General features: G+C 40.4%; 1 protein-coding gene across 1 annotated transcript; it reads left to right on the plus strand.

The window, feature by feature from the left end:
• Nucleotides 1-13,109: 13,109 nt before the first annotated feature.
• Nucleotides 13,110-55,495, plus strand: LOC147678532 (extracellular calcium-sensing receptor-like). Its single transcript, XM_086945677.1, has 6 exons — nt 13,110-13,261; nt 13,703-13,994; nt 33,952-34,782; nt 43,580-43,810; nt 54,374-54,497; nt 54,591-55,495. The coding sequence occupies exons 1-6, from the start codon at nt 13,110-13,112 to the stop codon at nt 55,493-55,495; spliced, it is 2,535 nt and encodes an 844-aa protein (XP_086801803.1).
• Nucleotides 55,496-72,089: the final 16,594 nt, after the last annotated feature.

Genomic DNA, 72,089 nt, shown 5'->3' on the forward strand with positions numbered 1-72,089 from the left:
ATTAAGGGCATAGACTAATAATTGTGAGATACAATTATGGGCTTGATAAAGTCATATACAGAATGTAACAATGTGAGGTGACAAGCAGTGCATGAAGGGGGCACAATATATATTTTTGAAATGTGAAAATAAATTGTTTTATTTTAACATTATTTCTCATGACATAATTGTAGGTCGCTGCCAGCAATAGTGTTAATGGGAGGGTGTTGCAGTATAAAAGGATGGGCTGGAGTACCGTTACTACTGTTTTGGGTCCTTTTTTTTTGGTTGTAGTACCTTTAGAAGTGCAGTTTGCGAACAGCATTGCGCTTACTCTTTTGTGAGTGAGTGTTTGTCCCATCCTTACTCTTCCCTAAATCTCTCCTCAGTCATCCCTAAACCCCTCAGATTCAGTAGTAAACATTCCCACATTTCCTTCTAATTAGTAAACATATATTTTATTTATTTATAGAGAGTTTTATATAGAGTGACCCAGCCCCATTGCGCTTTACGATAAAATATTTATAAAACAAAAACGCATTATGTGCAACAATACCAACATCGTCAGAGGTGGTGAATCTGTAAATCTCCAAGAGAGAGCACTACAGGTTCCAGGCAAACCACATCCTATACAAATAAGCACATAGGCTGACAGAAATAAGTATGTGATTAGGCTAAGGAATAGGACCCAGGAAGGAAACCCAGGCAACACCACATAAACATCACAGGAGAATAGTTAATGAGCTCTACAGCAGAATTGTGTTTATCAGTATCCTTTTGACGTTTTTCTTGAATGTCACAGTAGAGGTGTTTATTTTAATTGCAAGGGGTAGAGCTTTCCAGATTACCGAGGTGATGCATGTGAAGGCTCAGTTATAGTTTTTCTTTTTATACAGTTTTGGGGGTTTCGGCAGTAGGGAACTGAAGCTTCCGGAAACTCTAGTGCCCCAGATAGCTTTAGATTTTGGGCCAGGAAGTGGAGGGCATTATGGGTCATGCAGCCAATTTTCAAATGAATCCTTGCCTCATATGGAAGCCAGTTTAGAGGTTTCAGATCAGGAGTAATGTGATTGTTTCTTTTTGAGCCTGTGATGAGCCTAGCTGCAGAGTGAAGAGTGTCCCTAAGTGGTGTCAGCTTAGCTCTGGGAAGGTTGCATAGGGTTGCACTACCATTGTCCAACCTGGGAATCACCAGGGCTTGAACGACTGACTTGAAGTCATCTGGTGGAAGAAAGGGTCTTATTTTTCTTAGGATGTTCATCAGGAAATTTGCAGCCTTTGGTGGCAGAGTTGAAGTGCTCCTGCAAGTTCAGGTTCTTGTCCAGTGTTATTCCCAGACATCTTGTTGACTCTATGATGTGTGGTACGTAGTTCAGTGCTGTTAGCTGTTTCATCTAATCAGCGAAATCCTGAGAATGATTGATGATCTCTCCTTAGAAAAGATGTGAGGTGGCGGCGGAGATTTCCACTTGTAGGTTTGGGAATTGAATTTGTAGTAAGTAAGTAGTACTGCTGTGGTACTACTTCATGTAGTACTACTGTCGTACAATTTTACATGCTACAAAATGCAGTTTGAGAATCAGGTCTATTATGTTTATTTTACGGAATGCATGAAAATTGCACACATAAGTGTCAGAAAAAAAGGCTTAAGTAATTTATTTAACCCCTCCCATGCTCATGATGAGCTCAGCTTGTTATGAGCCACGGTTCCCGTGTGCTCATGATGAGCTGAGCTCGTCACGGCTGTTAGACCGTTTGCACGCTGGGCTAATTCCCCTGCTGTGCTGAGCATTCTATGAAAACGGGTGTGGCTGTGACGAGCTCAGCTTGTCATGAGCACACGAGAACCGTGGCTCATGACGAGCTGAGCTCGTCTTGAGCACCGGGGCGCTGTGTGTGCCCCCCGCCCCCCAGCACAGCGGGGGAATTACCCCTGCACAGCAGGGGTTAATACAGAACAGTGATCTATATCTCTTTCTTCCTGCATGTGGTAGATACAACTGCAGATGTCGGGGAGTTTAATTATTACGAATATTGGCATAATGGTCTCTCATGGAATGCATTTTCATGGAGTTACAACCATTCTTGCAAGTGTGGCCCATATGGATAATGTGACACCGCCGCACATCCCTGAGTCTGGTGGTCTGTGGACCGCCAGACTCATAATCCGGCCCTTAACTTCATCCTCTTCCTTAAACTAGTGTCCCACGCCTCCTTCAATATGGGCCTGATTCACAAAGATACACTTGGTTGTAAAGGTAAGTTGATGACCAAACATTCCTCTTTCACACATGTCAGAAATCTACAAATGGATTTGTGGTAGGCGTAAATGGATTTACGAGGGTAGACATCTTCATCATGAGTGGTGAGAAATCTGCCTTCATAAATCACACTAAAAGCATGGTTTTCTTTGGAGGCTCGGTAATGGCCACAAACAAGGCCATTTTGGCATTCCCAAACTTAGATCTAACGTTTTAGTGCATTGAAAGGATTGCTGGATTACTCCCGGCAGGAGCTGGATAACACCTCCACCACAACATGAAGAAGGATGGATCCCCCACATTTGGTGGAGGTTTATGCAGAGGTCTTTCTTTTCTTTAAATAGTTTTCAGCATTAATTACAGTAAGTCTATTATGGGAGTTTCATGCTAAGTTCTAAAAAGACCAAAACACAAACATTAAATAAATATATTAAGCCAAGCACAATACTAGCCCCCTGGAAGCTAGGAGTTGTTGTTTCAGGGGTGCAGGATAAAAACAAGAGCTAATAAAATCCACAATTAAAAGATGAATGTTGAGAACAAGACATAATTTTATTAAAATGCATACGCACAACTCTATGACATCAAGCCACCAGATGATATCTAGACATGAAGAATGCGTCTAGGCTGAACATTCAATGATTGGAACAAGATAACGATACACTAAAAGCATTGAAGCAGAAATTCATAAACCTGTCACTATAAAGGAAACTATAAAATTCTGTATTGTAGAGGTAATGTCAAGAATTCTGTCGAAAGGGATCAAAAGTCATCTTGTTATTTCAATATATTAGGCAGCACGTTGAGATGGTAGTTTGGGAAAAGAGCTGAATGAATGAATGAATAAATGAATGAATTAACGAATTCCTTAAACACACAGCTATTGCAAGAGTGTCTGAACAATGACAGACTGTGGGGTAGGAGCATTCCAATGCAACTCTGTTGGCATGGTAATATTGATACACAAAACAATGAATTAATAAATGAATGAAGAATGAATGAAATAATGTATTCCATAATTACTTCATATCATTACATATACACACTTGTAACATCAATAGACCTTAAAAATTCTGCTATTAAAAACAATACCAAACAGACTTGCGTGACAAAACAATGTTGAAGACGAGTCATGAAAAAGCTTATGTGTCAAAATCTGAAGCTAAAAGGGAGCACGTCATGAGTTAATTACAATATAACAATGTGTAAACTTAAGCAAAAAAAAAATCATGCCAGAAATATTCACATTTCTTTCACAGTGCTTGCAAGTTTGTTATAAGTGCATGATGATGTCCTCCTGGGCCGCACCGCATATGGCTTGCAAGCTGATTCAAAAATATCTATCTCGCAGACAGAAAAAATAACAAAAGGGATACTGGACCCCTACCCAACCCCCTCCCACCAGGAGTACTTAAGGTGTACTTACCCAGCATTACTTCTGTTCTTTTATCTGTCTGGCAACAGAATGGGACAAGGAATATGTGCTGCTCCTTTGGGTCTGGAGGGGTGTCTGTGGATGTTAGGTGCCGTCATCTCTGTAGTTTTCAAAAAAGGAGGTTTACCTACAAGGGATTTTGTTTATCTAAAGTTTTGAATGCTTTGTATAACTACTATTTGAAGTCACACCCTAAATAGTGGTGGAAAATAGAATGGAAAAAAAAATTTGAGATACAATAAAAATCACAATTTATCAAATGAATCATAAATCATACACGGGGCAACTAAATATCTTTCAAAAAAGCATTTATATATTTAATATATATGTATATTTTAAAAGTTGATCAGGGAAAAGCAACAAAACATTGTATGTAAGTTGACGTCAAAAAAACCTATACAAAAATTATGTTGACACCTTCTCTATGTCATTCAAACAACAAATGTTCTACAGAGATAGATGTTTGAGTCGAAGTTTCGGTCTGTCAAAGGAATGAAACCATCAGACCATCTTCAGGACAGAATGTTGACTGTAGCTCCACAAAAGTTTTCAGCTGGACTATGACCTGTTGTATTTATTTGGCAGGTATAGTTGTTGATGAATGTTTGCCGAGGACCAAGAGATAAAAATGTCGCGTTTCGTCAATAAGGTTTTACGTTTTGGTCGAACCGTCTGTAAGCGGTACCACTCCGACAGCGCGTCAGGACTAACAAAACTTCGCCCGCTCGTGGAGATTCAAATAAACTGCTGCTTCGAGAATTTGCCCATTGCTATGAATTGACTGGCAATAACACAGACAAGAGTGGTACCGTTTACAGACGGTTCGACCAAAATGTAAAACCTTATTGACGAAACGCGACAGTTTTATCTCTTGGTCTTCGGCAAACATTCATCAACAACTATACCTGCCAAATAAATACAACAGGTCATAGTCCAGTTGAAAACTTTTGTGGAGCTACAGTACAACATTCAGTCCTGAAGCTGGTCTGATGGTTTCATTCCTTTGACAGACCGAAACTTCGACTCAAACATCTATCTCTGTAGAACATTTGTCGTTTGAATGACATAGAGAAAGTGTCAACATAGTTTTTGTATAGGTTTTTTTGACGTCACCTTACATACTATGTTTTGTTGCTTTTCCCTGATCAACTTTTAAAATATACATAAATATTACATATATGAATGTTTTTTTTAAAGATATTTAGTTGCCCCATGTATGATTTATTATTCATTTGATAAATTGTGATTTTTATTGTATCTCAAAACTGTTTTGATTCATTCTATTTTCCACCACTATTTAGGGTGTGACATCAAATAGTAGTTATAAAAAGCAGTCAAAACTTTAGATAAACAAAATCCCTTGTAGGTAAACCTCCTTTTTTGAAAACTTCATTGTCCATACCTGCAAGGGTAGATAGGGTTCCTACACCATTTGAACATTATGTCATCTCTGTAGGGCAGGGGTGACGGTGGCAGGTGAGCTCATCTCATTGGCTGCCGGGCTGGCAGGGAGTCATGCAGGCACAATGGAGGGGTTCGTTTGGGTAGGATGTGCACCCTGCTGTAGTATCTTACACTACTGTCCATGCCTGTATATTTTTATTCATCTTATGCCCTGCCTCTAGAATCTTACAGTTTGATGATGTGATATAGAATGTTGAGTGTCTTTACTGGAAAGGGACAGTTATGATGGGGCTGAGCAGCATGCTGGCTGCTCCTGGTGGGGTTCCTATACTGGCCATACGACTCCTTCAATAAATACTTCAAAAATAGCTAGCTCTACCAGCTTGGAGTGTACACCTGCTCACCCAGTCAGTTTCTGTATTGCTGTGCACAAGGGTCGAGGGTATCTGGCAGCCCCCATCCACACACTGAAGCAGAATGGGCCCAGGGGGTATGAGGTGATGAGCACTTCCTGGGTAACCTGAGTTTGGCCTGAGACGTGCTGGGGGCACAGGCTTGCCGAGGGCTTAGTGTGCACCTGTGCTTCCTGTTGTCCATGTCTTCCGGTTGGTAGGAGGTGGTAGATGCAGGCAACTGTTTGTCCTGAGGTGAGTGTCGCTTGGCGTTTTTCTGTGATGCCTTCCTTGAGTTTCTAGCTGGGTAAGTTGAGTCTCCACAACCACTGGCAAGAACACCTACACCGATTGGGCACCTTGACATGGGGATTGCAGTTCTGTTGCTTGCTTCATTTCTTCAGGCCGGTTTGGACATGCCAACTCCTGCCCCTTCTCATTTACAGGAGTGCCTCAGCAGATTATGTGGCTGCTGTGGGGATATGTTGGGTCATGGATTTAGGTCCTTCAGGGCCCCACTAGACCCCTGAGGTCACTGCACTGAACACTGTTCTCCTTGCTCCACCTGGCCTCTTTTATCCGCACTTTGGTTTTCGCAGCACTGGGCGTGGGGCTACTTCTTGTAATTGTTTTTTTGCAACCACTTGTTTCTGGGTGTTCCCTGGCTGGCCTTCCAGCAGGTCAAGGGTGTCAACCAGTTGGGACGCTTCTTCCTGCCCACTAAATGGCTAGGATTGGGAGTCCTTGTTGGTGGCTTTTGTTTTTGGGCACATGCTGGACTTGGGCCTAGCCACTCCGGTCGTTGCTTGTGACTCCCGGGACAAGATATTTCTCTGGTCTCCCTCAGTCTATGTGATTAGTTGGGTGATGAGGTTGTGGGGTATCTGGGGCGCTTGCTTGGCATCCACTCCCACTCCTGTTTTTTGATAACCAGTTGTCTCAGGCTTGTTGCACTTCCTGGATGTGTGTGTGTGGTTGCCGGCCTTGGTTTCGGAGTTGTACTTTGTTTTCAAGGTCGTGTCTGGTTCCACTTCTGTGTCTCGTGTTTTTGCCTTTGTGGGTTACAGGGCTGATTTGTGAGTCTTCTGCGCAGTGTTGGCAGACTGGTTTCTGTGGTGTGCCCAGCAACTTTTGCTGACACTCTGTTTTTTAAGGTGACATGGGATGTGGTGTTTCTGGAGGGTGGGCTTTAGTTTTGTGGCTGTCATTCCTCCTCTTTTTGGTGGCTGCATCTGCTAGCTGTGGGCCCCGGGTTTTGTTCTGAGTTCTGCTGTGTGTTTCCTTAGGGGATGTCTTTGGGCTCTCAGCCCTTCCTTCCTTCATATACTGGGCTCACTTTGGTCCTGGTCATGCCTTTTGGGGGCGGGCCAGTGGGTCCTGTTTCCAGTCTGGCCTGGCTGTTGTTTTGGGGTAGTCTGCTGGGACAGTGTCGCCTTCTAGGACATCACCTCTCTCTTGGTTTTTAGGCAAGGTTGGGTTGTTGCCTGGCTTATTTTTCTGGGGTACGCTTCTCCCTGTCTTTGCCCTCCTTCTGTCTCATAATTGTTCCCCTCTACTGTCCTTTTGAGGGCAGTGTGGCTGTCTCAGCTTTGGCAGGGGTTTCTTCAGTGTTTTCCTCTGCTGTGTTCACGGGTGACTGCCTGGCTGTTCTGTGGGATGATTGTATGTCCTGTTAGCGTGGTCTTGTTTGCGGACCCGTGGGTCTGCCTTCTTAGCATTTAGGTCCTAATTGGGGTTTCTGGCTGAAATGGTTGCCTGGGATGTGATGTTTATGTGGTGTTGCCTGGGTTTCCTTCCTGGGTCCTCTCTCTGGTGTTGAGGGCTCGGGTATCTGCCTTTGGTGTTGTTGACACTGGCGGTGTGTGCCTTTTCTTTTGTCCATAGGTGTGTTTGTGCTGGTTTTGAGGCTGCTTCTGGGCCGGCTGGTGCATTTCCGGAACCCATGTGAGTCGTGGGGCGGGCCTTGCTGTTTCTTTGGTGCACACATCTTCCTTCGGGTAGACTGTCTCTAGGTTGTTTCTTTTGTAGCTTCCTCCCAGGGAAGGTTTCCTCTGTGTTTTTTGGTCTGTGGATCATGCACAGGTTCAGCTACTTTACTCTCTGTTTGGGTCTCCTCCTCCATTGGTGGTGCTGTGCTCTCTGTCTGAGACATGGCTATTTATCAGACTGCTTGTGGTTGGGCATGCTTTTCAGACCTCTTTCGGATGCCTGTTTGTGCGTCCTCTTCTTCCTATGTTTGGCGCATTTTGCCTGCAAGGGTTGGGTGCTGGTTCCCTTTTTTTCTTGGGTTTGGTTTGGTTTTTGACAGGCTGTGCACTCCTGCTTGGGTTCTTGGCCTGTGTTGATCCATCACCTTTGGTTTTGTTGTCTGGTCTGATGTCCTTTGGAGTTTTCGTTCACTTTGCGTTATAAGAAATATAATACTGCTTTCTGTACATTAAAAAGATGTTGCTAGTCTCCTTTTAGTTCCATGACCTCATAAATGAACTTCTCCTTCCACTTTGTTCCTGTATATAGCATTGCAACTCCTTAGTGACTTGCAATAGATTTATAATGTACAGCAGGGTGTACTTTATTCCATATATAACGGTTTAGTCTGATTTTAATAACTACTTAGGAGCCCAATTTCTGCCTTCAATATTCTGCAACAGACACTTGCCTGTTTGTATATAGAACTTTAGAATCAAGGATAAACAATATTAAACTTTTAGGGGACAGTTATGTCTTAGACACTCTTCATCAGGCATACACGTTTTTACAAGTAGACATTTACAACCAGTGTTCAGTAAAATTAACAGGTATTTGAGGTTTTACTATTTGCTATGGTTTTAATTTGTTCATTAGCTCTATTTTGATTACATGTACAACCAGTAAATCAGCTACACAATTAGTAGGATTACTGGTGTTGTATTTCACTTTCTTATTATTTATCACTCATCACATGCTATTTCGCAGTAGTATTTCGAGGTCCAAGCGAAAGCCGCGACACCCTTTTCGGACTTCAAGAGCAGAGCCTTAACATTGTCAGGGCTACTGGTATTATTCAACATGGAGGATCAAATTATGCAGCAAAATTGCAATCACGTGGCTCATTCTCTGATAGTATTATATGTATTAAATTGAGGTTGAAGCGATATTTTTTGTGAAATATGCACATTTTGCAAAATATGCACCAAATGCATTACATCTATAATTATGTGGTAAACACGACAGCCACAGATGTGCCTAATTCTACTGGCCCTCACCCTTGCCAATTGTTCTGTTAACAATTTCTTCAATAAAGGCTAAATAGCCTAATTTCAACCAGTGCCCATTGGTAGCAGCACTTTGAAGAAAACATATTTTTCAAGCTAACTGCCCCAAAATAAACATGTAATATAAAGAAAAAAAACATGACTGCTACCACGTTTACTGGGGTGCTATATTGCCATCGGCTCAAGAGTCTGGTTTAGCCTTTCTGACATTTGGGCAATGAAGCATCATATAGCAGGTGTCAGCGCAGAGCATTTAACAAAAGCCATCTTTGCCAGCGTGATGCCCACACTCAACAGGCATGTACTTGTATCATGGACATTTAATCTCATCACCAACATGGTTATTGGACTGGCCAAGTCCCTCTGGCACAGCTCAGTTGGATAAGTACATGTACGATGAAACATCCTTTCACCACCAATAGTGACAATTTCCTTCATCTATGATCAGATGATTTCTTGCAAGGATTTATGGCATGCTCCTATAAACAAAAGATGGCTTCTTGAAAAGATTTCTGTAAGTTGATCTAAAGTTAGGCAATAGAGCACGGATACAGCTAATGGTGATACACACTCACACAGACAGTTCTGGACACACTCACAAATGCACACATCTGCCTCCACTCAAGATATTGCATCTTATTGCTATTGACTGAATTCTTCTAGAAAGGGGGCATGTTTTGCACAGAACTGCAGCTATCCTGGACATGAGAGAGGTGTGGAGTGTTGGAAAGGCATTGATAAGAGGAGATTGTATGAGGGAACACAAGGTGTTGATTAGTGACCGAGATTTGAACTGATGCTGGAATGCATTGCTAATGCCCTTCATACATCCTTACAATGTTCCAGACATCTGCTTGGGCACAATACAGCCAAGCAAATCCTGCTCCGGAGTCTCAGTGAAATTGGTATTCAAGGGATAGCCAATCAATGGCCATGGAATTTTCTGACACACAGAACTCAGACTTGGGCCCTTTCCGGTCCGAGATGACGGAACTGACCAAGGGAGTACCCCAGGGATCCTGTCTCAGTCCCACCCTATTTAACATTTATGTTGCCCCACTGGCAGGAGTACTCAGGGATTTAGGGTTCACTCCTATATCATATGCTGATGGTACCCAGCTTTTACTCTCCTTTCACAAAAACTACCCCAACTCTCAGTCTATCTTCTCAGAAGGTATGAAGACCATTGCCTGCTGGATGAGAAACAATTTCCTCCAGCTTTATGTGGGGAAAACTGAAATTATGCTGTTCGGCAACGCATCATTGAGATTGTCCCCGAGCTGGTTGCCGGCGGAGCTAGGATCCATACCTACCCCCAAGACAGCGGTAAAAAAGGCAGGGGTCTGCTTGGACCAGAAGTTGCTATTGAAGGAACAGGCCTCTACCATCATCAGTGCCTGCTTCCATGTCCTAAGCTTCCTGCAAAGAGTATTTCCCTTCCGCCCCCTGTCCACTCAGAAAACCCTCATTCAGACACTAGTATTAAGTCACCTTGATTATTGTAACGATTTGCTGAGTTCCGCAAAGGAAGCATCTTTGAACAGACTACAAGTGGTCCAAAATACAGAAGGCTGCCTTATCTCTCAAACTCTCTCTCTCGCACTTCTTCCCTTCCTCTCTCGCAGAGCTTGCATTGGCTCCCAGTGCGCAAGCGGATCCGTTTTAAGATATGTTTTATTGTACACAAATCCCTAAATGGTAAAGGCCCCAGTTACCTGACAGGAAAATTCACAAAATACCAGCCTCCCATGGCACTTCGATCTGGCTCCAAATCTCTTGTAGTTCCTCGCTGCAAAAAATACCGGCAGGGAGGTAAAGCGTTTTCCATTTAGCCCTGACCTACTGGAACCAGCTACCCATCCAGCTGCTGGAGTGCGCAGATTACCTGCAGTTCCAGAGGCTCCTTAAGACAGCACAGTTTTAATAGGTCCCTTCCTTGGCCGATTAAAGCATAGTCCTAATGCGGAGAGACCTCTTACGGGGGGATTCAAGCGCTTTACAAATCAAATCAAATCAAATCAAGCAGATTCTGGCAAATACTGCTTTCATACATGTCTGCCCAAAACACACCAAAGTGCCATACATTATTGGATTTAAGTGGAGTTACACATTCAATATAAGCTAAACATCCTCTTCCTAGGATAGGACATTGTGTTCAACAGACCCACCTGGCTCCCATCTCGATTGATAAATGTATCTCTAGATGATCAAGTTTGTGTCAGTGGGTCTCTGAAACTTGTAGCAGTGCATTCTGGGACCAAGATTTCAAGAATCTGATATCACTTACTCCTTCTGATACTATTTCTCTCGCATGTTAGGATAAGGTAGCTTGTCTGAACGCCATTGAATGTTGTAATAAAACAAGTATTAACTTAAGTGCTATGACAAAGGAAAAAGTGGTTGTGAAATTAATATTTGTATTCACTTAGATAATCCGTTGTATATTTACTTAAATACTTATAAAGCACAGCCTTCATCCGATGTCACGTTGACTCTAGTTGAGATGATCAGAAAAAATGGAACTACATGCCCAACAAATAAAATCAGCAGAAGAGAAAGGTTTTAAGTGATTTTCTAAACTGCAAGTATTTCCGGGTGTCCCTCAATGACAGAGGAAGGAAATCCCAGATGTAAGGGCCAAGTTGGGAAAGATAGAATTAGATACGACCTACAGCCTATGCTGTACAGAGACATGAAAAGATTAATAACAGATTCGGGGTGATGCGAACATTGCACATGGACTTATCGATAAAAAAGTGATCATGCAGGCAGAAAGCTTCTGTGTCATACAAATTCTTTGTATAAGGCACAGTCAGTGCTTAACTTCAGCCACTGGTTCCTGGTAGGGGCTACCAGCACTTATTTTTGGGGACTAGCACTTGCTTTTTCTCATCAAATACTTTCCTGAGTAAAGATGCATGAGGACTGCACATCCTCAGTATAGGTGCGCCAACATTTATTAGCACTGGCCGCGGGCTTCTGAGCAGAGTTTTGGTCCCCAGCACTCACTCTTTTACACAGTGCTTTGGATTTGACTCTTTGAACCACAGGCAGCCAATAGAACAGTCTGAGGGCCAATCAAATGAGATCAAATATCCCCAAGTAATAATATTCCGGAGTGGAAGGTTTTATATATTTGTGGGAATATTTGCAGGCCACTTTGTATCCAACACGCAACATGGTGCAAGAACGACACAACCTTAAAATTAGATTTATGAAGCCTCACAAAGCCACCCTGTGTGTGTGTGCAACTTGCTGCGTTGCATTATACTGCGCTCGGGGGGAGATTCCATGGATGTTGCATGGGTGTTCCCATGCAACATCCATGGATTTTGAAGCATTTCAAGATTTAACAGAAGTTTTAGATCTGGGAGTGTACCATAAACCTATGCCTCCCCAGGTGAGGCATACAAGGAGAAATATCTTGTGTTTTCTTCTTTCCATGTGTGCTGCATTCTGCAGCACACATAGAAAAGGAAAAAGTCTCAGTGGACTGTTTTTGTTCAGGAAGGTGTTCCTTCCTGCACAAAAACAATCCTCATTACAACTCAGTCACCCTTGCACACATGGCACAATGGCGCCTGCATTGGCGCTAGGCAGCTAAATGGGTGCCAGGGCAGGGGAAAAGGCAGAAATGCATTTCATTGGCTCATTCCCACCCTTTCCCTGTCACACAGCGCAGCACAGCAAGGTGACTTGGAGTGCTGCACTGCAAGACTTGACCATTAATATGGCCCTCTGTCTCTTATTGACAAGAGGGCACTTTCAATCAGTCCTGAGAGGATTCATGTCCAAACCACTTGGCGATTAAGGTTCTGAGGAACCAAAGGAAGGATGTTTCCAAGGGATTTGAGTGTTCACAAGCTGATGGTGGTAACAGAGTTGACCTGCTTTTTGAAGGGCAAGATTTAATTCAGAAAGAGTCCTACATATTTACCATGAGGAGACAAACAGGGTGGTACACCCAATCTGTGAAACTGGCTGAATTATAACTTCTAAGGGGTTGCTTACCATTCAGGATCAATTCAGTTGCAGTTAATTGATTTTCTAACAGTTGGTGACCATCCATCCTTGAATATTCAGCATGGCTTGGCAAAGGGCAAGCCTAAACACAGGCTCCAAACAGTTTCTCTGGATAATGCACCAGGTGTCCCTGCATAAGATATATCTTTCCATCCAGATGATCTAATAATTTGGGCAAGTAGTGTTGTTTAAATGCTAAAAAGAATAGGGGGCAGAACTGATTCCTGTAGGACCCTACAGACTGTAGTTGATCTATATGGAGGTAGAATTGAAGGGTGTTAGAGGTGGTGATGGAGCAAGGGGAGCATGATTGCATTGACCTAGAGAAACCCAGCTCATTCAGTGTCTGCTAAGTGGTAAGATGATTGATGGTATCAAAGATAAGCCTAGCAGCTTCAACCTTGTCCAGAAGAGTCCTGAGCTCACAACTGTAATCGCCAACGTCATCACTGTACCATTTCCAGATCGGAAACTGATCTGCCAAGCATCAAGAAGATCACAATCTTCTAGTAGGTAAGCAGAAACTTGTTTCACCATTTTCTCTTCTTAACACTGACTTTTGAGAGGAAGCTAATTGGATGATGATTACATGGGCAGGCCTTTTCCAAATCATCTTTTTTAGCAAGGAGGTCGCCACCCTAGCATGATGAGACCACACCTGTGGCAAAGGAAACTTTAGTAAAGTTTAAATCCTTTGCATGTTTAAGGGTGAAAGTGCTTTTTAAAAGCAGCTTTTTTACAGAAGTAGTAGCAATAATGTGCAGTAATAATAGCTGTAAACCAGAGCCGATCAATAACCAAACAAATTGAAAATGTTTGATGCTACTTATTTGGACTAACAAAGAACATTATTATAAGTGATGACAGAGGTATGAATCATCGGATGGTGGTGGGACAGAGAATTTCTGACTGCAGATATATTAAATGGCACACTAATGTTTGTTATCATTTCAGATTTGGTTTTCGTTATTACCGCTGGGTAAGAAGTATGATATTTGCCATCGAGGAGATCAACAACAACTCAGATATTCTCCATAATATCACCCTTGGGTTCCAGATTTTTGATTCCTGTGCAGCCTTGAAGCAAGCATTACAGGGAACCTTCTGGATGCTGACAGGTCAAAGCGCATTCATACCTAACTACCAATGCCGAGGCAGCACCCCGCTTGCCTCAGTCATAGGAGATTCAGGCTCAACACGTTCTATCATCATGGCGCATCTACTTGGTCTCTACATGATACCGCAGGTGATGAAGACTTCTTTATTTCAAGAGCAAAGGGTTGGTTTCAACAGGGAGTAGTGTTGCCTGCAGAGGAACTGCTGGGGCATCTAGGTGACCAGTATATGTGTGTTATGTTGAATAATGTCCAATTAATGCATTGAAAAAGAGGCTGCAAAATGTGCAGCACTCACAAGGTGCTGAGTGGAGGATTACATAGAATCCTATAAGAGTGAAAAACCTTGACTGATGCATTTCTGGGTAAGTTAATACCACGGTCTACTCGTTCACAAGTAATATCGAATTTTTAATGAAGATAGCATTGGTCAAAGATATGTGGACTTCTCAATGAGCTTGTCCAATAGATAGATATGATCAGAACCATTCAGAAGTTTCTGTCATTATATAATTACCAAATCTCTGGTTTACACATCTCCATTCCACAGAGGACTCAGTGACAAGCACACATTGGTGTGTTAAAAGATGTTTGTAATAACTTTACGTATAAAATAACAACTTAAGTCATTAGATGACAGGACATGGCTTTATTAAATATAAATCAAATTGTGCCATTTAAAAAAGGAGAGGACAATTAGATGAGGGCTGTTTCATTAGCAATGCAGGCAGTTAAAAGGCACTCTGCTCACCGCTCACCTCACCAGAATCTTTGAGTTTTGCACTATTACTTGGGAGTTTTTGCAAGGGTTTGGAAAACTTTGGAACTTTTCAAAGTTTGCGAGGTTTGTTGTTTTAATGCAACACACAGTAAATCATGAAAATGCCTCATATGTCCATGTTTAGCACTAAAAATGGTAGTACAGAGAAACACTTTTATCATTTTGGACCCTTTTCACCAATAACAATGTCAAAGTGTGTGCATATAATTACATCTCTACCTCACAATGCCAGTAGTACACCTGGAGAGGCCAGGTGCAGGCATAATTCAGACAATGTAATGTGGCAATTCCCAGACCACCTATTTCCTCTGTGCAGATTTATACATAGAGTTGATGTCCACAGAGAGGTCAGAGAGCCACGCTGTTCTTTCTCTACAGATAAAACCTGTTTCCTTGGGAGGAAGCTCTTCTACTATACCTCCTGCAAATCTAGGGATGACACGTTCTCCTTCCCATCCGTTGACGGAAGTTAACCAGCCCTTTGCTGGAGTAGATATGTGACCTTTCCAGATGTGAAAAGGGAGAGATCAAAGTTTGGCTTCCCACTGCTCAGCAGTATGTACTACTTCAGATGTATCCACACTCCTGGAGGATATAGGGTTAGGGTTGCTAGTAATTATAGAATTCATGTTCACTCAAATGTATCATCGCGCCTATACTCAGAAAATGACACACATGCTCCAGCAGAGAACTATAGGTCAGAGTCAAAGGCTTTCTCAAACAGCCAGGTTTTCAATGCGTGTCTAATGTTTCCAATGATGTAAGTGATTGAATTTGCATAAGAAGAGGATTCCACCTCTCAGACATCAGAACTGAAAACCTACGACCCCCATCCTAGTTTTATGAAACCTAGGTCGTGGACAAGTGTTGCCGGCTTGCGGCTGCGACAAAAAGTCTCCGCAAGACCTGGCACACTTCTTATTTTTTTGTCCTTTTTATAATATACCAAGGAGGCTATATTTAAAACCTTGTCTTAAAAAATTGAACTTTTCTCAATACAGACCAGCACTTTATTATCTCCAGATGCTAAGTTGTGATTGTACCCTGTTCGTATGTAGTTTTTTAAAACTGGCAATCAAATTTAGGAAAAGTATGGAAGGATAATAGCACTGTTAATTGAAAAGATAACCCTTTTACGCTTTTAGAACATTTTTATTTAATAATCTGAATGTTTAATCTGCCTGTAACTTTTTGCGAGCGTTTCGTTGTTGTCATTTTTAACCGTTTTTTATGCAAACATGAGCCAATATGAGTAAAGTGTGTAATGCTTTTATGGTTGTCACTTTAAACAACCGAATAAAGTTTTCTTGACTTGAAACCTAGGTACCACTAGAAGGTTAGCCTTGGGAGAGCTCAATGCCCTTACTGGGATGTATTTGGCGGTAATCAGACAAAATATCGAAAAAAAAATATCGGAACGACAAAATATCGAAGTAAAAATATCGAAGGTCAAAAATATAGGTAAGCAAAAATATCGGATACAAAAATATCGGAATAGGTAAGTATGAAAAAATATCGAAAAAAAAAATATCGTGTGACAAAATATCGTTAAAAAAAAAATATCGTGTAGTAATGGAAATAATCAATAGTATAGTAAAAAGTAAAATAATTGTATATAAAATGTATTAAAATAGGTGTATTATTATAAATAAAACAAATATAAATAAATTTAAAAAAAAAAACATATCTAGGTTTAGGAGCGGGTTATTGGGTTTATAGGGGATAAGGGTGGGAAGTAATTTATTAATAATAAATTAATATATGTCATTAAATAATACTAAATTATACCTAATTGTTAATTATTTATAATTAATTAGTTAATTAAATAAGATCATATAGTCTATATTATTAATTACTAATTAATTGGTAATGAATTAATATTAATTAAGAAATCATAATTATATACTTAATTAATTTAATGTAGATACATGTTTATTTTGTATTTTTAAATTTATAAAAAAAAAATTTTTTTAAAAACATTTCAAGGTTTAGAAGCGGGTTATTGGGTTTATAGAGGATAAGGGTGGGAAGTAATTTATTAATAATTAATTAATATATGTCATTAAATAATACTAAATTATACCTAATTGTTAATTAATTATAATTAATTAGTTAATTAAATAAGATCATATAGTCTATATTATTAATTACTAAATAATTGGTAATTAATTTATATTAATTAAGAAATCATAATCATATACTTAAATAATTTAATGTAGATACATGTTTATTTAGTATTTTTACATTTATAAAAAATATTTTTTTAAAAAAACATTTCAAGGTTTAGGAGCGGGTTATTGGGTTTATAGGGGATAAGGGTGGGAAGTAATTTAATAATTAATTAATTAATTAATACATGTTATAAAATATTCCAACATTATACCTAATTTGTAATAATTTATAATTAATTAGTTAATTAATTAAGATTATATAGTCCAAATTATTAATCACTAATTAATTGGTAATTAATTAATTTTAAATAATAAATTATAATAATGTACTTAATTTTTTTTACAGATATACGTTTTTGTTTAGGATTTTAACAATGTTGTAAAAAAATTTGTTATTACAACATTTCATGTTTTATGAGCGGGTTATTGGGTTTATAGGGGATAAGTGTGTGAATTAATTTTATAATAAATCTATAAATAATATATGTTTAGCAATATTCCTAAATTATACCTAATTGGGATATAATTAAATTTAATTACCGGATTTATTAAGAACACAGAGTCCATATTATGAATAACTAATTAATTGTCAATTAAATGATAATAATTAGTTTATTAGAATAATGACTTTAATTATGTCTACATATATTAAGATTTGGGTTATTTTGATTTTATTTTTTATTAAATTTTTTACATTAATATATAGGTTTAGGAGTTGTTTTTGGGGTTTATAGGGGATAAGGGTGTGAAGTAACGTCATAATAATTAATTTATTATTAAATGTTTATGTATATTTCTATTTTTCAGTTAATTGGTAATTAATGTGAACTAATTTATTAATGAATGAAGATCATATACTACATATAATTATTTACTGATTAATTGTTTTTAGGTTAAGGGGTATCAGTTGGGTTCAGGGTCAGTTTTCAGTTTTTGGGAAAAGGGGTATTTATTGAGTTCAGGGTCAGTTTTAAGTTTTTGGTTAAAGGGGTATTTGTTGGGTTCAGGGTCAGTTTTCAGTTTTTGGTTAAAGGGCTATTTGTTGGCTTCAGGGTCAGTTTTCAGTTTTTGGTTAAAGGGCTATTTGTTGGGTTCAGGGTCAGTTTTCAGTTTTTGGTTAAAGGGGTATTTGTTGGGTTCAGGGTCAGTTTTCAGTTTTTGGTTAAAGGGGTATTTGTTGGGTTCAGGGTCAGTTTTCAGTTTTTGGTTAAAGGGCTATTTGTTGGGTTCAGGGTCAGTTTTCAGTTTTGGGGTAAAGGGGTAGTTTGTTGGGTTCAGGGTCAGTTTTCAGTTTTTGGTTAAAGGGGTATTTGTTGGGTTCAGGGTCAGTTTTCTGTTTTTGGGTAAAGGGGTAGTTTGTTGGGTTCAGGGTCAGTTTTCAGTTTTTGGGTAAAGGGGTATTTGTTGGGTTCAGGGTCAGTTTTCAGTTTTTGGGTAAAGGGCTATTTGTAGGGTTCAGGGTTAGTTTTTAGTTTTTGGGTAAAGGGTTTTTTTTAGAGTTCTGGGTCAGTTTTTAGTTTTTGGCTAAAGGGGTATTTTTTAGGTTTCAGGGTCAGTTTTCAGTTTTTGGGTAAAGGTGTATTTGTTGGGTTCTGGGTCAGTTTTCAGTTTTTGGGTAAAGGGGTATTTGTTGGGTTTAGGGTCAGTTTTCAGTTTTTGGGTAAAGGGGTATTTGTTGAGTTCAGGGTCAGTTTTCAGTTTTTGGGTAAAGGCATATTTTTAGGGTTCTGGGTCAGTTTTTTGTTTTTGTGTAAAGGGGTAGTTTTTTAGAGTTTAGGGTCAGTTTTTATTTTTTGGGTAAAGGGGTATTTGTTGGGTTCAGGGTCAGTTTTTAGTTTTTGGGTAAAGGGGTATTTGTTGGGTTCAGGGTCAGTTTTTAGTTTTTGGGTAAAGGGGTATTTGTTGTTTTCAGGGTCAGTTTTCAGTTTGTGGGTAAAGGGGTCATTGTTGGATTCAGGGTCAGTTTTCAGTTTTTGGGTAAAGGGGTATTTGTTGGGTTCTGGGTCAGTTTTCAGTTTTTGGGTAAAGGGGTATTTGTTGAGTTAAGGGTCAGTTTTTAGTTTTTGGGTAAAGGGGTATTTGTTGGGTTCAGGGTCAGTTTTCAGTTTTTGGGTAAAGGGGTATATGGCTGAGATACCCGCCACCCCCTCTCAACACAATCCCCAAATGAGGGAAACCGGAAACAGTTCTTGAAGTTTTTGGAAGTGGGAGGGAGTGACCCTCCCGGCCGTATTTATTAAAACAAAAAATTAAAACGGTTAAACATTAATGTACAATTTCATACCACATTGCGATGTTTGGCTAACTTTAACAGATTCTCTAATACAGAGGTTCTCCTAGCCGATCTAACATCCTACAAAACATTTACTTGAAATATTGAAATTGTACATCCTAACGTTTAAGGGCCAACGGCAAGGTCGTAACCGGTGTCAAGATCCCTAACCAGACATACCCCCCCCACTTGGGAGGGGCGACCGCACTGAGGCGTACTCACGTGCAACTACTACAATTTCCCTTGTCTTGACGGGGGCACTTATCAACTCGACGCCATTTAAAGGTCGTTCGAACTCGTGTGAGGTATCTAGAAGGTATCGTAGACCTCCCCCCAACCCCACACAACTTACCGCATCTGCCGTCGCAGATGTCCCTGGCCCCGGGAAATTCCCCAGGAGGGGGCTGTACCCCCTCCTACACAGGAAGGGGCCTTGACCGCCTTTCCTCTCCTTTCGGCGACCCATCCTTAGAAGGGACCGCCTCCCCGTTGAGGGGCCAAAGGCCACCTCCCCCGAGCGCTCCCATCCGTGTTGGGTGACGCCCACTCATAGGGATCTTCCAATTAGTGCTCACCGATCATGACCTTACCGCCACAAGGCAGGATAGTTGACCGGCTATCCGGACTCCCCACAAAAACTCCTACCTAAAGGTCATGTTTCAAAGATTTTAACCATGCTAAGAAGTCTCCTAAGAATAACTCATTCCCCACCCAAGACAAATGCACACCATCCCCCGAATACATCCTGTCATCATTAATACAGCCATGGGAAATAGAATGCAATGTCCTGGAACGGAACAACCTACTCACTTTATTGTTAAGCTTTCTAACGGAATGATTCAAAGCAGGTATAGAGATAGCCCCCCGCCACACCTTTCGTGGAATCAAATGGGACCATGCAATCGTACACCCCGGAACTCTCCTTGCCAACCAACTTACAGTGGAAAGCATTGCCTCCAGGAGTAGTCGTCTACCGATGGTGACCAAATCATTGCCCCCAACATGTACTATAACTATAGACGGCGGTGACCTTGTCCGCCCTAACAAATCCTCAAAGAATGTTTGAAACTGGTCAATACAGAGACCGCCCCTTCCGTGGAAGGACATCCTGTACCCGTATTCCCCAGCTACGTGAACCAAGTCACCTGCTTTGAATATGTCTGCGGCACGCCTCACGTATGAGTGGCCCACGACCCACACCTCCTTTTTCACAGCCGGTGATGTCTGACCGCTGGCCCGGTGTAGGGTCGACTGCATAGTCCGCCCCGCCTCGTAGGCTTGCGTAACTGAAACCAAACAAAACAAGAAGCGTGAGTACAGGGTACATAATTACAGCTTCACAACATGTGCAACCGCACGTATCTTTTATAACAATTGGAGGACCAACGCCCCACTCGTTTCACTTGTTCAACATTAAGACCCCTGGCTGTAGCTTCCGTAGCAGCCCCTATCCGAAAGGAATGGGTCCCAAAATCGCCCGGGTTCAAGCCCGCAGCGGCAATTGACATCGCAAGCACCCGCTGAAACTGAAATTTCGTCAGTGGGGTGGCGTCCGCGTGTCTTAACAAAGTCCCCCCCCATGATGCCACCCTTCGTGCTAGGTAATCCTCTAAACACTTTACCGGACATATGGAGGATCCAGGAATCCTGCGTATGATGACGCAGTCACCCAACCCATCTTGGTCCGTCTTGGACCTTACAAAGGAGACAGTCATTGTTTCTCCCCTGATCTGAACGTGTTCCTGGCACAAACCCCCCGCCACATCCAGTTTGTTCCTCGCAACTAGTTCGCTTACCCGCATTGCCCCGTGAAATGCTAGCGTAAAAGCGGCTCGGAACAGCACCGCCTCAAACTGAGATGAACATGTGGCAGGTAGTGTAGCCAACAACTGGGACAATCTATCCAAACCTATCGGGCGCCTTAAATCCACTCTGCGACCCTCCAGGCGTTGCCACCCACGCAGCGCTTTCTGCACAACGAAAGACGCTGTAGGGTCTTGGATAGCATGTGCTCTGGCAACAAAGGAAATGGCAGCACGATGCCTCTGGGCCGTAGCCACCGATTTCCCAGCCCTACGTAAGGACAACAGGAAATTCACTACCCATTCCTCGTGACCCCAAAGTCGCTCTCTAACAGTCCCCAAAAAGGCTAAATAGGCCCTAAACGCCCCTTCGTATGCCTTCCTCGTCCTTGGTGCTAGACTCTCTCCCACGAGGTGACGAAGTTCGGGGCACCGAGAGACCAGAGAGCTTCGGGAAATGGTGCCGGCTCCGGGTCCGCTGAGGGAAGGAAACCCGAAAAAGCCTGCATTTGAAAACGAGACAGTGCGTCAGCCGCCTGATTCAACACCCCTGGAACGTGTTTTGCTCTGAATAGCACGTTCAATTGCATACACAGTAAAACAATTTCTTTAAGCAGTCTTAAGATCAGTTTACAACGTGCTGCCTGACTATTGATGCACTCGACCACGGTCATATTGTCAGACCAAAATATGACAGAGTGATCCTTGAACCCATCAGGCCATGTTCTCAAGGCCACCAAGATGGGAAACAGTTCGAGGAAAGCAATATTACTCGTCAGGCCATTCTCATGCCACCATGTCGGCCATCTTTGTGCCGACCATTTTGTGCCGAAAATGGCGCCAAAACCTACGCTTCCCGCCGAATCTGTCCACAGCCCCAGCTCTTCAGAAGACACGGCTGGTTTATTCCAGACGATTCTACCATTGAAATCCGCCAAAAATGCTAACCAAATACGCATGTCCTGGCGGATCTCGGCTGATAGTCTCGTGCGATGATGGCCTTCTTCAAGGCCAACCATCGCTTGGGCAATTGAACGGGAAAACGGGCGGGCCATTGGTATTACCCTCAGGGCAAAATTCAACTGTCCCACCACCTGCTGTAATTGTTGCAGCGTAACTTTTGATGCCTTTATACACAGTTGCAGCGCCGCCCTGAACTTCAACACTTTCTCGGCTGGCAAACGGAAACACCCCTCAATGGAGTCCAACTCGATCCCCAGAAACTCGAGGCAAGTCGTAGGACCCACTGTTTTACCCGGCGCCAATGGCACACCAAACTGTTTCATCAACACACAAAATTCGGCCAAGGCCCGGCCACATTCAAGACCCCCGTCAGCCCCAAGAAACAGGAAATCATCAAGGTAGTGCATTACATCTAGGAAACCCGTTTTCTTTGTGAAGACCCATTGTAGAAAACTACTGAATTTCTCGAAATAAGCACAGGATATAGAACACCCCATTGGCATACACCTATCCATGTAATAACAACCCTGAAACATGAAACCTAGGAGACGCTGGTCGTCTGGGTGTACCGGGAGCAATCGGAACGCTGACTCGATATCTGACTTCGCCATCAGCGCCCCGGGCCCCAGGCGATTCAAAATGGCTACGGCCTCATCAAAGGATGCGTACCGCACCGAACACACTTCTGGGTCGATTGCCTCATTTACGGACAAACCTCGTGGAGCCGATAAATTATGAATTAGTCGGAACTCTCCAGGGTCTTTCTTGGGGACTACCCCTAAGGGGGAACAAACAAAATTCTGGACCGGGGGTACACTAAACGGGCCAGCGACCCGACCTCGAGTCACCTCTTTCCGGATATTATCCTGTACTACGGTTGTATGCTGCAAGACGGAAATTTGATTTTTACACTTATCCACACCCTGAAAGTCCCCTACCGGGATGCGGAAACCATACGAAAAACCGTTTCGCAGCACCCCAGCAGAAGTACGATCCGGGTAGTCACTGAGCCAAGGAATCATTGCCAGGGTATCAATGGGAGTGGGTAAAGGCGCCCCTCGGACTATATTAGACCTGTTTGGCACCTCCTCTCCCCCCGTTATCACCCGTTCTGGCTCTGCACGAGGCCTCAGGATGGGACGACCCACACCCACTACATTCATGTTTGAATTTACACGATCCCTGCGGTCTCGTACATTTACCTCTGTTGTAATTAAAACAGAAACCCTTTCTTCCTGTATTGCCGGTAGGTTTCGAGTGATCGTCGGCCCCCGAACCTGATCGAAAAGGCGTCCCCGCATATTGTCGGGAGGATTCGCCCACATTACTTCCTACCAACGGCATTTTCAACATTCCTGACTCTTTCATTTTATCCCAAGTCAAGGCATCATAACAATCCCAGGTTAAACTTTTATTATGCTCCTTTTCTTTTCTGAACATATTATCGTAACAAAACCAATGATTACCCTGGTGCGATGTCGAGTACCCCATGATTCGTGATTGGTAAATTGGGAACTCGGAAAGCAACTCAGGTCTACGTTCCCCCAAGATTGATGTAAAGATTCCCCAGGCATTGCCCCAATTGCCGATATTCTCATTCACTTTAAAGGCGGCCATTTTTGCGCGCCAAACACTCGGATGCATGAGATCCTTCTGACTCTTTACATGCTCCACCTCATAATGATCAACAAGCAATGAAAAAATGTTCACATACTCCCCCGCCCAAATCTTTTCCTTAATTGCCAAAGGAACATGTTGCCCCAACTTTTCTCTCCGAGAGGGTGTTGACTCATCCCTCGCGATCGGCAATGGCCGCTTACCTGCACCCGACGCTGCCTCTGTGGTCGCAATCGTCCCTGGTGTCTTGTCCCCTGCTGCAGCCGGCACGGGCACCTTGGCTGCTTCCCGTTTCTCACGCAATTGCTTTATCAGCGCCTGCGCTTCGACAGCCGTGGCGCCCTCGTTACCTTTACCCAACCACGCTGCCAATTGTGCTGCCAACTCGGGCGGCATATCATCCTCGGACACGGGGGTGATCGGATTCCCCTCCTCTGGCACGGGAATTGGGGCCTCGAGCGGGGCACTGGGACCGGGGATCTCATCACCCGCTGCCCCCCTCCTGGGCCTCTTGTTTTTCCCTCCCGGGGCTGCTCCCGCCAAAGGACGTTTTGGACCCCTTTCCTCATTCTTGTCCACCCGCTTCTTTAGCTCGGACATCTCCTTCATGAGAACACGCAGCATCTGGTCGGTATTCATGCGCTTTCCAACCTTCTTCGGCATTCTCCAACAAAGTAACTGAAAAACAAACAAGAACGATTAAAACGCTCAAAATTGGCTCTTCGTTCCGTCTCGAGCTCACGTGCAGCGAGGAGGTGCAGCTTCAGAGCACAGGAACAAGAGGATGTCTTCTGGTCTTGCGTCTCCTTTTATCCATCTTCAGGGCGGGCGTAAACCCGCCCCTGCCTGCCCCGAGGGCGTGGCCGGCGGCGTCAGTGTCTAGGCCAGCCCACTCAAGGGCGGGAAAAAGCGCGCCCCGGCTACGCCGCTTCGGGCATACCAGCCGAGACGCGCCTCCCGCCCAAAAATGGCTTCCCGGGGGGATCGAGGCACTCTGCCATACGTTCGGGGGGACCGAGTGGTCGCCCCTTTCCATTTGTTGGGTTCAGGGTCAGTTTTCAATTTTTGGGTAAAGGCATATTTTTAGGGTTCTGGGTCAGTTTTTAGTTTTTGGGTAAAGGGGTAGTTTTTTAGGGTTCAAGGTCAGTTTTTAGTTTTTGGGTAAAAGGGTATTTGTTGGGTTCAGGGTCAGTTTTTAGTTTTTGGGTAAAGGGGTATTTGTTGTTTTCAGGGTCAGTTTTCAGTTTGTGGGTAGAGGGGTCATTGTTGGGTTCTGGGTCAGTTTTCAGTTTTTAGGTAAAGGTATATTTTTGGGGTTCTGGGTCAGTGTTCTGATTTTGGGTAAAGGAGTATTTGTAGGGTTCAGGGTCAATTTTGTGTTTTTGGTACCTAGTTCTACAGGATAAAAATATAATTATTTTACATTTAATCAATTAAAGGAAATTATACATATATAACATTACACCAACTCAAAATTACTGTAGACTACAGTTGGAATAATCTATTCTAATTATTTAGTGTACAGCACATATTAACATTTTATGTAGAATGCAGTAGGAATATTAATTCTTATGTTATTAGTGTGCAACACCTACTCTAATTTAATGTACACTGGATTTGGTATATGATTCATTACATTATTAGAGTCCAACATATACTCACATTTAATATACAGTTAAAATTTTTTAATAACATTGATACTTTTTAGTAAGATAATAATACAATTTATTCACCATGATTGTATAAACTTTTATTTTATTAAAGTTTTAACAAATAAAATAAATTCATAATAACATTTTTTTATTTACATTTCTTTTGAAAAATAATATTATAAACACACTTAAAAACAACTATACAGAACTATTATTATTTTTCTATTTTTTTATATGAAATTAACATTTTTTATTATCTCTTTTACATATTGTTATGTCAGCAAAGAAATATCAATATCACAAATATTTTTCTGTTAAGCTTTTTTCTGCTTCATTTGTGAAGATCAAATTTTTATAATATAAAAAAAACATTTTTTCCTCTTTTTTACATTTTTCCATTTTGTGACAATGTACTTACATTTTTTTACATTGTTAACATAAACATTATTGTTTTCATCATATTTAATTATTACATTCATGTACATTTTTGATTATGATTTCTTTGTAGGATTAAAAAAAATTTTTTTTCACAATAACATAAATTAATACATTTTTATAACACATTTGGTTCTGGATAGATATTATATTTTACACTTGGGACTATTTTATTTCTTTTTGGTGCTTTCTTTTGTAACCGGGTTCGGTCGTTTTGGGTTATTTGGAAGAAGGGCTGATCGCGGTTGGGAGACACTTCACGTCGCTGCAGGTAAGGTTCATTTTATATGTTATATGTGTATTATTATGATGTTTTTAGACTAGTGACCTTATATTTAGTGTTGTTGAATGTGAGGGAGTTATGTTTTAGGTTTTGAAAACAGATATTTACGTATGGTAAATACACGTCGTGTTAGTTAGTTAATTAATTATTTATAGAGTTAATTTAAGTCTTTTAGGGTATATCTAACATTAAATCATCAATGTTAATATGTTGGTATGTAATTATTAGCTAATTATTGTGGGTGGGAATGTCTGTTTTCTATGTTTTTTTCATAGGTGTAGGCTACATCGGAAGTTCCGTTTTTTTTTTAAGGAAGTGTTTTTTTTTTCATCCAACACTGATTTACAAACACTTCTTTACATTTTTCGGGTTTTCCGGAGCGATTCTTTCTTTTTTTCTACTTTTTCGGTTTTTTTATGGTAGTTCGCTGGCTAAGGACCGCGTGGATTTCTTAATTTTGGAACAGTTGTATTTTTACATTTTTTTTTGGGTTACTTTTGCACTACGTGGATTACTTTGGTGGTGAAGGACGTTATTGGATTGACAACATAATTGGTAAGTCTTTGCTTTCTATTATTTTTGTGGGTGGGTAATGTCATATTTATTATGGAATTGTTTTTAACTTATTATTTTGTTTTAATGTGTGCATATATTTAAATAATATCATTATATATTGCATACATTAAATACTTTAGAAGCTCACGTAACATTTTTTTGCATACTTAGGTGCTACTTTTGGTGTTTTATAACAGTTTCAGAATTATTTACAGTAGTGTTTTGGCTATGATGTTTAGGTATTCTATGCCTTTCGTATTAGGGTAAAGTTTAATTTGTTCTACCAGGTACTTGTGCATTTGTTTATTTTGCTTGGATGTTTTAGGGACAAGTTCGGTTACAGATTGGTCCATTCTAAATTCTTGATAGCTCTGTTCTTTCTGTAGGCATTTTATGAATTTTTCCAGAGTAGGTTTGGTTCTGCCAGTTGATTGGACAAATGCATTGTGCCAACCTTCCACGGCATTGTTAGTTTTTGACTCCCCGTTAAGGGTACTATTGTACACGTTCCACCAGGGAATGAGGAATTTGGGATTTCTTCTGTGGCCAGATCTGTGGAGTCTGCCTACCCAGGTGTCTTCGAAGTAATCGAGAAAAGGACTTAATCTAGCTTCGTTTTGTTTGTAGAATGGACTGTCTATAATAATGTTGTAATGTTCAGCTACATCTGTTGTAGGGACATAGGCAAGTGCAATTAGTTTTTTGATTTGAAAAGCAAATGATGAATTTGTAGCATATTCGACACTTAGGGTAGTTTTTTGAAGGTGTCGCCATAAACACTGGTTGAAATGATAATAGCAGCCTTGAATGGAGGTATGGGGGTGGATTTTTAGAATAGTTGAGAGCATTGCATGCTCAAAATCAAGAATGATTTTTTCAGGAGAGAAATCATTCGTTTTTTGTTTTATGACATTTAATAATTCCATATATGTAGAATTGTTTTTGTTAGGCAATAGTGCATATAACAAAGGGATGTTGCAGTTGTGGTAGAGGCCATGTATTGTGTATAATTGGAAGAATGGTTTGGGACAGATGTTAAATGTCCCATCCATCATCCAATATTGGCTTTGCTGCAGTTTCACTAAATTCATACTGGTACCAAAAATTATAAGCCTATTCTCATTGCTTTCGTTGTCATAAACTATAAATGGTTGTTTATTTAAAGTTATTATTTCGTTTGCTGTAAAATTTATATCCTGATAGGTTCTGGGAGATGGTGTTGAAGAAGTTGTAGCTTTTTTGGTTCGTGCTATAGTTCTTTTTAATGATAGGATATTTGGCATTTGGGTTGTGGCTGTTTTGGGAATTTTAGGAATGGCTTCTTTTAAAATGACATTAGTTTGCTTTTGGGATCCGGTACTAGCTTCTTTTATACTTTCCATAGCTGTTCTAACTTCTATTTCTGTAATATTAGGTGGATGATTATGTTCCCTAGTATATAGTACTGTAGCTTCTCTTGTTGTTGCTCTGCCATAGCACATGTTCGAATAATATTTACAACATTTCCAATTCACTTTCATGCCATATTGTTTTCCCTGTGTGTACGTGTAACCCATGTAGCATAGTAATAATTTTCCTTTTTGGCTGGTCACAAATTCGGCTCCTTCGGTCATTTTGTATTTTGTATATCTATAAAATATATATATAATAGTTAATGTCAATTTAAATGTGATAAATTATCTATGTTAGTGTTAAGTAGGAATGTTTATACTTACGTGTTTTAGAATGTACAGCAAAACTTAGGAGTTTCTTGCTTCTTTAGTTGAGGATAAATGGTTGTGATGTTGTTGTAGCTGTTATGAGAAACATGAAAGTAGTATATTATTATTTAATGTTTAGGTAAATTTGCAATTTTAGAGCTTATTTTTACTACAAAAGTGTTTCTTCATGATTCACATTGTGAAGATACTTACATATTTTTTGTGGTTGGTATTTGGCAGTATAATTGTTTCTTCAGCTTCTGGAGAATAGTTTGTAGTGTTATCTTTAAAAAATAAGGAACATATTAGTTAGTTTAATCACTATGTTGGAAGGTTTTTTTAAACATGTGGTAAATATGTTATTTAATATACTTACTTAGTGATTTGTATTACTATTGTTTAGACTGTGAAGTTCTGTATGTTCTCTGTATATCTATTCACTGTGTTTGCTCTGTAAATAAACAATATATCATTGAAATTTATTAGAACAGTTATAAATGTTTGTCTTGTTTTTCCACATTTATTGCAGTTGCATAATACTTACTTACTAAAATGTATTTTAGAAATAGTACTGAGGTCCTTAGTTAATTAGTAGTGCCGTTTTCAGTAGTCGAATCTACAGAGAAAAAAAAATATGTTGAGCACAACTGATTATTTTTGTGTGTTTAGATTTTTGAGCACATAATTAAACAATGTGACCTAACTTACATAGTTATTCGATTCTGTATTCCTATGCTTTGTTCACAGTTAGTTTGAGCAGAATATTCAGTTGTCGTAGTATCTAAAAAAATAATATTATTTTATTATTTAGCATGTTAAGTAGTATGAATAGCAAAGGGCCACTGGGTATTTAGCAGGTAAATAATTAGTAGTACCAAATTATGCAGTTTCTATTTTATGTACTTACTTAGGAAAAAGTGTTGTAGAAATAGTTCTGATGTTCTTAGTTCAGTAGTAGTGCAGATTTTAGTAGTATAATCTATAGAAAAAAATAAATATGTGGGGGACAAATTATTATTTCTGTGTGTTTAGATTTATGTGCACATAATGAAACAATGTGAAATTACTTACATATATTTTTGAATCTGTATTCCTATGCTTTGTTCACAGTTATTTTGAGTAGAATATTCAGTTCTGGTAGTATCTTAAACAAATAGTTGTAGATAATTATTTTGCATGTTAACTGCAATGATTATCAAAGGGGTACTGGGTATTTAGCAGGTAATTAAGTATTACTAGCAAATAAAGCAGTTTCTATTTTATTTACTTACTTACTAAAAAGTATTGTAGATATAGTACGGATGTCCTTAGTTCAGTAGTAGTGCAGTTTTCGGTAGTAGAATCTACAGAAAAATAAAAAGATGGTGTGCAAAAGTCATTATTTCTGTGTGTTTAGATTAATGTGCACATAATGAAACAATGTCAAATTACTTACATAGTTTTCAGAATCTGTATTCCTATGTTTTGTTCACAATTATTTGGAGTAGAATTATCAGTAGTGGTAGTATCTAAAAAAAATATTTTTATATCATTATTTAGCATGTAAAGTAGTATGAATAGCAAAGGGGCACTGGGTATTTAGCAGGTAAGTAAATACAAGTAGCAAATAATGCACTATCTATTTTATGTACTTACTTAGAAGATGTAATAGTAGGTTGATAGTCTTGTTCTTCTAGTTGTTGTGCAGCAATTCGGATAGAGATGAATCTCCTTCTGTGACTTTTGGCAAGTAGTTTGTGATGACGTTTTCATTGCTTATATAGGGGAGTGTCAGTAGTAGTTACTTTACTATTGGTTCATTTAAAAAATTAGGGTTGTGATTGGTTAGTTAGTAGATTTGAATTTCAGTTGTGATTAATTAGTATTAGAATTGAAAAACCAACAATAATTATAAAAGTATACAAAGTAGCATAGAATATTTTTATATGTGTAGGTGATATAAATATACCAATATTATATATTATATGCATTTATAGTGTGTCTATAGTATAAATTAAAGTGTTGTATGTTTTTTTATGTGAAAACATATAAAGCGTTAATTAATTATGTAAAGAAATGCTTTTAAAAAGTCGATATAGTTTATAATCCGATATTTATGTGCACGATATATTTGATGTCGATATTTTTGTAAATGTCATTATTTTTTGCAGATTGCCATATTTTTGTATTCCGATATTAATGTAGTCGATATCAGAGTAAACGATGTTTTTGTATATCGATATTAAAAAATCGATATTAGTGTAGATATATAGTTAAGTATAGGATCCCGATATTTTTGACATCGATAATTTTGTTCCGATATTTTTGTACATCGATATTGTGGATTTCGATATTTAGTCAGACATTCGTATTTGGCAAATCATCTAACAATAATGTCTGGCTAATGCATTAATAGCCTTTAAAGACTAAGCAACACACTTTAAATTGGATGCACTGTATGTGAGTGGTGAGTGCTCTGATTGCATTAGAAATGGTGATGTTAGTGGAAATAGGGATAGTAGTGACAAAGGTTTTATTTGTAATGTTGATAAAAGTGGTGATAGGAGTAGTGTTGATGGTCGTAGTATAGTGCTGGTGCTAGTAGTGGGGAAGGAGATATTTATGGGTTGGTGGTAGTTGTAGGAGTGACGATGGAGATAAAGATAATGATAGTGATAGTGAAGATTTTTTGAGTAGCTGTGCACTTTACAGATCTGATGATTTGATTTAGTGGTGGTAGTGATTGTGTTAGCAGTTGTAGGGATCTTGTTGGTAGTCATGAGGATGGTGATCAGGGAGTATTTGTTATGATGATGGTGCTGATGATAGTGGTATTAGTGAAGATGATGTTGGACAAAGTGTAAGTGCTGGTGATAGTGTTGATGATGATGATGATAGCGGAGGTGATGGTGGTGGGTGAAAATGAGGTTGATGACAAAATTGATAATAGTAGCTGTGATGCAGTTAGTGATGGCAATGATAGTGATGGAGGCAAAAGTGGTTGTGATAGTGGTATCAGTAGTGGTGCTGATAGTGTTGGTTTACATCGTAGTGATGGTGATAAAGATAGTGGTAATGGCGGTGCTGGTAATAGTGTTACTTAAGTGACTGGCACAACCAGTGCTGCAGGCTCACTAGTAGTATTTAATTTATAGGCCCTGGTTACACAGCCTATCTTGGGCCACATGATTACGTTTAATTGACAGTTAGACTTTATGAATTCCTCCTAGACAGCCACACAATAGAGGGATTAGGTGTGCCTGAAAGGGCCATCTGCTGGCAGGAAGGGTGAGTGGAGAGGAGCACAGGCCCATTTACACTTGGATGGCCAATGCCCTGTCTTCACACACAGGTCCTAACAACCATGTATTGTCACTGCAGCCATCTAGGTGCTATTGCAAGGGAGTCAGGATATTCTAAGCCCTTCTACTTATGTTTCCAGACCTTCTCCCACCTTCCAGAAGAAGGGAACCAGGGTATTAAAATGTGTCCATTAGACACACTCTTCAGTTCACTACTGTACTTGTGGATGGACTCCCAGAGGACTGCCTGCTGCTGTGACCTGCTGTGCACTCTGCCAGACTGCTGCTGTACCAGAAGGACTGCTTTGCTGCATGGAGTCCACTTTGATACCTCAGAGGCCATATCTTCTGTTGATCCTTGCATTTACACCTGCAACCAGGACTACCAGAAGAGACCCTAAGGGCTAGTTTGCCAACCTCCTTTTCAGAGCCACAGGAATATATCAGATTCCCACCATCCTGAACTTGCTTCAGTGAGTCCTGAACCCTCATGGGGTCTCCCACCATCCCTGAACCCTTGGTTGCTGTGCTAAAGTTGGCCAGATGGTCATTTTCCAAAACTGAGGAAAAATGTGAACCAAAAAGTACCCTGAGAACCAAGAGGAGACTGCAGTCAAATAGTTTGCCTATCTGCCAGAGGAGCGTTGCCAGTCGGATTGACTTTGTGGTTTTGCGCTGCCTTCTTCTCCGCAGTAGAAAATCTGTTTCAGTTGTCCTTTGCCACTGTCGTTTTTCGACTTCCATTTCAGTAACTAAGTCCGAATGCAGAAATCTTTACTGCAGCTTCGACCCAAGGCCATCTGACGACGATGATGATGTCCTGCATAATTGCCGCACTAAACGTTTCCTTTTCAGACATTTTTTCTTCACAAATGTTTTCTAAATCTGAAGTTCAGCTGTCCCGGGCCCACTCCACATCTTGTATCCTAACCGCACTCCATCATGTTTGGCCTTAACTTTCGCCTTTGACCCGGTCTCGTGTGACTAGATGTCTGTGGTTGGAGTTCTGTTGGTATGGTGTAAAATGACTTATTCAAATATACTCTATTTTTCTAAATTGTGGTGAGATTTTCTTATTTTGTGTTTTTACTTTATTGCTGTTTGTGTGCTGCATAAATACTTTACACATTACCTCTAAGTTAAGCCTGAGTTCTTTTGTGCCAAGTTACCAGAGGGTTAAGCACAGGTTAATTTTGTGAATTTTGTTGTTCACCCTGACAAGGATTGTAGCTGTTTCTTGAACAGAGGTCATCCCCTTCAAAGAACAACCTAATTTCTCAACCCATAAATAAATGTTTGACTATTTTTGTCAATCTGTTTATTAAAAAGTTTCTTTGAAAAACATTTAAAAATGAGAAAAAGCATTTTAAAGCAGATGCACATGTAATGAGGTAAAATGTCATCACTCAAAGGGGTAATGGAGGTAATTGCTAAAGTGGGCTGACTCATTAGCCAATGGCTGAAGTTAGCTGACCCATTAGCCAATGGCCAAAGTGAACTGACCCATTGCTTTATACTGTATGCTGCAGTGTGGGTGTAAGCAAAATGTGAATGACAATCGAATAGTCTTTACTATGTATTCAACAATGGGCACTTGTTCTTTTATGAATTTTTTATTACAAAGCATGGCAGGCACTTATAGGGCATATTATCAAGCCCCAGCGATAATTATCCCTAAGCGCACTTAGCGCTAGGATAATTATCGCCGGGTAGCGTGGATTTTTATCACTGAGATAGCGTGCTATTAGCAACGCTTATCTCAGAAGTGATCAAAATCCTCTCGCTAACTGCCAAATGAGAGATTATCGCTGGAAAACCAACAGTAATCTCTCGAAGTTTGGCGTTAGCTTGATGATAGGGGCTCACAAACTTAGCCATGATATCCACCTTCCATTGGATATCATGGCTAAGTCAGGAAAATACTAGGTGTAAAAAAAGCGGCGCTAACTGCGGTTAGCGCTGCTTTTTTATCACTAACAGGGTTAGCGATATCCTTGATAATAGGAGAAATGTCGCTTAACAACATTTCTCCTATTATTTTTCTCTGGAACGCCCCCTTTGCATCTCATTAGAGATGCAAGGGGAAGCGTAGAGAAAAAGGGTGCTAACATGCGAATTTGAGTGTTAGCACCCTGTTGCTGATAGGGAGATACTTTTATCTCCCCTTTCTTGGCTTTGAAAGCCAAAAAAGGGGAGATAAATACCTTGATAATATGGCCCATTGTTGTTAAGCCAGACCTAAAACAGTGAACCAGGAAACCGACATAGGGCTTGCACCTACATGTTGTAAAGAATCTGACTAAAAAAAACAAGGTGCAAATATACATATCATGAGGAGTTCAGATCAAGAAAACGACTGACATTAATGGCAGGAAGCAATAAATTATGGGTTGTGAGGATGTCACTTTGAAAATAAATGAAAGGCAGAAAAAAGAGACATGATGGCCCAACAAGAAAGGATTCAATTGTGGAGCATCAGTATTAGAATATTAGAACACCTGTACTCCAGAAAAATATTGCTTTGTTGGTATTGCTGTTATGCCACGTAATAAATTCCTATTATATTCATGTTACAGATTAGTTATTTTGCAACAACTTCAATCCTGAGTGACCGGAGCCAATTTCTGTCATTTTTCCGGACAGTACCAAGTGACAGCTTCCAGTTCATTGGTCTCGCCCAGCTGCTGAAGCACTTTGGGTGGACTTGGGTGGGCCTGCTTGCTACAGACAATGACTATGGCCAAGAAGCAATGCGCACTCTTAAACAAGAGATCAGCAAGATGGGGTTTTGTGTTGCTTTTTCAGAGATGCTCCTGACTAGTCGGTCTGACAGAGAAGCTTCCTACATTACACAAGTGATCAGGAGCTCTTCAGCCAAAGCCATAGTTGTCTTCCTGACTGAATTAGATATGGTGGTCCTGTTGGAGGAGTTGGTGAAGCAGAAGGTCTCTGGGAAGACCTGGATAGCCAGTGAGGCCTGGTCCACATCTGCTCTTCTTTCCATGCCCAAGTATTCTGGAGTTCTTTTTGGTACCATAGGTTTCTCAATCCAAAGGGGAGATATCCCAGGCCTTCAGGAGTTTCTTAACAGCCTCAACCCTGCCATGGATGCTGATGATATTTTTGTGGAAGAGTTCTGGGAAGAACATTTTGGCTGCAAATGGGTAAACCAGAAAGGCTACGCGGGCTCCACAGGGAATAGAACTAATGCTTGCACTGGTTCGGAAAAGATGGCTGAAACCCAGAGCATGTACAATGACGTGACAAATCTGCGCATCACATGCGGTGTCTACAACACAGTTTATGCCATTGCTATGGCATTGCAGGCCATGGTCTCATGCAAGATGGGGCAAGGTCCTTTCCTTAATGGTGCTTGTGCAGATATTTTGGACTTTAAGCCATGGCAAGTAAGAAAATCCCTATTCTACTACTTGTATATGTTGATTTCATAATTATTCTTAGTAACTACCTGTTATTTAACCTAATTATTTAATGGTCACCAAAATCATCAAGACACTTTATTTTGATTATAGCATATAATCAGAAAAGTTCACACAAAAAAGTTTACAATCCTGTATTACATCCTTCAGTAATTGCAGCTAAAAAAAAGAATTGTAAGATAAAATACATAAAAGATAAGGTAAAGGAAAAGATAAAAGCACATTAAAACATGATTCAAAATTATTGTAATCAATTCACTGCAGACTCTTATCAGTATGTAAACCTAAAAGGCAGTAGAACTGCGCTGATTAATTGCATTTCTCAGAAACGCACCCACCGAATAGATCACTGTATAAAATGGGAGCATCCACAGATAGTAAAGGGTGGGCTTGTACTGCTGGAAGCCCACGTTTTTAAGTATGGGTAGAAAAGATTTCCTTGGTGCACCATAAAATTTGCACAAACACCATAAAATGTGCTTCATGTGATAATTCATCTCAAGGGCAGAGGAAGATAACCCCTGCTGTTATTTGTAGGTCAATGACTTCTCTCATATGGGGCCTAATAATCTCTCCGTCGTCCCTTTTTAAGAATAGGCCTTTCATTTTAACAGATTTCCCCTGTGAGATGGATCCCTGACTGACAAACTGATCAGATCTTCCAAAGTTTTTGTTGTAGGTAGTTCACCCGTGGAATTTTGAGGCCATAGTCACAAGACAGACAATTCTCAATAATCACACAGTTGAGGGAGGTCTGTGGGTTACTCCAACTTTATACCCATAGGAAATGGCAGGGTGAACCCCACCAGGTAAGTAGCATAGGCCAGACCTAGTTCCTCATGTATAAAATGGCATGGGCTTCACATCATATTTTGTGACTTAGAGATGTTGGTATCTAAGTCCACTTTGTCCATAAAGGATTATAATTTGTCAACAAGGCCCCAAAGCCCCTCAGGCGTGTGAGCGAACAAGACCGAGTCATCGATGTAAAGGAGCGCCTGCACGTGTTTTGACCTAATCTAACTAGGTCATGGCACTAACTAATAACAAAGGAGTTTAAGTCATTAGGAGTCAGAATGCACCCTGGATGGACACCTCATGCCAAAGAGAATAGGGGGTACATTCCCCATCTGTTCCAAACCTCACCCTGGCTCAGACCTCACAATGCATTCAAAATGTCAACCAGATCCTGCGACAGACCAATCCGCTCCAGAATGGACCACAGATTGGATCGTTTGACTCTATCGCATTCACTGCTCAGGTCCATGAAAGCGAGGTATAGTAGACATTTCTCTGCAAGTGTATTTCCCCACAAATAGGTTAAGGTTATAAGTGGACATTGTTCCCGTGTCCACAGACCTTCTCGAAAGCTTACTGGGCCCTATTCAATACTCCATTGTGGTATTCTTCCAGCCCTCAGTTCTATGAAGGATCATCTGAGCAGCAACCTTGGCTACAGAGTCAAGGAGTGAGATTGGCCATTAGCAGCGGGGATCCTGCCAAAGGCCCGACTTGAAGATGAGTACTATGATTGCTTGCTGCCAGGTATTGGGGATCTTGATCGATACTCCAGAAATTAATGCAATGGTGATGATGGGTGCCCACAGGTCAACATTACCTCTGAACATGTCCATGGGGACCCCATCTAGACCCAGGGGTTTATTAGAGGGGATAACATTGATGACCATTATTAACGCCTCAAGGTCAAACTTAATTTTTAGGGGGAAGTATGGACAAGAATCATCAGGTACAACTGGCGTTTAGTTCTCATAGGATTTAACATGCTTGAAATGGTCCGGCCAGCTCTGTGGAGCAATATTTGAGCTCAAATGCTCACCCTTGATAACGGGGTGCTGCTCATTTGTTACATTTGCCAAACATTTTGAGAATTAATTTCTTGACAAGTCGTTACAAGGCAATTCATGGCTTCTTCCTTAATATCTGTCTTGCACTTTTTAATAGCAGATTTGCTGTCTAGCAATGATGCTGTTGCCCTATTTTATTTATTTATTTCTATTTTTATGGATGTGTATAGTGCTTGAATCAACCCCCAAAGGAGTATCTCAGCGCTCACGACCCACATAGGAAAGCTCTCACACAGGAGGGTGTCTAGAACAGAGCAGTTTAAAAGCCTTTCTAAATTGCAGATGGTCCGGGCACCGCCTCAATGAGATGGGAAGCTAGTTCCAGTAGAGGGGAGCCAGATATGAAAAGTCTTTTCCCCCTGTCCTTAACTTCTTGACCTTAGGTATGTTGAGGTGGAATTTTGAGCCAGAGCAAAAATCCCTACGGGAAATGTAACGGTTAAGTTTCTCCATCGGGTAAATAGGTCTGTTACCCCACACTGCTTTGTGGGCAATGCAGCAAACTTTAAACTTTATTTGTTTGCGTACAGGCAGCCAATGGAGCTGTTGGACAAGGGGGAGTGAGGCGGTTCTGTAAGGGGCATTCAGTGTTAAACGAGCCGCCATATTCTGCACTACCTGTAGGAGGTCCAGAGAGGACTTGTTAGCTGCAATCAACAAGGCATTGCAGTAGTCCAAACTGCTCAGCACTAGAGACTGAATGAGAGTCTTTCGTGTGGAATCGGGAAGGAATGGGAAGACTCTTCTCTGCAGGTTAAGCACATGGAACCATGAGCCAACTGTGTGGGTCACATGCTCCTTCATTGTCATGGCCTGCTCAATGCGAACCCCTAGATTTTTAACTACTGTCTTTGGTACTGGAGCAATCCCCAGGTCTCTTGGCCACCACTCTGGTGTCCACAGCAATGGGACTTCACCAAAAAGCATGATCTCAGTCTTTCCGGCATTTAGTTGTAAAAAGTTGTTACGCATCCACTGAGAGATTGCCAACATGCCAGAAGAGAAGGTGGCTTGAGCTGCCTGGAAAGATTTATAGAAAGAGAAGGTAAGTTGAGTGTCATCTGCATATGATATCGGGTGAAACCCATAGTTCCTTAGAAGTGTGGCCAATGGAAGCAATATAGATGTTGAACAAAGTGGGGTTTAGACAAGAGCCCTGGGGCACTCCCTTTGTCAGTTCTTTAGATTTAGAACAATACGGCCCCAGATTGACTGTCTGGGAGCAATTAGTGAGGAAACTTATCATCCACTGCAGAGCGACTCCACCAATACTGGATTCCTCCAGTATCCTGAGCAGAATCTGCTGGTCGACTGTATCGAATGCCGCTGAAAGGTCTAATAACACCAGGAGGGTGGATTGGCCACTATCTAGCGCTAGCCTGATGTTATCTGTGACAGCCACCAGGGCTTTTTCGGTACTGTGTTTCGGCCGAAAGCCTGATTGCGATGGATCAAGGTAGGTTGCAGATTCTATATGGTCCGACAGTTGTTTATTAATGTGCTTTTCCAGCAGTTTGCTCATGAGATGTAAGAGGGAGATTGGACGTAAATTAGAAAGATCTTCCATAGAGGCTTTGGTATTTTTGCGGATTGGAATGATCTGTGCCGCCTTCCATGCCAATGGAAGCTGGCCTTCCTTCAGTGATAAATTACGTAGTGAGAAAATTGTCAGTTGTTTAACAAGAGAGGAAGAGGTTATTGCAGGTATAACATCAAGCGGTGAACCTGATTTGACATTGCGCATTAAGGTTTTCACCTCCTCTTGAGTCAGAGGAGGGAGGCTCACCAATGAATTTACCTTCATGCAAGGTGAGGGTTCTATAGTAGCGGCGATCATCTGTGAACTGCCAGCATTTCCGAGCAAGCTTTATGTTTTTGTGATACTGGGTAGGGGCTGTCCTTTATCATCAATAAGATGGGTCTGTCTCCATCGCCTCTCCACATTTTTGCAATAACTTTATTCGTAATGTAGCTCAAGTGTAAACCAGGCCTCCTGGGCTTGCCTGATTTCCTGGATCAAGTTTTTAATGGGGCGATCTGATCAATGGCGGCTTTAGCCACCTCATTAAAATGGACTAGGTCCTCCTGAATATTCCTGGGTTCAATATCCCATGGTGATGTAAAAACCTCTGAGATGGAGTTTGTGTAATTTTATGCCATTGCCTATAGAGGAACTGGCAGTCTGGGTACTGTTACTACGTTTCTCCAATATAGTGACTTATTCACTATCATTATAGATTATTGCTATCCCACTGCCCACTTTAGTCTGCCTATCCAGTTTTTGGACTCTATAACCCTCCGGAATTGCCATGGTAATTGCAGGGGTGAAACCCAGTTTTAGCCATGTCTCAGTTAAAAAACCTAGATCTGGTTTCTCTGAGTTGAGTAAATTCCATATCTCGATTGCATGTTTTGGAAGCGATCTGACTTTGCCCAGGAAACCCTTCCAGCTCTGCCTGGCGGAGGCAGGTGCCTGCCCTGGGTCCTGTCTTATAGCTTTGATATCAGGGTAGTTTCTCATGTTTATATATGATTGACCCAACAGTGTAGGGCTGTCTAAATAGTGTGGCTGTTGATCAGGGCCTATACTCTGATATCTACAATATATACATGAGAAAGGGCCTTCCAGGAAATTAATGCGCTTTACCCCATCCGATAAGTGAGAATTGCACCAACATTGGGGGTTTTCCCTAAGATACAGTAGGTCTCTACTTGAATATCTCTAGACCTGGGCCAGTACCTTGATCTGAATTAGAACAAACAGGGGTCCTGGCAAAGGTCAGCTGCGGACGGGTGCAGACAGGCTTGCCTTCGGTGCGTCTTCGGCGCCCCACCGGCACACCACCGGCGTGCCCACTGCGCACGTCTACTGCGCACTCCGTTCTTCATCTGGTGATATGGAGTAGTTGGCAGACTAGACCGCAACCTCCAACCAGCTGGAAGCTGTCTTCCTCCACACAAATGGCAAAAAACATATGGTGGATCGGGGAGAGTAACCCATGAAATCAATGGCGGCAAATATAAAGGTAAAAAAGTAGTTACAGGATTGACAGTGTTCACACAGTTATTTAGGCACACTTAATTCAAATGTCTCTGGGCATGGAACTTAGGGCATCCCTCACAATTTAATTACTGATCCTACAGTCCCTATCGAACCACCATGAACTGGTCCCAACTGCACGAATAGGCGTGGTTATAAGTAAAAATTTAATGTTACTATTGAGCATTGTCTGGGCGTCTCACAATTGCACTGATTCCTAAGCATCAGTAGTGAAAGCGGACCTAGAGAAGCATTGGTTGGGCAAATCATGGCTTTGGGGAAAATGCCTTTTGCAATGAAGCAGCCATTTTGATATGGTGTGAAGTCCAAGCAAGGGGAAAAAAATACCTACGGTGACACCACAGGCATGAGTCAGGTGAGCACAAGGATGCCTAAGCTGTTTATGTCATCATGATGGGGTTATCTTTTAACCCCAAAACCAGTGGCACAGCCAATACTGTGTTTGCAAATGTTCATTTTCTTTTAAACTTTTTCCTCGTATTCATTCTTTTCAATTCCATTTTTCATTCACTGTTTCGCTGTCATTTTTTCCATCCATGTGCAAGTGACTGCAATTTCCTAGGTTTCTTATGTTTAAGTGGGCCATCCGAACCTCTTCTTCAAAAACACGTACGAAAGCGATTTCCATCAAAAGAAGTTTTATTAGTATCCTATGCATTTCGGGCCCCGAGGGCCCTTCATCAGGGACAACTGAAATGAACAATGAGATGTACATTACAATCATAACAAATCTTTTCTTTATGCACGATTCATTGTATCCTATAGGTATACTAACTGCACTCCATCTCATAAGTACAGACACCTTAAACCCACATTAAAGTTGTCTGCAACTTTAAAGAAACAAATATTCACTAGACCGTAACAACTTACTCTCTATATACATGTCACCATTACGTTCGGTCAAAGACTCCCAGGTGTAATTGATGCATTCTCATTTTAAGCTCTGCCGCCTCACGTGTTCCCTTAACCTAAAGTGTAATCCTTCCACCTCATCGTTCCCCGATCTCATACATTTACCTCTCCTTATATAACAAACCTCGTTTATATCCCTGCTTTTCCTTCCCTTCATACATTTTTCCACCCACTTCCTTTCTTCTTAGTTCCCTATTCTTTCCTTCCCCTCCTGCATTACATCTCCTTTCTACAAACTTGCTCCTTTCCCCCCTATCTGCTCTCAAAATCAACCGTCTCTAATGTACACCCAAGCTGCAGAAAAACGGCACACTTCTTGTTTAAAACAACTTTGCACCTTGGTCCTGCCAATTCTCAAGTTACAATGAGATATAAATAGGAAAGCGGCCATCTCCGCCGCCCATTACAGAGTGGCTGCCCCATAGGGTGTCCCACAACAGACATGAGAATTAAACAAGAAAACAAATGGCTCAAGCCTGCTGACCTATTGCTCTCTGTTTGCACACACTGTTTTAGGCTAAGGAAATACAAGAATTGAATAAATGATGCTGACGCAAAAGTGGCTCTATGCCTTCTATTACTATTTTCAGTGTGTGTAATGTTTGTCTTACTGCACACTCCCTATTTGTTTTGCTTAATTAATAATAATAATAATAATAATAATAATCTTTATTCGGTTTTTTAGCATTTGCAAAACCATAAAAGATGACATAGTTATACAAACATTCATTAAAAAAAAGTGCAATTGAATATGCACTTAAAAAGTCAAGTTGCCAGCAAGTTACACAGGATATGAGTTAGTGGTTTGATTTACAGATTGTTTCTGTGCCTCATAATACACTTTAAAAAATTTAGTACATAGTACACAGTGGATTCAGAGTCCAAAGATTGGAGTGCCAACATAGCTGGACGACATTGTCTATAACCCCATTTTTTTAATAAAGGGATAAGCCATATCTTTCGGTGGGTGTGAAAAAACTTGCAAAAAAGTATTGTATGCATGGTGGACTGTTGAGAGTGATCGTCACAAGGACACAGGTCCATCTGAGTGTTCCAGTTATTTTTTTCCGGAAATATCACTAGTCTGAAAAATAGGTTCATTCTGAACCTTGTTAGGAGCATCTTTTCATAGGTGGTGATCTCTAGGGTCAAATATAGCTGAATTTTCGGAGACTGCTGTATGATGATTGCGTGCGTAACAGATTTTTTTGCAATCAACGAAGATAGTCTCAGGGATTCCAAGTGGCTCAAAGCAGTTTGCTTTAGTTCTTTTTTGGATATTTCTTTTAGATTTTCTGGATTGTAGTAATATTGTTGAAGACCCAGATCACAAAAGAAATGTCTTACATAGGAGAGCCAAGCTATTTTATTGGCATGGTCCAACTCCATGGTATCCTGTAAGATGCTTTTTGTCAGGCTGTTTTTTTCAGACAGCCAGACTCTCCTCCAAAGCAAGAGAGGTTGAATTTTAATTAGGTCTTCAATATATGAGATTCCCAATTCTAAGTGTGAGGCGTAGGTGGAGGTGCCTCGTGGGGTAGATAGGAGGAATCTCATGAAGATATTTTCCTCTTTTTGTATGGAGCCAGTAGATGTATGTCCCCAGATCCCTGCGCCGTATAGTGCGATGGCTTGGCATTTCGCAGCGTAAATCTGTAGCAGTTCCACTGGGGGTCTTTTTCCAAGTTTATTTGAAAATGTTATCAGCGCCATGATCGCTCGTTTAAAAAGATGTCTACCGCCGCTTTCCAGTTTAGGGCGTCATCTATCATAATACCTAAGTAAGGATATTGTGAGGTCTTTTCAATTTTTTGGTCTTTCAGAAAGATGGGCTTAGTAGCTTTTCTTGTTCCGCTGACCACCATGACAAAGGTTTTTTTAACATTTATATGCAAGTCCAAGGCAGCCATAAAATCTGCATATTTAGATAGTGATTTCTGCAGTTCAATGGGGGTTCGGGCTAAAATGACTGCGTCGTCCGCATAGAGTAGTGCGGGGATCAGGCGATCTTTTACTCTTGGAAGGTCCCTCCCCCCCTCTCAACATAGACTCTTCAAGGCCTTTGGTATAGAGAGAGAAGAGAAAGGGGGCCAGGACACAGCCTTGCCTCACTCCCCGCTCTACTCTAAATGGTGCCGTTAATTCTCCTCTTGTCCCATACCTCACTCTCGCTGTGGCTTAATTAACAGATCTCTGTTCTTTATCTGGAAGCACACAGTTTGCTTCACTGCTCATTTTGAGTCATTTTGAATTTATTTAACACTGTCACTGTTTGTTATGTCATAATTTCCTATGTATTGTTATGTTATGCTATGTTGTGCTATAATGATTCGCCTGAGCATTATTGCACTTGTATGGCCTCAAGGTACTGTTGTTGGTATTGGGAAAGGATCAGAACAGTGAACTAGTGACTCTAACTCCTATATGAGGTCCTCACTAATATTTTTATTAAAGGTGTGTTCCACGGTATTGTTCATGTAGGTAATGTTAGTTAACAGCGTGTGCTTCAGGGTGAGAAAGATAATATTTCATGCTTCAAAATACAAAATGCAAGTGCTTTTGGTCACCGTTGCACCATCAGTACTCTGAGTGCAAAGTTTTTCGCAGCGGCCATCTTGTGAATGGAAGAAACTGGTTTCCGTTCCCCTGAGATCTGACATAAATGGTCAGTGAAAAGCAACTTCTAGGTGAAAAAAATACATACACCTATAAAATTAGTTTTAATAAAGAATGCATTTACAGTACCAAGAATCTACTGAACTAACCAAAATACAGGAGACTGTTAATTATCCTTACAAGGCATATCTCGTTCAAAACGCACTTCCATGAATGACATTGACCTGCTTTGAAAGATGCATATGAAAAGATTGTTCACTAGAAAGGAATACATTATGGCAGTTGACAATTCCTATTGTTTGTTTTTTAGCTGCTCCACTATCTTAAACTCACCCATTTTAAAACGCGATTAGGCACAGAGATGTCTTTCGACAGGTATGGCAACCCTCCGGCACGATATGATATTGTGAACTGGCAGGTGGGTCCGGAGGGCAATATCAGACATGCTACAATTGGCACATATGACGCCAATGCCCCGCCAATGAAGAACCTTGTTCTAAATGAGAGTGCAATTGTGTGGGCAGCCAGCAAGAGTGCACAGGTAATGTTGATATCCATTTATTCCAATGTATTCCTTAATTAGATTTTGTCTGCACAACACTTGTGCTGTGCTTATAAAATCTATTGTGTTTTATAAAAATGTAAAACCCGCCCTTGCTTTTCATTGGTTCCTGTGCTTGCCACTTACTTTTCATCTGTTTCTATTGGATGTAGCATAGTATTTCCTGTTGTTCCTCTGTGTGTTTCTCTTATCAGTCTCCGATGGTCCAAGTACTGTTTCCATCCAGTTTTGGAACTTCTTTTTTTTATAGGTTTCCCCTACACAGCATTTTTTTTTCTGCATTTTTGCATGGCACAATACATGAGCACCAGTTCTATTATTTATGTTTCCTCTGCATAGTGCTTGTTTTTTGTACAATTTTACATACCACGATGCACGAGCACCAGTTCTATTACAAACCTACACATTTCGGAAAGATTAAGTGGCACATGTTAAGTGAAAGTCTCCTGCCAAGACTGCAACCCTGTTCCCCAACTTCAAGGTCCCCCGCTCTAGCCCTTTTACTACATTCTGTGCTCAGTGTTAAGATTCAAGCAGACCAGCATACAAGATGGTTGGCACTCCTTTGGAATACACAATTAAAATGCATTCCTAATATGATCACAAAGCAGTGCCAGCTATCGTGTTCGATTAGTTGTACTCATGCATTTTCAACTATGCATGTTTATTCATCTCGTATGGTAGTGCAAGAGTGGCAAGGGTGTACAATGTAACTTTGATATCAGGGACAAGCCCCAACTACTGTTCTCACAGAACTTAGGGGTATATTATCAAGGGGGGCGATAATTCTATCGCCCTATTAGCAAGCTGTCGCTAACAGCAGTTAGCGACAGCTTGTAGGCGATAGCCAGCGGTTTGGGGCCCGCTTTGCATGACATGTAAAGTGGGCATACCCAACCTGTTAGCAACTGAAAGCAGTCGCTGACATCGCCATCGCCTTTTACCAACACAGGCGTAGCGATGGAAATATTTGCGCTAAGCGTGAATATCTCCAAAAACTGCTCAGACCAGTTCTTAGCCATTATATCCAAAGGGAGGTGGATATAATGGCTGAGACCCTGTTAGCGATTATGAATGAATATCGCTGTATTCTCAGCAATATTCCCGATTTTGCCGCTATCGCCGGGAATTTTATCGCTTTTGAGATAAACGTTGCTAATAGCATGTTATCTCAGCGATAAAATCTGGTGATGCGCGGCGATAAAAAAATTGCCGCTAAGAATAATTAGCGATAAATATCGCTATTTGTTGATAATATGCCCCTGTATTTCTGTAATTTGAATGCACATTGAAAGCCCAGCTCCAGTTTTGAAGTGCTGCATTTCGCAGGCAAGGATCCCTTTGGTGGCAAACTCTTCTCCTTGCTATGCTCTAAACAGGCTCAATCAACCTTCTTCATTATCCAAGACAGCCAACAAGTAGCGCACTTTCAAAAAGGTCAGGAAAATCTCAAGCAGAGAAGTTAAAAGCAAAACGTTTCCACCTTGGACGTGGCTGGTGTATTTATCAGATTACTTATATTTAAAGATAATTAAGAGGTGTGGCTTACAGTGCAGCACAGCTACTTAAGTTAGTGATTTAGTTTTCTGTACACTGGACAATGAATTCAACCAGAGGAATTGCCGCCAACATTCTTGGAGTCTACATCATGGTGCCTTGCTTCTCCCAAATCTTGACTGAAGGCATGTGCGCCCACTTAAGGCACTAAAAGCTGTTAACTTCAGGGCGCTGCACGGTGCTAGTTCCCTACTTAACAGAATATTAGGCACGGAAGGACATTGATTATGGATTCTTCACCACAGGCCAGATTCACGCTATGTTGCTTTAGGAATGAAAAAATAGATTTCTCTTTGAAGTGACAAATAGTAAGTGGCTGACCATTAAATTATTTGTATTTATTTTATGATTTTGGCCTATGGGCATTAGATCACTCTACAAGAGTGCCAGATTACATTACAGGAGGTCAAAATATGTTTTTGAGACAGGGAGGGATTCACATTTGTTGAGTCGATGCAAGGACTCGAACCTGACTCTCCAGGAACAAAGTCGGGAGCTCTGGCTTCCATTAGTCTAAATCCCTTTCTCTTGCATCGTAACATAGTGCCTTCTTTCTCTATTTCATTTCTACCATGCACACTCTGTTTTACTATTTTCTCCACTTGTTTATCTCTGTCCTACCTCTCTCCCCTTCTGCCCGGTCCTTTCTCCTAACACACAATCACTTCCCACCCATCATCCCTCCACGACTCTGCATTCTCTCTATTGTCCCTGCGCTAATTGGTTATTCTCCTACAGTGTCCCACAGAGAGTAAGGTATTATTAATTTCATCATAAATATTGGTGACCCTGCACATCTTTTGCATGTCACACCCGTATCTTCTGGCATTCAAGTACCCCTGTTCAAATATTAGTTTACCATATCGATTTTACACCTGCTCACAAAGCTAAAACTTACAACAACAAAGTTACTAAAAATCACATAGGTGAAAACTTTTGTATTTACTAATACTTGTTAATTTCACAATTCAGTGACATTAATAGGTGACATAGTTTAGCTAAAACCTTCTGACATATTTATTAATAGTGAGGTTTTCACTAATGGCTTATCTTTCTTTTGCTTGTTTGCACAAGTATTTTGTGCCCTTCATTGATAACATTGCACTAAGTGTGATTGCAGTTTGCACATTAAATAGTGTGTTATGACTATGTAAAAACATTTTTCTATGTCTGTATTAGGGGTGATTAGGCCTGTGTTTTTTGATAGTTTTTAAACTTGTTTGTGTGCATAGTATTTTAATGAAATACCTTTCTACACTGTGCATATAAACACTTGTCTATTTGCACTTTACATTTTTCTTATTCAGAGCTCTCAAAGTCGTTTGGGAGTATTGCACCTTAAAAATATGTTATTTTTGCATTAGCTATGATTGCACATCTCTATTTTGGACTTCTGGTAGTATCCCCAGACTTAGCAAGTATTTTAGATTTGCTTGTTTGATTTTTGGTTTAGAAAAGTGCCATTTTCAAAATTGTTACTTAAAATCCAGCTTTACTATTCAAAGAGGATTTTAGTTTACAACTCCTTAGACACCAAAAATATGATCGTACCTTCTCCCAAACAAACATTATCACTTATTAAATGTAATCGGGTAACCCTCTGTAATCCCATGGAAGAGACAGGCCTCACAATAATGAAAAACAAATGTGTGGGTTGTCATTACCAGGACATGTAAAACTTAAAAGTACTTGTCTCCTTTTTCAAATACACTGCACCCTGCCCTTTGGACTGTTTAGGGCCTTCTTTAGGTGTGTTTTATAAATTAAAAAGGAAGTATTAGTCTTGAAAAAAGGTTTATTTTGCCAAGTCAAATTGGCAGTTTGCTGCACAAAGGCTGCAATGGGAGGCAGGGACAAGTTTTAAAAGCGCGACTTAGCTGCGTGGTACAATAAATGTTGTAAGCTGACTAGTAGCATTTAGATTACTTCCCCTGGGTATAAGGTATATCACTTTACTATGAATACATTATGTAGGCCAAACAGGTCTAAGTTATTTGGACACTTTAGCACTAGTTAGCAGTGGTAAAGTACACAAAGCCTTAAGGCCAACAAAAACTAATTTAGCAAAACAGAAGGGGAGAAGGCAAAAAGTTTGGAGGTGACCAGCAGGAGAGATGCAAGCCCAACTAGCAGTTTCATTACAAGTGCTCACGTATGCTGGCAGAGGTACTGCAATCAAATAGTCCTCGCCTTTTTGCTGTGAAATCCATCTGACCACTTCACTAAAGAAGTTTCAAAATGATCAAAAGCCTCATTTCTGGGTCCCTATTCCTTGAACAATCTACCTCTTTACTTTCATGGTCAGTCGAGTTTTCCCCTTCTTTAGTTCTTCAAGACTTCTCTGTTTTCCTGTTAACATGTTTATATTTACTCCACCCCTTGTATTAGATGAATCCTGGTAGCACCAGGATGCTTTTACAGTGGAGCCATTTCTGATATCCAAATGGATATCATTGTTGTCCTCATCATCATCCTGTCTTTGGTGGGTGGGCCGTGGCTCAAGCAGCCATGCTTCTGAAAGCTTAAATGGGGGAGAGATCCAAAACAAGGCTCTTCTCTACATGCATGTGGAATACTCGTTAGATGAATATTAAGATGGGCGCGCTCCAATTGTATGCATATTTTCCTACTTAAGTGACTACATCACTACAATTATTCAATCAGAAATGGGATTAAACTTTCTATCAATGCAATTGCAATTTAAACTCGAAAGTAAATATTGAAATAAGAAGCAATATGCCAGGCAACAGGGTGCAGGAAGGTCATCCCAGAACTTTAAATACCTCCTTTCTTCACAAGTTCAAACCATGGCTGACACCAATAGTGCTTACATATTCTTCACAACCACAGATAAACTGGCCATTTATTATACTGTAAAACCTCTTTTAGGTTGCAGGACTGATAGCTACTAATAGAGCTGCAACATCATACAAACCTGTGCTGCGTGATATCCTGAAGGAGCAGCCCTAAACCCACAATTTCACTACAGACACATTCATGATTTGCTGCAGAAAACTAATATCGATCCTGGGCAGTGTGTCATTTTCTGAATGGTCTAATAAGTTCTGGTTTTGTCTGCAAAAATGCCTGCCAAACCCAGCTTGATATTAGAAAGTTTAATAGGAGAAGGGTAGCTTTTGGCTGTTTTTCCTTAAATTTTCTTTGGTGAAGAAAATCCTCAGAGCTTACCTGAGTAGCTTAGATTCACTGACTCCAGTGTAGGTCTACTGGAACCTCTAGAAATTATTTATTCGGGGGCGTAGTGGCAGGAGAGGCCACCACATGTAAATGTCATGGGGCCATTTACAACAGGCAATCATGTGTTTTTATATAAATTCACAACAAAAAAAGGTTAAAGTGATGTTTTACTTAGTTGTTGAAATGTGTCATAAACTTGTATGTCAAACAGAAATACTGAAATTCGGTAGTTATAGTTCAATGAACTTGAAACTTGCCATGCAATTATGACCTTACATATTACATCACTCATAAAAAGGTAAGTGACAATATAGATGACATCACTGATGACATAATCCAATGAATGTGATGTTTTTTAGAAGCTTTTCATACTGGAAGCCTTTTAGAAAGGTTCATCTGGTCCCAAGGTAAAACAAGAAGAGCACTGAGATATATGTCATTACCACAGAAACGGGGGGTTGGGCTATGCCGGATTTGAAATTTTACTATTGGGCAGCAGCATTACAGCAGATGACAGGTCTTTTGGGTGGAGCCGAAATGGAGGAAGAAACTCATACTGGGTCCATGGAAATATATGGTTTGGTGTTAGGAGCAGAAACAGAGAATGTATTTCTGAAACACACAGAACCGAGCTTCTTTAAAAAAAACAAAATCTAAAACAGTGGAAGTGGCATATAAGATCTGGAGGGCCTTTAAGAGGAGCTTTGGCTTGGGCAGATTTAATGCACATACCAGATTGGTCAAAAACCCTACAATACCGCAGGACATTTTTTCAGATGTAATCTTTGGGGAGTGGGAACGACTGGGGGTAAAGAAGGTTGGGCATCTCATAGGGCCAGAGGGTATACAGCAATTTGCAGCCCTACAAGGGGTATATAGAATGGATTCAAGAAGTTTCTTTAAGTACTTACAGATAAGAAGCTTCTTAGCAGGCAAGGCAGGTGTGGCGCGAGGATTTGAAAGTAATACAATCCTGCAGATTATCGAGGAGGGGCAGGGGTGCATAATCGGGAGGCTGTACACGGAGCTAATTAAGAATAGAGGTGATGACCTAGAAAAGATGGAAATAAAATGGATGAACAGATTTGGGATAGTGCGGGGATTTTTGGGAAATCATTACAGCTGGGTCAAGAAATCTTTCGCTCATCAGCTCTGCAAGCGCAGCATTATAAAACTTTGTACACACTGTACTATACGCCTGCCAAAATCGCAAAATGGGGGGGATCGCAGGGGATTATCTGCCCCAGATGCGACAGTATTGAGGAGGATATAACTCATATGTTTGCTACCTGTGCCAGTTTGTTGCCCCTCTTAGAAGCAATGGAGACATTTTTAGATGTGGCACTAAATGTGAAGGTAAAAATAAAACCAGAGTTAATTCTGTTAGGGGTAACAAACGATACACACCAAGGTAATCAAGAGTACTTTCTCTTTGTGGCAATGGCAGTATTGCAGTTATGTATAGCTACGGCTTGGAAGGATAGAACACCCCCTTCGTTGTAGCAGTGGGTAGCAAGGTTGTTATACAGCTGTAACATAGAAAATGCAATTTATGCACGAAAGGGGAAAAGGGGTAGAACAAGGGGGGGACAAATTTGGTTTCCAATCAATGAATGGAGAAAAGGGGTGGGTTAACTACAATTAATTTGGAAATGTTTATCTGTAGTTCTCTTACCCTTTCTCTCCTCGTCCTTTGCAAATATTCTTTTCCTAACTTGTTTTTTCTTCGTTTATATATATATATATATATATAATTTGTTTTTCTTCCATGCTCTCATGACAAAATGTATCATTAATATGAATTATATTGTTAATTCCTGATTTAAGATTATGTGGAAATGATCCTGTGGTGGGGGAGGAGGGGGTAAAAACTGTTTTAAAAAAATTCAATAAAAAAGCAAGCCTTTTAGAAAGGAGGGGGAGCAAATCTATAATTTTCCTAAGCATTCTGAGAAGGGTGTAACAACTGGCTGAAAGTTTCCTCTATTGAGTTTCCATTGAATGAATGTTACCAAGCCACACCCCCATGCTCTTTACCGGAGTTTTTGGGGATGGGTAGTCCCTAAACAATCTGGCCAGCCTTATAAAGACTGAATATTCTGATTGATACCCAACAGCATCATTTCTGGTGTGTCCTCATTGAGTTTAAGGCAGCAGCTGGCCATCCAGTTACCCCCATCCTTCAAACATGGAGCACGTTGTTGAGATTTTGGATTACACTCAAGTGAAATGGATACAACTATTTGCATGCCATCAGCAAACAGTACAATAGACATCCTAAATGCTCATACAATCTCACTGAGAGGGCACATAAAGAGATTAAAAAACATGGAACTGAGTGACAATCCATGGAGCACCATGTATTTCAAGGGAAAAGTGTCAGAGTAACATGGTTTATCCAACACCTGAAAGGTCCTGTCCCCAAGAAGAGATGTAAGCCATTGTAGTTCACTGCCTGTTATTCTGAAATTAGCAATTCTATGAATAATAATTCCATGATCTACTGTATTTAAAGCAGCACTAAGATCTGGGAGAATAATACCGGCAGAGCCTCTTAGATCCAGGAGCATCTTGAGTTCAACAACCTCAAGAAGTGCTGTTTTAGTACCATGCTGCAGCCTAAATACTGTCTGACTGGGGTGCAGGATATTATTGGACTCTAGAAACAGGAACAGGTGTTAGTTCACATGCTTCTGTAGTAGCTTGCCAATGCCCAATAACCCCTTCGCTGCGGGGTGTAATTCCCCCGCTGTGCTGGGGGGCGGGGGGGCGGGCACAGCGCCTGCATGCTCATGACAAGCTCAGCTCGTCATGAGGCACGGCGCTCCAGTGCTCATGATGAGCTGAGCTCGTCACAGGTGCACCCGTTCCAATGGAACGCTCAGCACAGCAGGGGAATTATCCCCGCGTGTGAGCGTTCCACGGCTCATGACGAGCTGAGCTCGTCATGAGCACCGGAGCGCCGTGCCTCATGACGAGCTCAGCTCGTCATGAGCATCGATGGTGTTATTAAAGAGATGGGCCTGTGTTTTCCCAAAGATAATGGGTACAGATTAAATTTTTTGAATAGAGGTTTTATTACTGCGTGTTTCCATGCAGGGGGTACTAGGCCTCTTATTAATGACAGATTAATTAGCTCCATTAGGACCAGAAGAGTATATTCAGAAACTTGTTCCAGGACATGAGGAGGTGCAGGGTCGACTTCAACTTGCTAAAAAGCCCTAAAAGAAGGTCTGCTGTGATAGCTGGGAAGATTGATAGGAAAATCTTCCAATTCCCCAGACCTACCCCACTTGATGAAGGGTCTGGCTCCCTTCTGAAATTCAGGAAGGAAGAGCAGATAGCTCTTATTTTCTTAAGAATTTTGCAAGATCATTAGAGCAAGTTACTTTTGGCTTAGGTGGCGTGCTATCCGGTTTAGGCTCAGTCAACAGTTTGATCATTTGAAAGATTTCCTGGGGAATTTAGAGGCCCTGTTCCGTGGATGTGTAATGTGAGGCTTGAGTAGATTTAATTCCTTGTTACACCTCCTGTCATGTGTCTTCCTCCACTTCCTTTCTAGCCTTTTCCTGTCTTTCCTTAGTGACAGTAAGTGAGGGGTAAATCATGAAGAAAGTTTGCCCTTACGAGTCAGTTTATAGGTTTTGACTGTGATAATCTGGTCCATTCAACAACTTTGTCATTGGCCAAGGGTGGATGGTTTCCTAGTTCAGGCCTGGAGTTGTTAAGGATATTCTTCCACTACTTATTATTAATTTTGGACCACCAGCAATATTTCTCTCCTATGTTGGGAGAGAACGACTAAAGATGAAGATGGCAGATACCAAAATGAGCCAAGTGAAAGGGAGAGATGGTCTAGGAAGACAACTGTGAGGTTTATTTTTTAAATAAAGACTAGCTTAAAGAGAAGCAATATCAGTAAGAAATGTTTTACTTGCATAACAGTTACCTACAACCAACTAAACTAGTATTACATTCATTTTTGTACTCGAGTAAACCTTCCAAGAACCATTGTTTTCATTCAAATCTTTGAAAGTCACATACGGAGAACAATAGTTGAGTCCTTATTAGTATTTGGTGCAATGTGTTTTCGTGCCCCTAACTTCCATTCCCTCCCACTTTGTGTTTCTAGAAATAGCCTATAACTCTTAGTAAATAAGCAATAGTACATAAGCAGAAAAGCGGGGTTTGTGTGGCCAAAATGTTGGGAGAATTGAATGGTTTTTACCCCAATTTTTTTTAAGGATTGATTTGTTGTGTACAAATTCCAATTGTTGTTGTTATACACCTTGGTCAAAACACTCCTTACCTGTAGCCTGTACTATCATGCAGAATTGAGAAGAATAAGTATTATACTTTTGCACACTTGGGGGATATTTTCCTCTAATTCTCCGATTCAGTATATAGGTGCTAAAAATTATACCTGATAAATATCAATACCACAGGGGTACATTATTTATGGGTCTGACAAATACCACCTATTTCACGTTTCTGCGAATAACATATGAATTTTGGTGTATACCTCCCAAAATTCAAGTGATATGGTAAATAGCATATGCTATCCCCCTCTTAAATTTCGGTAAGTTTGATCTGATGAGATTTAATGAAGGTTGCTGTTTTTAATGCATCTGATAATTTTTGGATGTGTTAAATTCAACCAAACTTGTTTGCCTGACCACTGCATAGACAGGGGTTCATGTAGGGGTTGGATAAATATGACCCACGCGTAATAAGGCCCCAAATCTCTCTTTGGAGAGACCATAGTACATAAAATCTTTCAATGCTTAAAACCATTCTTTTAGGATCAACAATGGGGTATCTGCTACCTACCTGTAAAACAATACAACCCACTGTTGAGGAGAGGTACACTCCAAAAGTCAGAGGTTCACTCTTGTTTGGTCCAAAGGGATCTCTGATTGTTGCAGTTACTTGAATCATGCATATTTGATATGTTTGTGAGGATCTTATCTGAAAGGGTGCATTGAGTTCAATATCCATACTAGTAAAAACAGATTAAATAAACAACTACATTGATCACAATTGTTAATCATTTTATATGACTGTAGATCTCAGAATTCGTGATAGAATCCAGAAAGCCTATAATTAGGTTTAATGTGTTTAGATCATCCTCATGAGTGGAAAGCAAACAGTTGAAGGCATGGTCTTCATTTAAAGTTTGGTAGACAGGGTACTCTGTCACAAAAGTGACAGAGTACCCTGGGTGCAAAGCCCTTAGTCCACTCGCTCTACTCTTAGTTGGATGGACCATTAGTTTTCTCTCAGCGGTTCCCCTGCTGTTTCCAGCATTGGACATCTTACTCAGCTGGTGCAATAGATCAGAGGCCATTGGAGAAAGTCTGATGTCTTATTTCCTGATTGATTTCGAAAAGAACAACATTGCAGTCATAGACAGAAAAAAAGACCATGTCTGGACTGTTCTGAACAAACTTTGGGACTGTATTCTGAAAATCAAATACTTTTCAGGAATGGCCAGCCAACAGATGCCAACTATCCACCAAACGTGTTGTACCTACATAAGTACCACTATGATTAACTTGCCTCTCAACATACAGAGGTCTTTTGTCTTTTAGGGTGGCAGACATGTTGTCTTCAGCCACCCAGACAAAGTACATACTACAATACTTTAAATCAGGGCCTTGGCTTTTTAGTTTTAATATTGCATTTCAAATTAAATGAGTGCACTTTGAATGAAACTAGTATCAAACTTAATTTTTACTTGAAAAAAGCATACAAATCTGCAGGGTGAATCTATGTTTTTCATTCCAGGTTCCACCCTCTTCATGTAGTGCCAGCTGTGCACCAGGTCTCAGAAAAACTGCTATACCAGGAAAACCTGTGTGCTGCCACCTATGTGTGTCCTGTGCTCAGGGTGAGATTTCCACTCTAAAGGGTAAGCAGCAATAATAAATGTGTACTACAGCTACAATCATACCCTGAACATGGTTATTGATCATAGTAATATGTTTTTATTCTCTTGCACCAGATTCTACAGAGTGCTTCCGATGTCCATGGGACAAGTGGCCCAATGCCAGACAAGACCAATGCTACCAAAGAGCAGAAGAGTTCCTCAGTTTTGATGATGCTCTAGGAGCTGTGTTGGCTGGAATGAGCATTTTCTTCTCATTACTGCCATGCTGTATTCTTCAACTTTTCATCCAACATAGAAATACCCCAATTGTGAAAGCCAACAACCGGACCCTCAGCTACCTTCTTCTCCTCTCTCTCACCTTCTGCTTTCTCTGTTCATTGATTTTCATTGGATATCCTACACAAGTAAAATGCCTCTTCCGCCAAATAGCCTTTGGTATAATTTTTGCCCTTTGCATCTCTTGCATTTTAGCCAAAACGATCATGGTGGTCATTGCATTTAGTGCAACTAAACCTAAGAGTGACTTAAGAAGATGGGTTGGACCTTGGCTGTCTTACTTCATCATTTGTGTATGTACACTCATTCAGGTTTTTCTTTGTGTGACTTGGTTGGTGATCTCACCTCCTTTCTCTTACTTTAACAATCACATTAAAGCTGGAAAGTTAATCATTGAATGTAATGAGGGTTCTCTGATTGCTTTCTGGTGCATGCTGGGATATCTAGGGTTTCTGGCTACAGTCTGTTTCCTAATAGCTTTTTTAGCCAGAAAATTGCCTGACAGCTTCAATGAGGCCAAATTTATTACCTTCAGTATGCTTGCCTTCCTCAGCCTCTGGCTTTCATTCATTCCAGCCTATTTGAGCACGAAGGGTAAGTACATGGTTGCCTTGGAGGTTTTCACCATCTTGTCATCAAGTGCAGCCTTATTTTCTTGCATATTTTTTCCAAAGTGTTACATTATTTTGTTGAGACCTGAAACTAATACCAGAAAAAATGTCTTGGGCAGAAAAGCTGACTGAAAAAAATAGGTCATCCAATATTAATTGCTTATTTCTACTTAGTATACATATACATGCAGAATATAGACATAATTCTAGGGAATGCCATTTATAGGGGCAATTAAAATGACATCATTATACACTGTCCTGGAAAAATTGTGGATAAGATAGCCCAATGACAGGCCCTGTTCTTGCTAAATCAGTGCATGCATTGCAGGTCATGGTAAGGGATTCAAGCAGGTTGGTTCAATTATTCTTCCTTCTGAAATTGATGCATTGAGTACCAAGCAGCGCTCATTGGTTTCATTCATTCAGTTTTTTCATGCACAGCTAAAACAAATAAATGACTTTGATGATCAGGGAGTTTTCTCTTCATATGTGAGACCATTGTTTCTTTTACCTGCCCAAGATCTGCCCAGAATTCCCACAGCTTGCTGTGCTGAAAATATATATATTATCAGATACTCCTTTCGTAGAGCAACCTCCTAATGCATGAAGGATGTTGACCTTATGGCAGCCATTGTTCGACTGCCAGCTGCAGGTGGTCAATACATTGTCCCTGTGCTCCAAGAGTGGCAGAGATGTTAGTGAAAGCTGATTTATTCAGTTTCTCTCATGTTAGAAAACTCTAAGGGACCACATTAGACACCCAGAGCTGGCAAACCTCCAGGGGCTCATCTCTGCTCCTGCAGTCGTCCCTGTCCCTGATGTTACAGTTGCCTTGCACAACTCACTGCTAAAAGGGGTCTCCAGTCTAGTCAGTATCAGACAATTACATATATGAAATTTAAGAATCTAGCTATGATAAACTTTATTGATTGAAGGTTGCTGGAAAAAAGTATGTACTTGTGGTCCACAACATGAAAAGAATAAAAGAGAGTTAGTTCTCCAGCTAAAAGAAAGTTCAAGGACCTAGAGCCTGCTAATGTAAGGAAGATGATAGAGGCCAGAAAAGATCCACCAAGTAGTCTAGAACATTTATTGTAATGCCCAAGCAAAACACGTGTGTTTTGCTTGGGCAGTAAGTTCTCAGTAAGTGAGAAAGAAGGACTAATATAGTATCATTAAAGAGAGGCGAAATCAATAAATGTACCACATGAAGGGAAACCAAAAGACCCTAAATACAGAAAGAAGAGCAAGAGATTATTGAAGAACAAAACCTGATGCAATTTGATATACTCACTATTGGTAAAGAGGGACTAGGAAAAGGTGACTACAAATACACAATGCACATAACATTACAAAATCACAATTGTCCCTAAAATACAGCCTATTTTCTGCATCAAGTCCTAAAAGATTAACTGAAATGAATTGATTCACAATAAAAATTTGTAAATGTCAAGTTGAATAAAAAATTATTCTAAAATTTTACACTAAACTTTTCTGGATGCACACATGCCACTGAGCTAAGAAGAAGACTATAGTGGTACGAAAAAATGAAAAAAATACCATATTAAAAAATCACACATCAAATGCCAGTGGATTATGAAAGTCAGGCAAAGAAATACAAATGATACAAACAATATAACTTGGGATCAACCAGTTGTTTTCACATATGCAAGAAGCCCTAAGTAATGCTGAAGGAGGCAAAACTCATGCAACTGGCCTATTCTTGTAAAGTGATACAGGGATTAGTTCTTACATGCAACCTGAGGCCTGACACATTTAAAGAGAAAGACATGGATATTTGTTGGTGACATTGTGCTTGCCGGGAAATACAGAAAAGGAACCACCTAATATCAAAGGACACTAAAAGTGACAGAAATATAAGCAAGGGGCTTGATTAGGTAATTCCTTCCAGAAAACCAGGAGCTCAAAAAAAACAAAAGCAGGAATTACTTCAAAATGTCATCATCCTACTCTTCAGGGGGAAGTCCCACGATTCATAAATGTGTTGCCTTGAAATTGATTTTATAGCCACCACTGCATTTTACCAAGCTTCTCTCCCATACAGTTTTCATTTGAGTACAGAACTATGACTCTACTCTCAGTGGAAACCATTATCTGTTTTGTTTCTGTACTTCACAAAGCCAGTGCTTTCATCTTGACCTCTGATGAGCATGAATGCCAGACTGTGTACTCTCTCCTTGGGAGTTTGAAGCGTTGAAGCTCACAAGAGACATGAAGTAAATAAAGATTGTGAAAAAAATGTAATGTAATCATGGCTAACCAATGTTGATTTAACATGGGTTAGATCCAAATATATCGTACAAATCGTAAAATTTCCCATACATAATATTTTTGATGCAAATATATGACATTTGGAGAAAAAGGCATCTACCCTCTTACAATAACATTGGTCCATCCTGCTGCCAATTGAACAAAAGGTCTATAGGTCTAGTTTGATATAAAAGAGAGATGACTCTTTGTAATGCTGAAATAAGTGCATTTTAGGAGACATTGAAAATACCTTAACTAAAGTAAGCTAACATACAAAAATATCAAACCCAGAATATTGACTAACACTTGGGGCCTGATTTAGAGTTTGATGGATGGAAACTCTGTCACAAGCGTGACATATATACTTTCTTCTGTATTACAAGTGCATTATATTCTATGGCCCGTGTAATATGGTGGAGTTGATATCCGTCACATTTGTGATGAAGTAGCCCATTCAACAAACTCGAAATCAGGCCCTGCATCATCAAAATATGGTTAGATTTACCGTTTGTGACTCCACATCTACAAAGATTGATGAAATCTATTTCATAGATGTTGAATTAGGGTTAGGAAATGTATACTTACCAATGTATTCTTGCCTTGATGATATAATGATAGTAAATATTCTGGATATAGTGGTAGTCAATATTCTAAAATCAAAATTTTGTATGTCCATTTTGAAAACTAAATATTATTGGAGAAAGCTTGGGTAACCAAGTTTAGGGACAATGCAAATGTACATGTCAGCATGAGATGATTAAAAGTCCAGTGCATATGCTACTCATTTGCCCACTGAACCAAAATTAATGCATACCTTTACAAAAGACATTCCAAATGTGGCATAACAAATGTTGTTGACAATATATGCATTGCAAGAGATGGGTTTATGACCAGAAATGTTTTGTCCATGAGTTGCTGGCACTGCCACCTACTAAATATGATGTAATATGTTAGCTTAATCAGATACACAAAATGCAGCAACATCTACTAGAGAAAGAAATGAATATAGGTATAAAGAAAAATGTTTTACAAGTATATCATTGTGTATCAATAGGATAAATAAAGGTTCCAAAAGCTGGGAACAAATGTTCTAAATTTTAAAATAACTTGCGTTTCATTGTAACCTTTAAAGAAACAGATTGCAAAGGCACTTAAAGTACAATATAACAAAGTATAAACATTTAACTTCCTCTTTTCATAGTGTTAAGATTTCATTAAGGACCAATGCAGAAAAAGTCCAACATGCTGCAAAGGTACAGAATAAGGGTATTAAGGGCCTAATTTATAGTTGGATGAAAAATGAAAAATAATCTAGAGGTAGTGCTCAATCAGGGAGAGTATCCACCAGAGAATTTTATTTTCCCAAATGTACCACTTTCTCCAGAAACATGAAGACTTTCCATTGGATACCAACTATACATTTGGACCTCTGTCCTTCAGTAATAATTATTTAATTGTTTCCACCCTCTGAAATTACTGGAACATCTAATGGTAAATGCTAAATCCAGGAAAGAAGCAGAAATTACAGAGATTTTTCTGGGCTCCTCAATGTTTTTTGAAAAATCTAGAACATTGCCTAGACATTTCTTGCACACAATGTACTTTAAATGTTACCCTCAATGGAATGTCTGCCTCACACCACCATTCAAGAGAAAGCTTTGATTGCTTATAGTTGTTAATACTTTGAAATTGAGATAGAAAGCCTAAAGGACCTTTGCATTGAGTTACCTTGGAGTAGCCATTAGTTACCAAAGTTCCAGCTACAACATACAATACTAGTTTTAATGATTGCTCATTTTTTTATTAGATTTGAGCTCATAGGCCACGAAGAACTGACAAGGTATCTGTGTATCATGCCTACTTTTCTGGCTACTTCAAGAAGCTAAGCAAACCTATCAGGAAACCTGTTTCAGTACCTTACAATTTGCAAATGCGCCTAGATAAAAAGTAAAACAAAATGTGCTCTGCAATAAAATTGTACTGAACGAGTATTTATTTACCCTGGAAACATACCAATGAATATTGCAGCCTTACTTATGCCTTCAACCCCTCCTGCAGTGTGAGTCATCAACCAGGCCTCTCCATCCACCTATGTCCTAGGCTTTCCTTTCAATCTGACTCCATATGTAACCCATTTCCTTGCAGTCAGACTTGAGGCTCCAATGCCAGGTGTTTCTTGGCCTTCCTCTTTTCCTTTTCCCTTGTTTGTGATGTTTGATACAGGCTTGCGGAGGATGTGACCTATCCAGCCCCAGAGTTTTTTCATGATTTTTTCACGAGCAGGGAGTTGGAATGTCTGCTGCCATAGCTTGTTGTTTCAGATGGTGTTTGGCTAGAGGATTTGAAGGATTTTCTTCGCAAAGGTTTTTATAAAGGTCTGGTCTGTTTTGGTGGTGGTCACTGTTGTGTCCCAAGTTTCAGCTCCATAAAGAAGGACTAATTTTACATTGGTGTTAGAAAGCCTGATATTGGTTTGCTGCTGTAGTTTCTTGAGGCTCCTGATTTCCTTTAGCTAAACCAAAGCAGCCCTTGCTTTGCCGATTCTTGCCTTGACATCGGCATGTGTGCCACCCTGCTTGTCCTTGACACTGCCCAGGTTGGTGAGGCCTCAACCTCTTCCAGTGCATTGCCTGCACTTGTGACTGTAGGTGTGCTGCCATATTAGCCTTCAGGATCTTGGTTTTTCCCCCTTGAATGTTGAGGCCAAGTTGTGCTGATGTGTCTATTACCATGCTTGTATTGTCTTGCATCTGCAGATGGCTATAGGAGAGTAGGGTAAAGTCGCCTTCAAAGTCCAGTTTGGCAAGCTGTGTCCAAGGTATCCACTCGATCCCATTTTTTCATTTTGCTGTGTATGTATTCAGGATCCAGTAAGAGAAAAGATGAGAGCAAACAATCCTGGTGGACTCTGGTCCTCACTTGGAAGGCTTCTGTGACTTTTCCTACATGGACTATTTTGCAGTTCATTCCCTCATAAGAGTCCCTGGTGATTCTGCCAAGGCTTGACATGGGACATCCTACGGTTCTTCTACCCATCAATGCATGGTTTTGGACAGTCGTGTTAAGGTGATTCGTTTAAAATGTATTGTAAATGTAAATGTATTGGCATTTATATAGCGCACTACTTACCCGTAGGGTCCCAAGGCGCTTCGACCGCTGCGAAACCCTTCCTGGCTTCCCTGAGAGATGGTCCCTTAATGGGTATCTCCAGGGTGAGACCAGGCATCCCCGGCGGTCCGGTGGGGCCGTTAGTGAAGATGAGGCAAGCTAATGCCCAGAGTTGCCGAGTGTGATCGCTGATCAGAGTGGGCACCGAGGCCGAGAGAATTATCGAGTCCGCTGACCCTGGTCCAGAAACCTGCCGCGCCGGGAATCGAACCCTGGTCCCGGGCCGTCCTCTGCTCTCGGGTCTGCCGCCTCTAACCAGTGAGCCACAATACCTCACACCGTTGCACCTTTGCCCACATTCCGAGAGCCTCAAGGAGCCCTCCAACTACTCTATCCAGCCTGAGTTACCATTGCTGTGTCCAATTTGGTGCTCGCTCTTTCTATCCTGATGAAGGACCATGCTAAGGATTCAACAACCTTGATTATTGGAAGCAGTCGAAACGCTGACTTTTGTTACATTTAATAACAAGCTCTAACGAATGTGATTTGTTTTCAGCGTCCATTGACTGCTATGTTTCTATTGAAGTGATTTGTAAATATAATATATACATGGTACATTACCTTCCCTTTCCTTTCAACCCTCACTAACGCACATTTACCCTGAACACTTTACTCTTCCTCCACCCTGAGTACTATTCTCTCAAGTGTTTAGACAGTTGTGATGTCTTTAACAATTTATTTTGATGTTTTGAAAACGAACTGCATCTACTGCAGATGTATGAATATGACATTCTGAATGCTTTCATTTCTTCATATGTTTGCTTTGAAGTTTATTTCTATTGTGACCATCTTCTTACTGTACTGTAGTTCTTACCCGGGTCCGGTAGCAATACTGGTTACCTCATTGATACTTACCACACTTGTGAACCAGTCACACTTGAATTGATACATTGGCCCATGCTGCTCTTGGCAATCAATGATTTCTGTTTAGTTTGGTTATTATTTGAAAATCCTTCATCTCCATCTAATATATTCAGCATGCTGCATTGTGAGTAAATTCTGTAGCCAAATAGCATTTATGGCACCAAGATTCTTTCCTCTTCTCTTTCCATTCTGAAATCTTGGGTATCATATTGCCATGTACTTAGTCTGGAACATTCACCTCTAAATTATTGGTGTTATAAAGGGTACTTACAACTAACTCCTGAAAAAGAGATGTCGTCGACCAAAACATGCTCAGATTATGACCACATTCTTGCATCAAAGAACCAAGAATTTAAGCCACAGCTTCTTCAATTTTCATAATTGATTGTTGTCATTTGTACTTCATTTGGAGAGTTCTGTATGTTTAACATATGGAGTATGTTTTATCATGACCTTGATGGGCTTTTGTTTATTTACTGATTATCTGTTGTTAGTATGACTGCTTGTGAGGAGGTGTGACTGATATGTTGTGATATGATTTGATTGAAATTACACTGTTTTTAAACCCGAGAAATATGCATCACAGGGTTTTGAATTATATTTATTGCACCATTTGTTTCAATTAATAAACCAGTTGTTTCATATATACAAGTTCACCTGGTCCATATATATATGTCTATTGTTTATTTAGTTGCACAGGTTTCTTTTGTACATTTAAGAATGGACAAACCAACACATTGATAAACCAACACCAGCAATATAACACCACCCTCCCCAAAGATGCACAGAAACAGTCACCCTCAGTAACAAGTTTCAACTCCTGCAAGAACTAGAGGATGACTGAGACTCGTTAGAAAGTAAGTTGAAGAAGATCAAAGAATCAGTTACATCAGCCTGCTAGGATCTACTGGGTCCAAGGAAACAACATCACAAAGAATGGATCTCCACTGAGACTCTCTGCAAAAAGAGAGAAAGTAAAAGAAATGTGCGGTCATCAATATTACAACCTAAATGCTCAAACCGACTATCACATTATCAGATTTGTGGAAAATTAGCTTAGAGACTACTCTATCACCCTCTTTGATGAGTGACTTAGCCGTGTTACAACATTTTTCAATAAAAAGGTATAGGATTAGGAGGTGTCAGGGTAACACTAAATCTAGAAACCCAGAAAAAAATAGCTTGGCCCATTTTAAGGTAACCCGTTTGAGACTAACAAGAAGTTTGTTGAAACCAGCGTTACCTTTATGATACAGCAATATAGTCAAACCATGTCTAAGGCGCGAATGCGAGTATCTGCATTTTTTTACATTCCCTGCACAATTATAAAGTATAAAGCACTCAGGTTTTACCTTGTGTAATAAAGCCTGCATCCTCACAAATGTTTCACAAGTATAACTTACAAACATTAACACTTGCAAAAGGCATTGAAAATATTGGCACATGCAGAATTTGGGGGAGAAAGCGTCAATATTTCACATGGAATGCCTTATTTTAGAGCAAAACTCTCCAGAGGTGCTACTGATAACAACCAATATGCTTTGAATCTCATGATGTTGGATTTTATTAGGTGTGATAAAATATACTGCCAAAGGGCACTCATAATCAAAGTCTAAATGCAGCCTTGGTTCTTTTTAATGGTCCATTGCAAAAATGAAGTAGGCTCACAAGTGAAGGAGCACAAGTAGGGATTGGTGTGTCTCTGAAATGATCATTATCTCTGCACTTTTGTGTTTCCTATGGGGCTGAGCGCATTCTAGTAGAGCCAAATCATAGTTGGTTGCGGATACAATGATTAGGAATAAGAATGGGCAGGTGCTAACTCCAGAACATGAATATTTTGAATGGATTCTGGTTGGTGTTGTGGGAATACAGCACCCTTAAACTTGCAAATTATATTTTCCACTCGTGAATTGCCAGAGTCACTTTTTTTATAAAGTCTACTTCTGTTCATAAAGAGTGTTCTCCTTTACTCCGCCTCTACACTTCCCCTTTCACAAACCAGAGCATATTTTTGGTATTACATTGTGTGAGTGATGTGAATGGATTTTATGCTGCTAGGCAAGCACCCGGGTCCTAAACTATTAATGTGTGAGTATCCAGCTAGAATGACTATAGTAATTACATTTTGAATATCACAGTAAAATAAATCTCACGTAAGTAAAGTGAACGTTTCAATTACTTATCAATTACTTATCTGTAATTACACTGCTCTTAGACCTACTCCCTCACTTTAATTCAGCGCAAAAGCTTCCTGTCTCCACAACCGAATCCCTAGAAGGGATTCTAGGGATCCTTAAATGGACCATCTCTCTGGCCACCCCTCCTGTTCATAAAAAAGTTCAATGTACAGAACAAACTCAATTGCTCCAGACTAGGTGGGTGGAAGGGACTCCGAATTAAAGCAAGGGGGTAGGACAAGGAGTAATGTAATTTCTGGTAACTAATTGTAACATTAACTTCACATCTCTCCTTCACTTGTATGAAGGCCTAATGAGATGTAGCAAGCATTCAAACCGAACAACTGAATTGAATGCATACCAAACAATATTTATTCGTCCAGCTTTTAATTTCCTCCAATATGTTATAGAAGAAAAAACCCTATGGCCAAACACATCTGAGATATTTTGACACTCCCCCACCATGTAATGATTCAGAAAGTTCAAAGGAGTAGCTAAGTTGCTGCTCTATATTCTCCTAAAGTGATGTCCCCTGCAGTTCTTCAACTGAGGAAGCCATACTCCTGGTGGAGCTGGTCTGAATTCATGCTTGTGGCAACTTACCCATCACAACGTAAGCCATGGCGATCAGTGACCTTATCCACCTGCTCAATGTCAAAGTTGCTGGTTTCTCCCCCTTCGGGAGGTCCCAAAATTCACTAGTAAAGATTCAGATTCTCTAAAAACGTCTACTCTCTCTAGATAAAAGATAAGAGCTTACATTAAATCCAGGCAACAAAGTTTGATTTCCATCTCCAAAGATGGGGCTGGAAAAATGGATTAGAATAATTTCCTATTGTCGATGAAAGCAAAATGTATTTTAGGAAAAAAAGAGGATACTGGAACCAACACCACTCAAACCTTAAAAGATTTTTATGACAAAGGTTCTATTTCTCCCTTCATACGGGCTGAATTTATAGCAATTTGAAAACCGAAATTATTACAAATTCTCAAATCAATCTGATCTGAAGGCTCAAAAGGACAAATTGTTAAAGCCTCCAAAACCACATAAAAATCCCAAGTAGGAAATTGATGAAAGGAAATGGTAAACAAGTTGGCTATCCCTCTGAGAAAGAGTAAAGCACCCTTATTACTCAAACTTTTCCATGAACGTCAGAAAGTCCTTACATAAGCCCATTGAACTCTAAGGGTTGAAACTGTCAAACTAAGTTTTGCTCCCACCTGCAAAAAACTCCATAACGTCAACCAAGTTGGCCAAAGTTGGATGTAAATCTCTCATTTCATGCCAATGAGAAAAGGATGCCCAGTGGCAACCACATGATCATAGTCTTGAAGCCCTCTTAGAAGTATGCCCAGCCAGCCCTTCCATCAACCTTTGATCATAGAGCCCTCTCTGCTCAATTCTCAGGATATCAGGCTGAGATTGATAAGTGTTTCTTTGGATAGAACAAGCGATTCTAGATGAAAGGGCACTAGGGGAAGTTTCCATTCCTGTGACACACTCTGCAACTGGAATAGAGGAACCCAATGTGCTCAGGCCAGAGGGCAACTATCATCAACACCCACATCCTTTTCTCTTCACTTTCACCAGAAAGGCCCTGATCAAGGGAAAAGGTGCAAAGGCATAAAGAAGCCCATGGGCCCTGAACATAAACTCTGAGCCTTGCCATTTTCTGGTGCCACAAACAGGCCTATTACTGGCCTGCTAAATGGCCCAACAATTAGAGCGAACACCTTTGAAGGAAGAGAAAAGTGAAGAGAGGACGGAATCTCCCTGCGGCGCCCATTTGCCCTCACTTTGTCCACTTAGGTATGACGGGGCAAGTGCCGAGCTTCCGTTTTGGTTCCATGTTCTTCGCTTGACATTGTTTTTATAATTTTGACTTTTGATATGCTTTTCACTTAGATGACAATGTAATGAGAAATAATTATACGCGCTGTTCATTTCTTAGCAAGCATTAATATCATGTTATTTGTATACTCTGTCCAAGGTTAGAACACGTAGAATGTGATACCCTTTTCCGGATGGGGATAGCTCCTCAGCTCCAAACTAAATATCGCATCAGCATTGCACCATTGACACAGCGCAATAGGAACAGTGTTTTTATTATATAAATGGGCACTGCACCACATTTGGCAGAGGAGCACTTCAGCTGAGATCCTTCCAGAATGCGCTATAGCTGAGAAACAGACCTTCGCACTCTGCGCCCTATCCTGTGGAAAACGACAGCCTGTTATGCACAGGCTGGCTTCCAATTATATTACACTCAGGTAAGGGGGTAGGCATCTGGCAGAGGATACTCCAACTATGCTCTTATTAGTGTAAGTAGTGCTAGGTAGGAGTATAATCATATTATAATCAAATTAATGTCATAAGTAGGGGGAACTGTTACCTTCATGCTTCCTGTCTGAGGCCCACAAAGCTTATCAAACAGGTATTCTACCTATGGGTCACTTTTACTGTAGTTGGTAGCACTATACAACCATTTCATATATCTACACCAGCTGCATTGCCAAATGCATATACAGCTTATGAAGATTTAGAAATTCAATTCACACATCTGGAACATCGCAATAAGCTTCAAGGCGCCCTACCACACCCATTAAACAATGTAAAAATGGGTCCCCTCAGCAATGATGGGACATTCTGACCAGTCCTCGCTGGCTTTACACCATACACAAACTTGGCACCATTAAATGCTACAGACATTCGTACCCAGTACACAGGTCTAATCAGACTGTATAGAGGTTTAGCACAATTTCTTTTGCATACAATAACAGTTACCCCTGTGCTGGATGTTAAAGGTGTGCAGCCACAGTTAGCTGTGTTTGTGATAAGTCACATGACTATCAATGCAATTATGGATAAGGTTCCTGCCAGACGGGAGCAAATCTCATTAAGGATTGCACAAAAAACAAATCAGCTTGAAGCTGTGTTTCCCTATAAAGGACCCCCAAAACAAACATAGAATTCTCACAATATTCCAACCACTTGGTATTGTCCCCTCAGTAGAGCATTTAGCACCTTGGGATACAATTTTGATGTCATATATACCATCACACATGGCACGCCATCTACAGCTGTTTTTACTTAAGTGTTAAAACAAATACAAAATAAATAGAAGGCGGCCCCTGCCCTGCAATTGGGGATGAAATTAATTGCCATTTTTGTCACAGTAGCCTCAATGATTTTAAGAAATACTGAAGGGGAGGTACTGCATTGGTAGTACACCACACTTCATGCAGGTCCTTATCATAAATTAAGAGCACTAATTACCAACAATTATCGCTGAAACCTATACATCTAGAGGTAGAAATAATTTGGGAGCCAGTAATAACAAACTACATCTTAAGGCAATTCTTAAAAAGAATTTACCAAACAGACACCTGAAGGTTCTAAAAAATGCTGGAATAAACATAATAATTTAGAAAGCCCAGAAAACACAGGATTGATCTCTGCAACCGGTGTCCACCAAAAATGTTTTGTAACTTTTGTAACTGTGAAACACTTAAAGTATTCTGTTACTTATCCTTCTTGTTCTTTTCTGGACTTAACAGACAAATGATCAGAGAGAGGGGGATGTCCAGAGCACAGGCAACATGAGTGTAAAACCAAGAAAACGTTAAAAGCGCTCAACTGACATCATCATAAAAAAGGAAGTAAAACTTCGGAAAGTAGAAAGTGGCAAGTATTTCCACTAAACATGCCACATATATGGAGAACGCTTTCTCAGAACAAGACATGGACATTGACACTACTAGACAGTGGAGCTGAGATCACAATAGTTTGCCAGAATCTTCAAGAGTTTCAGGCTGAGAGAGCCATTAATTTATTCATGTAAGTTGAAACACCAGATCAGAGGGTCAGCCCTCCGGATGTTCTGTATGATTTGGACATCCAAATTGTGGGTGACATATTGTATATGATTAAAGATTTAACAAATACATATAATGTTCTCTTGGCTGAGATAGATTGGCCACCAGAGTTTGTTTGGAAAGTCCAACAAGGGAAAACGTCATCATACATTCCTTCTATGTTCTTGTTCCTGACCTTGTCAAACAACCATATGGTGAAGAGCGGGCTATTTCACAATCACTGACATTATATCACAATCAAGTAGGCTGGGATAATGACCCATCATATCGCCCTATACCCATAAGGTCCAGCACTCAAATGCAACTACAGTACCCAACTGAACATGAAGTGAAATACCTGGTTAGGGAAATTTCCTTAGAAATAGTGCATTACGGTGTTATTGGTCCTTGTATTTCAGCAATTCATTCTTATCACTTAGTTTTAGACTACAGACATTTAAACAGTGAAGTCAGAATGCACACTGTGTACATAGTAGTCAAAAAATATAAACCCACTTTAGACATTTCAGTGGCATTTTCTGCCAAAATACAGGCCCTAAAAGCAGAGATTTAATGGCCTTCAGCACTTAGTCAGAAACATTTTTGCTGACTTCCTCAAGGATATAGGTACAGCCCTGGACTATTGTTTTCTCAGGTAATCTCAATTCTACATGACATTGACGTCATCTTTCTTATGGACGATGACTTAAACAAATACCTAGCAAACACAAAAAGATGATGGACGTAGGTCTGGAACTTTTCAGACACTCACCCCTAGTCACTATTAGAGCTGAGTTAAACCCATCATCATTCTTCTGCTCACTTTGCCACCCCAGTTCATACCGAGCCATATGCAAATCAGTCTTGATCCTCATGGGAACAGTCCAGCACAAACTGCCAGACAGAGGGAGTTGCTGAACATGGCTACAAATTCAATTTCCAGAAAACTAAAATTGCTTTTCTTAGTGTCTTATTCTTAGTATTCAAATGATCAAATGAAGCCAAAAGCTGTCTACCACATTTATTAGGGAAATATGCTCTCTTACAAAAACCAAACACCACAAAAAACCTACAATCACTTTTAGTTTTGCTCAGCTTTGACTGTGCACGATGGTTAAACTTTTTTACAAATAATTCACCCATATTTTTCAGACAAACATTGGACTAAAGAACATATTGATATTATCATAAGTTTTAAAACTGACACACTTACATCCAGACACTTATACACTCATGCCAACACCAACTAACTTGGTGATCCACGTCATTGTAGTATCCACTGGATATACATATGTAACCTTCAATGAGGGTGACAATGTACGGATTGCATCTTAATTGCATTTATACTTGAATGCTGAAACATGTTTTGCATAAACAGAAAATATACTGACTTCAGATAAGACAGCTGTTATGAAGGAAAGATGGTTGGCTCAGGGAAGCACATAAATATGGTTACTCCCATCCCAGTCTTAGAGGCTGTCACCAAGGCAAGCAACCTGAATGCAAAATTCTTAAATCAAAGAATGACACAATAGACCACCTCCTTAACAGCTTCTGATGTTAATCATTATGTCTTCGACGTTACCTTACAGTATGAGCAAGAATACCCTGTGCCCAGTGATGTTTTGCCTCTTGAACAGTCTGATTGCATATTATATTCATACGGTTCAGCTCAGCCTGCCATAGGCAAAAGCAAAGATGCTCTGAGACTTGTGCCACTGTACATGGTTTCATGAATAATTGAGAATTCCATCAACAAAAAGTGTTTAGACAACACTTAGGGGATTGTCCCACTCAGTTGCCGGAACTAAAAGCTTTAATTTTGTCACCTGAAAAATACAGATTTTAATACCACACACTTATAGGGTGCGATTCTTATTATTGTGTTGAGTCCTTTAATGAACATTTACATTATTGAATCTTGAATACATTCAAAGATTCAAAAGGAAATACCATCAAAAATAAATTGCTCTGGGACACGGTGGCACAACTTCATCAATGTTTTCCATGGGCTCATGTAATTCATACATAGAGACACCAGTATGTTGGAATAGACGTTGTAGGAAATTCACTGGAAAATGAAGCTGCTAAGTCCGCAGTTAGGACTGCTGTTGTTGCACTTACTTGCTCAGATGTGAGGGTGGATGAAGACATCATGGTTGCTGTTGGAAAGTGTTTTATTAGTAGTGATAAGTAGGGACCTACAACTAGTAATACATCTTGGTAACTGGCTGTAAGCAGGTAGACATAACTTAGGAGACAGGTGTTCAAAGTATTTTTCAAAAACAGTCAATCAAAGAAGTAAGACACAACACACAATAAAAATCCAACACCAGTTCAATAACAAGAACTGGAGCTATGAATTTTTAAAGCATAATCGCTTTCTCGTGCTCAAAAGGCAAAAGCAAAAACTTAGGACATCTAGTCGCGCTTGATCGGAACAAAGTCAAAGTCTGAGGCTGACCGCCATGGAGCCCACTTAGGATACACTAAGTGGGAGGCCTCAGCTAAAATGTTACCTTCTCACTTAGAAGCATTTTTGGTTCTTTTTCTCTCGACATTGAGCAAGTCTCCTCATCAGGCTGGATTTGCATCAACCTCGTCTGCTTGGTCCAAGACCGCGTTTGCTTGGTCCAGCACAAGCCCTTGGTCAACTCCTGGAAGTCTTGAGCTCCAGGGGGTTCATTGGGCCAAATTTGAAATCTAGGCCAGGTCGTGGTTTGTTGTATGTGGCTTGTCTCTTGATGATGAGTCAGTCACCTTATGGAACTTTATAACAAATTTGCTCCAAACTTCTGAAACTTCTTCCTGAAGTTCCTCTTCTGAGTTCAAAGTGTCCAAAACACCAATCCAAGGGTCTAGAAGCTCTGATATTGTCCTTGTGATGTTGAGACTATGTTTTGACAATGCACCTTGCCAAATCCTTTAAATTCAACAGGATGCACTTCCGATGTGTTCTTCTTGATGGGGAGGATGCAAGTGGAGGCCATTTAACCTGTTGCTCTCAGGAAGTCCACTCTTTCCAATTTTGCAGCAAGGCAAAGTCCTTAGGTCTGTAGTTCCAAGTCTGCAACAGGTGCAGTCATCCAGCGTGCACTCTTTGGGTGCAGGTTAGTGTTCCAGCAGGGCAGTCCTTCTTTTTCTGTAGTGTCAGGCATGGAACTCTTGGATCTTTTTTTTACCTGTTGGTTTCAGGAAGTCTCTCCTTAATCTTTTTTAAGCAAGGCAAAGTCATTAGGGCTGTAGCTCCAAAGGGTGCAGCAGGTGCAGTTCTTATGAGTAAAGTCCTCTTGGGGTGCAAACCATGGGTTCCAGAAGGGAAGTCCTTCTTCTATTGAATATTCCAGGCAGTGGTCTGAGTTGCTATGGCGCTCTCCCATATTTATCCCTTTTTCATGTATGACAAGCAGGGGGGCACCCCTGATCAATGGGGTACAGGGTGATACCAAAAAGTATGACAACTTCCTCCAAAGTGTGACATATTCTTATCCCAGAAAGCACTATTCTTTCAAAATCCAAAATGGAGACACTTTCTCTTGGTTAAGATCTGGCTAAGCCATACCACTGTTGCTAATTTAATTGCAGAGGCTCCTGTTTGGTTGGGGTGCAGGATGTGTGGGTGAGCCTGTGCTGCCCTTTGAAGACCAATTTGGTGACTCCACCCTATCCTGATTTTTGATCTGCAGCTTGCAGTTCTCTTCCAACAGGAAATCCCTTGTCTCTAGTCAGGTCACTTCACACCTCATTAAGGCAGCTTTGCTCAGCCTGGCAGAGGCAGGCCAATCAGAGAAGGGCTGCTGGAAGAATGGATTTTGCTAACAGAAAAGAAAGCTATATAATGTTTTATCTTTAATAGTTACAACAGATCTAAATGTGCCAAGGTGTTGAATGTATCATAACTATTCTTTTAGGTCCTTGAATTATATTTGTGGCTCTATCCTATAAATAGATATACTTTAATAAAGTATTCCCATGCTAACCTATGGAGCCATTGTGCTACAATGTGGAAAAACTAAATTGGCTGTTTTTACCTTACTGGGCCATATGAAAAATCTTTTATAATGTCCCTGCTTAGAGTTACAAAGCACTTTATTATAGGGAAGACCTTAGGGGTGTGTTATAGGTAAAGATAAGGTAGTAAAAAAAACACACTTACGCTTTGTTGAAAAGCCTGTGGTTGAAAGCAGCCGATCTATTGCTGCTGTAAGACCGCCAGTGATCGTTGTTTGGCGCCAGCGCCAGCGCGCTGAAACGGGAGGCCACGCCCCCTTTCGAGGCCACGCCCCCTCCCACAAACTATACTTAAGACGCCGATCTAAGGCGCCAGGTAACTGCTGTCTGTTTGCTCCTGAGGCGGAAGCCGGGAGCGAGGCTCTGTGCTAATTTTA

Source organism: Lissotriton vulgaris, chromosome 12, assembly GCF_964263255.1.
Source record: "Lissotriton vulgaris chromosome 12, aLisVul1.2, whole genome shotgun sequence".
Taxonomy (NCBI): Eukaryota; Metazoa; Chordata; class Amphibia; order Caudata; family Salamandridae; genus Lissotriton; species Lissotriton vulgaris.

Excerpts from the sequence above, each read along its gene's own strand:
- LOC147678532 (XM_086945677.1), top strand. The coding sequence starts at position 13,110 with ATGATTGATGGTATCAAAGATAAGCCTAGCAGCTTCAACCTTGTCCAG. Across the intron at positions 34,783-43,579 it reads TGGACTTTAAGCCATGGCAA|CTGCTCCACTATCTTAAACT; the intron begins GTAAGAAAATCC and ends TTTGTTTTTTAG. Across the intron at positions 54,498-54,590 it reads TGAGATTTCCACTCTAAAGG|ATTCTACAGAGTGCTTCCGA; the intron begins GTAAGCAGCAAT and ends CTCTTGCACCAG.